Source organism: Pipra filicauda, unplaced genomic scaffold (genome assembly GCF_003945595.2).
Source record: "Pipra filicauda isolate LSUMZ 115617 unplaced genomic scaffold, ASM394559v2 scaffold577_size276649_pilon, whole genome shotgun sequence".
NCBI lineage: Eukaryota > Metazoa > Chordata > Aves > Passeriformes > Pipridae > Pipra > Pipra filicauda.
Genome location: NW_024104728.1, coordinates 203,100 through 271,248, shown reverse-complemented (window position 1 = coordinate 271,248; position 68,149 = coordinate 203,100). Strand labels below are relative to the sequence as shown.

Genomic DNA, 68,149 nt, shown 5'->3' with positions numbered 1-68,149 from the left:
TTTCCCCAACCCGCACCGTGCCGGGGCGGGGGAATTCAGCACGTTTGGGTTCCTTCCCTGCCCGTTTCGCACCGGGGCACTGGGAGCAGGGCCTGGAGAGTTAACACCAGCCACGCCAGCCCTTGGCCGCCGGCACATGCTCTGCCCGGCCCTGAACCGCCGCCAGCTCCCGCTCCGGCAACAACAGCCCCCATTGTGTGCCAGCCGCCCGCGCCAGCACCCAGCTGCCGCCCGGCCGAGGGTGCAGCGCTGGGGCCACAAGTGGACTTTGTATCCCCGCTCGGGGCTGCTGGGTGGTGCGTTGCTTTTTTTTTTTTTTTTTTTTTTAATAGGAAGCAAGGAAAACAGGGCGTTCGGCTCCCGGCGTTTCGCCCAGCCCGCTCTGCAGAGAGCCAGCAGGAAAATATTTTTTTAAAGACAATTACTTGGCTCTTTTTGCCTTTTATTTTGCTTGCCTTTTTTTTTTTTTTTGCCTTTATTTTCCCTTTTTTTTTGCCTTTTATTTTCCCTTTTTTCGCTTTTTATTTTCCTTTTTTTTCCTTTTATTTTCCTTTTTTCACCTTTTATTTTCCTTTTTTCACCTTTTATTTTCTTTTTTCACCTTTATTTTCTCTTTTTTTTTTTTTTTTTTTCCCCTTTTTTTTTGCATTCCCTTGCCCCCCCCCCAACTTTTCCGCTTTTTTTTTTTTCTTTTTTCTCCCCTTTTTTTCTTGCTTCCTGGGTCTCTCCCTACCACGGCTGTGGATTCATGGCCTCAGAGGGGCTGTGTTTACCCAAGTGGCACCGTGTTTGTCACTGGGGCTTGCTCCGGTGTCTAAATATGTGGCGGGAAGCACGTGACAGCGGGAGCAAACATCCTCTGCTGGCTGTCAGCTCCAGGGCTGTTCCTTCTCCCATAGGATTGGGGCTGAAGCCTCCCAGCTGCTGCACCCAAATGCTGCCTTGGGGCTCAGCCCAACCCTCCAGCTGTTTTGGGGTGAAGAAGGAGGTCCGTGGTCCCCACCCCAGGCTGCCCCCCGGGGCCTAAGGCAGGATCTGTCCCCGCTGGCTCATTCCCATGGAGTTGCAGGAGAATCACCACGTCCCTCCACGTTACAAGTGGGGAAACTGAGGCACAGCTCCGAGCTGGCAGGAGCAGATGAGACCCATGGGGGAGGATTTTCCTGCTGGATCCTGACTCTCTTTAAACCAACGTTTTGGTGCCTTTCAGGGTGAAGGCAGTTGCCGTGGCAGAGGTCAGGGGTCTTGCGCCCCACTCCTGGCTCCCATGGCACTTTGCCCACGGGTCAGGGAGTGCTGCACGGCTGAACCCCATTCCGGGAGCATTCCCTGGCTGAGCTCTGGGGGCACTGGGGAAAGGGCCCAGCCCAGGTGTGCAGGCAGGGATCCGGCAGCTCAGACCCGCCGGGCCCCGCAGGCACTCACCGAAATGCCCGCGCTGGCACTCCCCACCTGCCCGGGCACCCTGGCTGTGCTCCCAGAGCGGGAAGGAGGGGGAAGGCAGCGTCACAGGCTGGGAAAGCCGAGCCAAATCTCAGCCCAGTGATAATGTTGAACATTGACTCCTGTATTCCCCTTCCTCCGGCCTGGCAGGACTGTGGGGTGTGTGGAGCCAACGGCTCCCGCAGCCGGAGCCTCGGTCACGGGGCATCCTGCATCCAGGTGTCCCTGCATCTGTGTGTCCCTGCCAGCCCTGAGGCCTGGACCTGCCCAGGGGGGCTTGTAGGCAGAAAGAGCCTCCAAATAAAGGGTATTTTGGAGGAATGGAGGCACCATTCCTAAATCCAGGGTTTCTTTGGGCTTCTGGATGCTCTGCCGGGACAGCATGTGCCAAACTGTATTCCTAATCCCAACCCTGCCTGCAGACTCAGCGAGACCCCTGACACCCCCAACACCCCCAGAGCCTCCCCCACTGCACCCTGAGATGGGAGTGGGGCCATGGGGAGCACAGTGCAATCCCTGGGCCCCAAAATGTCTCAGAAATGAGGGGTTGAGGTCACATTCCCAAATCCCCAGGGAGGACCCTGCACCCCCAGCCTCCCACATGGAGCATTCCTGGCTGTGGGACTGGGTCTCTCCAGCCCAGTGCACCCCAGACCTGCCAAGGTGCTGGTGCAGGTGCCACCCTGCTCCTGCCACATCCTTCCTCTGTCCACAGAGGTGCCCTGGTGGCACTGGCACCCCCAGCAGCCCTGCAGCCCCATAAACCCAGCTCCAGCCTCAGAACTGGGAAGTCTGTCTCGAAACCAGTCCGACTAGAATAACTGGGAAGGCAACTGTGGTTTCTTTTCAGGAAAAAAAAGAGATCTCGAAAAAGAACTGAAACTGTTTTCATTTGGACAAAAATATTCCTAGACATTTTTCCACATTTTGCCAGCGAGCAAGAGCATTTGCTTTTCATTTTTCAATGGAAACCCAGAGAAAAGTAATTGAAAATGATGTTTTCCCTGAGAACGAAAAAAAAAAAAGGCAATTACTGCTAAAAATCCATTTTGGTACAAACAAAGCAACTTGGTGAAAGAAAACCCTCCCCAAACCGGGCCTGGCCTGTGCTGACACGGTTCCCCCCGAGCTCTGGTCCCGCCTGGTGCCGTGTGCTGTGGGCTGGCCAAGGGCTGCTGGTTGTCCCGGCTCCCTCGGGTCCGGAATGGCCGGGAGCTGGGAACGGCCAGGAGCTGGGGATCAGCCTGACAGTGGGAGTGGGACTCAGCAGGACACCCCCACCACGTCCCACCGCGTCCCCGGCGCGTCCCCCGCAGCCCGCCTCGCGTTTTGGAGCGGGGTGTGAAGCAAACATGAGACGACCTCAAACACTCGGTCCCATGGTGCTTTTTGGAATAGTGATAATTAAATTCAGACTTTTTTCCTTTCAAAATGCCCTGGAAAAATCCAATCACTTTGCAAATCAAAATAAGCATTTCCAATTAATCCTCTAACTTGAACCACATGGCTTTTAGGGAACGCGGTTGCACTCTGCTGAGACGCTATTTTTAAACCGGTGACGGCTCCGGCGATGTTCCGAGCGTGCTGCAGGCAGGCACGGCACGGCCCAGCCCGCCAGGACCTGCCCGAGGGAGCTCGGGGGCACCTCGTCCCCGTCCCCCAGGTGTGCAGACGCTGCCCCACGGCAGGTGACAGCTCGTGCTGAACGCCTGGTGGTTGCAGGGACGTGGGTTGAGGCTTTCTGAGTTCAGCTTTCCTTCTCTGGCAGTCGTGGCCATCATTGTGGAGGTGGTGGGCACAACTCTGCTTCCCCCAGGCAAGGGGTCCCGGCACCAGCACCCCCAGATAACTCCCCTGGGGGCTGAGGCTGCGCAAACCCATCACAGGCCAGCTGAGCACCAGGGCTGTGCCAGGGACAAGGGTGATCAGGGGGGTGTGAGGGCAATGCCCGTGTCACAGAGGAAGGATGAGGATGTTAAGGCCTCCCCAGAAATCCCCTCCCAGGTCACTGCAGAGGTCCTGCCAGCTGGGAAAGCCTCGCTTGCGAGGCTGCCGTGCCTGGCACCGCTCCCAGTTGTGCCAGTGGGAGGAACTGGTGGTACACTGGGCCACCCCTCCCCCTTGACACCTCTCTTGTCCCGGGGACAGGAACCTCCAGGTGACCCGTGGTGGGTGAGGGCACCCGGGTGAGCCGTGGGGTCAGCTCCCGTCTCCCGGTCCCTGTCCCTGCCCCCCCAGCAGTGGCATTTCCAGGGCCCCTCCGCGGCGGTGCCAAGGCGGTGCCGAGCGGTGCCAGCTGCCACCCGCTGGGCCTGGGGGGTTATTTTTAGCCCTGGCTGGGGATTTGGGTGCTAAGCAGCCGGCACCTCACAAGCTGATTTGAGCACTAAGCTGAAAAGCTGGGGACGTGGCCAAGGCAGGCGCGGATCCGGCCCTGGCCCCCACCTGCCCCCGGTGCTGGGGGAAGGGGCACCCGAGCCCTCCAGGGAGGGGGGGCTGGCGGAGCCTGGGGTGCTCTGGGGTGGCACTCCCCTTCCCTCTGCCTGTGCCCATCACCCCCCAGCGCCCAGGGGTGCAGAGGGGCAGTGCCATGGGGGAATGGGGGTGCTGGATCCCCTCCAGGCCGCAGGGGCTGGCGCTGGGAAGCGCCGCCGTGGGCAGGGCGAGGCGGGAGCCATCCCCAGCCAAAGTCAACTCAGCCATCGCCGTTCCCAGGCTCCATGTGCTGACGGGTGCCCCGGTGCCCGGGGCCTGGGCAAGTGGGGTGCTATCCACCCCTCCCCCCCAAATCCTCCTCTTCCTCACACGTGCACTCCTGCACGTGTTTTTCCCCTGGGACTGTTTTGGGAGCAGCCAGAAGCCTGCAGCACCCCCTCTCCTCAGGGGCTGAGGCTGGCTTTGGCACTGCTTTGGGTACTGAGCCAGCTCCTAGAGCTGGGGCTGTGGGGATGCCTGGGGCCCAGTTCATCCCACTGTGGGGACTGGAGCACCCACATCATCTGTGCGGGGAGAAATTCGGGCGCTGAGCAACTCTGGGAGCTGCGGCAAAGGGGGGACGGTGGAGCCAGACACTGGAGCACTGAGAGCACCCCCCTGGCCTCAGCCCAAGCTGCCCCAATATTTGTGTTGTGCCCCCCCAACCAGCTCCTCACTGCTCTCATCACCTCCTGTCCATGCCTTGTCCTCCTACCCCCTGTGCTGTCCCCACTGGGGTCCCCAGGCTGGTTGTGATGGAGCCATTCCCTTGGGGATACCCAGTACAGTGACAAGCTGGGATGGCACATCACGGCGGGTGAGTGGCAGAGGGGGTGATTTGGGCACATCCCACCATCCCCCCTCACCAGCTCCAGGGTGGTGCCCGCTGCTCACAGAGCCCACAGCCTCCCCACCATGCCAGCTGGCTGCCAGCCCTGCCTGGCACCGGCACCTGCCCGCTCCTGCCCGCACACGCCAGCGGCAGAGCCCGGCCCAGCCCCGGCGTGCTCAGCACCTGTGCCAAGGAGCACAGCCTGACCCTGCCGCGGCGGTGCCAACACCGAGTCTGGCCCCGCACGTAACACTTTGCTCTTGCACCAGTGATGGGTTTATCGCCCACGGCGCGGCCCGTGGCACCCGGCACCCTGCCGTGCCCGGGGACGGGCAGCGTGGATCCAACCAGCTCCTCTCCCACTCCCGAGGGAGCCGCCAGCATCTCCGGCTGCGCCTGGGCCGGTGGGTGTTTGGCAGACGGGTGCGGAGGCGGCGCTCGGCACTGTACCTGTGCCAAGCAGGCGGCTCTGAAAGGCTGCTGGTGCCAGCGGGGCATGGCTGGACCCCAGGAGTGCCCGGGGCTCCCAGCGGAGCTGACGGGGGGTGAGAACGGGGTACCAGCCCCAGCCCTGGGGGAGAAGGGCCCTTCCCTGGGGCTGCCAGGGGCAGGGTTGGGGCTGTTCTGCGGGAGGAAGGAGGCGGCAGCGCCCGGCCCTGCCGTGTGGGCTCCCCAAGCTGCTCGCCGTTCATTTCGGAGCTTATTAAGAGCTGGGCTTTGTCAATAAGGCACCATGTAAAGCACATTGTTGTCTCTTAGCAACCTTGACTGGTTTAAGAAGAATTTTGTTTGGTTTTTCTTTGGGAATATAGAAGAAATGCACCAGGAAGCGGCTGCGCCAGCCGGGTTCATCCGGGAGCACCCGCTCTCCCGCACGAGTCGGCGGCGCAGCACAATGGCTTGGCCCCAGCTCCAGCCCCAGCTCCCGGCGAGCCGGGCCTGCTCCCAGTTACAAAATGGGAGCGCAGGGATAACTGGGAGGCTGCCGGGGGGAGGACGCAGATATGGGGATGGCGATGCTGGTGATGGGGAGATTGCCAGGCTATGCCAGACCCCTCTGGTCAGCCTGCAGGGAGGTGGGGAGGGTGTGGAGGGATCCTGTACCTGGTGTGAGGACGGGAGGGAGCCTTGACCATGTCCCACTGCCCCCCATGTTCCCAGCCCTGTCCCTGCACAGGAGCTGTTGGGCTGTAATGGCCAAGGGCACCAGGCAGGCGGTGGCAGAATCACAGGTCCCCCAGTCCTGCCCAAGTGGGGTCAGGATGGATGGGGACAGGGCTCCCACCGCATCCCTGCCCGGGCTGTACTGGGATAACTGAGCCCCAGTTTCGCCCTCTGCGTGGTGCTGGAGCTGGTTAATGGCAAACAGCACCCGGGAGCATTAACCGAAGCGGGGGAGGGAAGGGGGGTACAAACAGGCACTGAGGGTGAATCTGCAACCGCAGGAAGTCAGTTATTAATTCGAGGGAGAAGTTTTGCCCCTTGATTTACTGTCATCGGGCCTTTATGTAACGGCGGGGAAAGGGTGGGCGATGCCGTGGGGAGGGGGCAGCCCCCCAACCCCCCCATGCCCCTTCAGCTGCTCCCTGAGCCCCCCCACGTGAAGGGAGAAGGGGGTCAGGGGGGCACCGTGTCAGCTCAGCATGCCCCCGTGTGCTGGGGGGCCGGGGGGGCCCCAAGAGCATCCTGTGCCTTCCCCGTGGGACTTGCCCCCCCTCCCCTTCCTTCCCAGTTCTCAGCCTGGGCCCCGTCAGGCTGTTGACATGACTGGGGCCTCGTGTCCTCATGTCACCTCCTGGGTCGGGGGACAGGAGCTGGCAGAGCGGCTGCTGCCTGTGTGGTGCCAGCACGCAAACCTGGGGGTGTTTGTGCACGGATGTGCTGGCACACGTGGATGGAAGTGCACGTGTGACCACGTGGGCACGTGCACATGCCTGTGCATGTGCAGCCACATGTGTGCACACACACGCACACATCAGCGTGCTTGCATGCACATTTACACACGTGTGCACACATGTTGAACACACAGAGGTGGGCACACGTGCATTGCTGTTCCCCCAGCACCCAGCACGGGCACCACCACGGGCACACTGAGGAACATGTGTGCACACGCAGCCCTGTGGCAGGGGGGCACGCAGGGTGTGGGACCCACAGCAGCCCTGTGGTAGGGGGACACACTGAGTGCCAGGGAACACGGCAACCCCGTGGCGAGGGGACAGGACCCATGGCAGCCCTGTGGCCGGTGACACGTAGGGTGCCAGCAGACATAGCATCCCTGTGACAGGGGACACTTGGTGTGCCAGGACCCACAGCAGCTCTGTGGCAGGGGACACAGGGGGTGCTGGGGGACACGGCAGCCCTCAGTGCCGGCTGGCGGGCGGCCCGGGCGGGAGAGGGCCGGGGGATGCACCACTCCCCCGCCTTCAATTGGCTGAGCGGTAAATAAATAAAAGGGAATTAAATAAATAGAGGCGAGTCGGTTTATATAATCGCTGGTACAGTTTGTCCTGAACCTCTGCACGGATTAGAGAGCTGGCACCGGCCGTGGGTCATTAGCAGCTGGGCTGAGCCCCCCCAGGGCGGCCACCCCGGCCCCCGCCAGCGGCCCCCAGCCTTGCCCCCTATTTACCTACCCGGGTACTTTTTAACGAGGAACCTTGGGAAGGGCTGTGCACGCGTGTGCACGTGTGTGTGAGCACCTGCGGGGGTGTGTGTGTGTGCGTGTGTGTGCTCTGCACACGGGCACGGGAGGGCACACAGGTGTGTGCAGGCACCTGCCTGGGCCCAGGTGTGCCAGGGTGGGTTGTTGTGTGTGTGTGTTCAAGGTGCTGTGAGCGTGTGTGTGCCTGCATGTATGTGTGTGTCTGTGTCCTTTGTGTGTGCTCGTGTGCACCGGTGTGCGTGTTTGTGTGTGTGTGTGTGCCCTTTGTGTGTGCGTGTGTGTGTGTGCACCGGTGTGCGTGTTTGTGTGTGTGTGTGTGCCCTTTGTGTGTGTGTGTGCTCGTGTGCACCGGTGTGTGTGTTTGTGTGTGTGTGTGGGGGGGGGTGGGTGTGTGTGCACCGGTGTGCGTGTTTGTGTGTGTGTGTGTGCCCTTTGTGTGTGCGTGTGTGTGTGTGTGCACCGGTGTGTGTGTTTGTGTGTGTGTGTGTGCATGTTTTCAAGATGTACAAGCCTCTGTGTGTGCACACGTGTGCTTGTGGGTGTGCACATGTGTGTGTGTGTGTGTGTGCAATGGGGTGTACACGCACAGGGGTGTGCACATGTGTCTGTACATCTCTATGTGTGTGTGCATGCGTGTTTTCAAGGTGTGCAAGCCTCCAGTGTGCACACACGTGCTTGTGGGTGTGCATGTGTGTGTATGTGTGTGCACATGGGGGTGCACACGCATGTGTGTGTATTCATCTGTGTGTGTGTGCATGTTTTCGAGGTGTATGCAAACGGGTACTCGTGGTGTGCACGTGTGTGTGTGCGTGTGTGTGTGCGTGCACAGGAGTGTGCACATGTGTGTGCATCCACATGTATTCACAAGTATTCCCATGTGTTTGGAAGCCAGCACACGTATGTGCCTCCGTGTGTGGTGTGCATGTGCACGTGTGTGTGTGTGCACAAGCATGTGTGTGTTGGGGTGGGAGGGGAGCCCCCTCACGCCGTGGCACCCAGGGGAGGAGGTGACAGCGGGCCAGGACACACTGGGTGCCAGCTGACCAGGATCCCCATGTGTCCCCGCACCCTGAACCAAACACCCCCACACCCCGGCCCCAAACCTTGACCATCCACAGCTTCTGCAAATCGCCCCGGGGGGGACACGGCGGAGCGGCCGGCGGGGCCCCCCGGTGTGCCCGGGCTCAGCCCGGGCTGTCCCCGCAGCGCCCCCGGGGTGCCCCCCGGTGTCGGGGCTCAGCGTGCCCGTGTCTGTGCCCGTGCCCCTTCCCGTGCTGCTGTCGGTGCCCGTGCCCGTGTCGGTGCCCCTTCCCCTGCCCGTGCCAGTGCCGGTACCGCTGCCCGTGTCGGTCCCGGTGCCCGCTCCCGCTCCCGTGCCCGTTCCCGTTGCCGTGCCGGTGCCGGTGCCCGAGCGCGCTCTTCTGCTGCCATCTAGTGCTCGCCCACGGGCGAGCCCCGGCCGGGCCGCAGGGCGCCCATTCCTCGTGGCCTCCGGCCCCCGCGGCCCGGGCAATGCCCCGGCTCTGGCTGCCCTGGGGAAGCCGCCTGAGACCTGCCCGGGGAACCCGGGCACCCCGGTGCTGTCTTTGGGGATGTGCTGGTGGGCTCGGACCCCCTGGCTCTGGGCCCTGAGTCGGTGGGGAGCCCTTGCCTCCGGGGAGACCCAGAGCAGCATTCCCCCGGGAAACTGGGGGGGAAACAGTCTTTTCTTGTATAGAACCTACAGAAACCACCCCAGGGAAGGGGTCAATGACACGGGATGCTGAGATGACACCTGGATATCCAGTCACCTCCTACCCCAAAGCCACCCCCATCTCACCAGGCACAGCCCATGGTGGGGGTGCAGGATCCCAGTTTTACCCACCAGTAAAACTGGTGCCCTTTGTCCCTGGAAGGGACGGTGCTGTGGAGGGGCCACAGTGCTGCCTGGGACCAGTGCCACAGGTGGCACCAACCCTGGGCAGCACCGGGCACCTCATCACCACTGCAGTGGTGAAGGGCCGACCTACAGACCCCAGCACAGCTGGCCCTGACGGAGCTGTTCCATGCAGGATGCTGGCGAGCAGCTTTCCTGCCTCCCTCCTGAGGCAGGAGATGGATGGACGGCCTCGCCCTGCGCTCGATACCTGCTGACTCAGGGCCTTGTGCGCCAGCACGGACGGATCCACCCTCTGCATCCTGCCGGGGCTCGGCAGTGAATCGGCTGTGCCGGAGCCAGCAGAGCCCACGGAACACTCCTGTGAGGATCCTGGCTCTGCCCTGCCAGGAGGGGCTGATCGATGGGGTGTCAGCAGAGATCCAGGCTCCTCGGGGCTCTGCTCGGGGACGTCTCGGCAGGAGGTGCCGCAGAGGTATTTTTAGCCACGGAATTCATAGTTACCTCCAGCCTGATTAATTTTTTTCTCCCTTGGTCAATCTATCACACCCTTCCCCGGTGGATGGGTGCTGGGGGTGCTGGGAGGGGCTGAGGCAAAGCCTGGACACCAGGTCCCTCTGCATCAGCTCCATTTGCTCCTGTTTTCCACGGGGTGACACAAAACACCTGTATGGGGGAACCCAAATGCTGAGAACCCCTCCCCAGCTCAGGTGCCCCCCAGCTGGGCAGGGTGGGTGCAGCAATGAGCTGCAACCTGTGGGGCAGAATTGGTGCTGGCAGTGTGTGCTGAACCTGGACCAGCTCCCAGGATTGTCTAACCTTTCCCAGGGTACTTTCCCAGCGATAGATCCCAAAATGGGAGCCAGTGAGAGGCTGCAGCATCCCACATCTGTCGCTCCTGGTGAAAGCATCTCCACTCAGGCCTGATTCAGCAAAACAGTGTTCTTCCAAGTGCTGCTGCTCCCAGGATGAGGACAGACAGTCCTGGGGGCTGCTGGCACCTCCCAGGGGTGTGGGCACAGAAGGTGGATTCCCAAAATGTTTTGGGGGTTGGTATTAGGCAGCTGACGTACTTCTTGCCTTGGTGGGCTGATGAAGCTCAAAGGACGGGTCTGATTTGGGATTTGGGGTCCCATTTCTGTTTGCAGCCACCCCTCTCCCCAACCCTCCTAAACTCTGCGAGCACCACGGCACCACCTGCCCCAGAGAGACTCGAGCGCCCCATGGGACATCCAGCAGTGGGACCACCCTGACACCCCCCAGAGGCCTTGGGCTCCCGCCAGTCCCTCTTCCGGCCGGCTGAGCGTCACCCACCGCCCCCATGTCCTGGCCCGACCCGGCTTCCCTGCGCCAGTGGCTGCGGGGGCTGCCTCAAAGGCCCAATTTTCTTGCTCTGAAGCCCCGGCTCTGTTTGGCGTCGGGCAGGGCACCAGGGTGCTGGGGCAGCGTGGGTGCTCCCAAGGGAAGGGGCACCGTGTTCCCGCTGGGCACAGGGGCTGTCAGTGCCCCCCAACCTCCAGCCCTTTGATTGTGGCCCAGCCTCTTGCCCTGGAAATGGCAGCTGCCCACGGCGGGGTCATGCAGGGCAGGGTCTGGTCTCCTGTCCCTGTGCTCCGTGCCCGAGCCACAGTGGAGCTGGCATGATGCCAGGCACCATCCCTGCACAGGGAGGGGGACACCTGAGTGCCCGTGGGGTTTGCCCCTCTCTGAGCTCTCTGTGCTGGTCACAGATGGTTTTTTGGGGCTCCTCCACAAGCCCGAGTCACAACAATGGCAGTGGCTTGTGCTTCCCAGTAGGAATCTGCTCAGCCTGTCTGCTTCCCAGTAATCCCAGCAATCCCAGCCTGGGAGACTTGTGGGGTGCTTTGGGAGCTTGGGGATTTGCATTCCCTGTCTCAAACTCTCGCTGTGAAGCTGTGGAGGGATTCCTCTGCTTCCCAAAACCAGCCCAGGGTTGTACCCAAACCAGTCTTTAAATCCAGTTTAAGGTGATCCTCAGCTCCAGACCTTGAGCCAGGGCAGGTGCTGAGGGACAGACAGACAGACAGACGCATTGAGGTCCCCTCGCAGGTACCATCCCAAGGACAGGGGCTGGACGGGTTGGATAGGGTTGGCAGAGGTTGGGTGGGGCTCACACCAGCAGAGACCCTCACGGCCAAGCAGGGAGATGCTGTTCCCTGCCAGCAGCAGGGTTTTCTCCAAGAACAGTCCCGGGAGCAAAGTACCCACGGTCAGCTGGGGCAAGGACATCCCAGCCTGGTGTCCCAGGGCAAGGCCAGTATCAGCAGGAAGGAACAGAAATCCAACAGAACCCCCAGAAACAGGGAAACAACCTGACCAAACACGCACGGGTGAGCAGGTTCCATCCCAACCCTCCCTTCCCCGTTCCCAGCCAGGACTGTGACACAGCCTCCCCCTCCTTGGCCCCAGGTCCCTCTTTTGCCCACAATCGACCCCCCCCCCCTTTCCAAAGTCAAGTGTCTGATACCCAGCCCTGTGCCCCCGGCCGCCCTCACTCACCATCCACCAGGTCTTGCCCCTCATGTCGTAGCACAGCTGCCACCTCACCGAGCCCCCGGCCACTGGTGCAGCCACTGTGCCTGGCACCTCCATCCCTTCCGGCTACTCCAGGAGATGGCTGGCATGGTGCCCCACTCCCGGTGCCATTGCAGACCCCTCTGCCCCCAGAAGCACCCAGAGCAGCCGCGAGCCCTGGGGAAAAGCAGCTGGATAGAGGCGAGGAATAATCCCAGTGCGGGAGTTCCTGGGCTGCCCCCGGGGAGGCGGGTCGGCCGCTCTGGGTGGGCTGGTGGGTGGTCACTGCCGGGCAGAGGCTGTGCCAGCGGCTGGGCATGGCAGAGGGACAGTGCCCACGTCAGTGGGACAGAGGGATCCCAGTGGGTGGGACAGCAAAGGGATGTGTGGGATCTCTGAGGATTTGGGAATTGCTTTGGGTTTGTCTTCCCAGGAAGGGGCTGCTGCAGGCACCACCTACAACATGCCAGGGATCCCCGAAAGCAGATACATCCCTGGGTGGGTGATGGGCTCCCGTGTGACCCCTTCCAGCACTGTCTCAGGTACTCCAACACGTGCACTCAGCTGGGGGGCCCTTCTCCCCTCTGGCTCTGTGGAAACTCAGTCATGAAGTTGGGGTGTGTAGGAATCTGATCCAAGAATATGGGGGAGCTGGGTACAGGACATCCTGCAAGGACTGATCTCTGCTCCCAGCACAGGGGCAGGATCTGGTCCCTGGGGAAAAGTGATGGGCATCCCCAGCCCTGTCACCCTGCCTTGGTCCCAGCGTGACCAGGCCCTGAGGAGGTCGGAGGCTCCTGGGAGGTGAGGGAGGTGACATCCTTCAGGCCCCACTGGTGCCGTGCATTCTCTAGGAGTCCCCAAAGGATCCCAACATATCCAGCCCCTTCCCCTCTGCTTCTCTACTCCCTGCTCCCCCCCTGGGGATGAGCTGTCCCAGATTTTGGCTCTGCCTCAGGGAATTCTGACCTCCAGCAAGCGCTTGGGGCTGTCAGTTGTCCATGTCACCGTGTCCCTCTAGCAGTCATCCTCCCAGGAACTGCCTGGAGTTTTGGGGTCTGTGGGCTGATCACCCCCATGTGTGGCTGAACTGCTGGTTCTGGCTTTGTTATCCTCAGGAACAGTTGGATGTTTCCTGGTGCTTCCCACTGGGACAAATTGGTCCCTGCTGGTGCCCTGCCTTCCCCCTGTGCCCTCTGTCTGCCCTCCTGCAGGTTTTTCAAACCCAGGGTTTTGGTGTGGGGATTGAAGAGGTTTTTGAGGAGGTTTGATGGTTTTATTTTGGCTTTCAAAGCCCAGGAGTCATGGGAGAAGCTGGTTTTATGCTGAGCTGGAGATTTGATGACATTTTGGAGATATTTAGACAAGAAGATTTTTGGGATGATGCCATCCTGCTGCCTGGGGTCTAGGGGCTTGGGCACCACGATGGACCAGTGTGGATGTGGGGATGGGTGAAACGGCTGTGTGGGAAGGAAAGCACCACAAGGGGCAGGTTGCAAGAATTCAGCTCCTGGAAATAATTAATTTCAAGGCATGGAGATTGCTTCCTGACTTCTTTTTTTTTTTAAGCTTATTTTTGATCAAAAGCCAGGCCTTTTCTTGGGAAAGAACGCTGGATCTTCTCATGAACATTTTCCCTTCCAATAAGACTATTTTTCATCCAAACAAGGGTTTGGGGCATAAAATAAACCCAAAGTTGAGCCGTGGGAGCAGCTCAGTGTGGGGTGCCAGGGTGGGAGGGGAGTTGCTTTGGGGTGTGGGCACTGGAGGTGGCATCAAGCAGCAGTGAGTGCAGGCCCCTCGGTGGGGGGGGTGTCAGACGGATTGAGCTAAATAAGGAAAATCTTCCTAACTGGAATCTTCCAGAATTGCTGTTTGGCTTGGAAAGGGTGGGTTTCAGGCAGTGTGTGATAATGTGAGTGTGTGTCTGTGTGTGCACAAACAGAAATGTGTGTGTGTGTGTGTGTCCCACATGTGTGTACATGTACATGTCCCATATGTGTGTGTGTGTCCCACGTGTGTGTACATGTACATGTCCCATATGTGTGTGTGTGTCCCACATGTGTGTGTACATGTACATATCCCATATGTGTGTGTGTGCCACATGTGTGTGTGTTTGTGTGTCCCATATGTGTGTGTGTGCGTGTCCCACATGTGTGTGTGCCTGTACATATCCCACATGTGTGTGTTTGTGTGTCCCACATGTGTGTGTGTGTCCCACATGTGTGTGTACATGTACATGTCCCATATGTGTGTGTGTGCCACATGTGTGTGTGTTTGTGTGTCCCACATGTGTGTGTGTGCGTGTCCCACATGTGTGTGTGCCTGTACATATCCCACATGTGTGTGTATGTGTGTCCTGCATGTGTGTGTGTGTATGTGTCCCGTGTGTATGTGTGTCCCACGTGTGTGTGTGCATGTATGCGGCCCATGTGTGTGTATGTGTGTCCCACATGTGTGTGTTTGTGTCCCACGTGTGTATGTGCATGTCCCACATGTGTGTTTGTGCGTTTGTGTCCCACATGTGTGTGTCCCATATGTGTGTGTGTGTGCCTGTACATGTCCCACATGTGTGTTTGTTTGTCCCACCTGTGTGTGTCCCCCGTGTGTGTGTGCCTGTACATGTCCCATGTGTGTGTATGTGTGTCCTGCATGTGTGTGTGCATGTATGTGTCCTGTGTGTGTATGTGCATCCCACGTGTGTGTGTGTATGTGTGTCCCACATGTGTGTGTGCATGTGCATGGCCCATGTGTGTGCGTCCCACGTGTGTGTGTGTGTGTGTCCCACATGTGTATGTGTGCGTGTACGTGTCCCACACGTGTGTCAGCACATGCAGGCGATGTGCTGACAGTGAGCAGAGGAGGCACATCCTGCTCGAAGCAGGGCTGTGCTGCCCTGGGGCTGCGGCGCTGGCAGGAGGAGATGCCACGAGACAGCAATCAAAAACACATCGAGAGGCCTTGGAGGGGTTGGGAAGGGCCTGGCACGTCCCTGGCTGCAAGGAGGGACTCCTTGGGGATCTGGGGGGACCCTGAAACTCTTGCAGCCCTGCCAGGATGGTGTTTGTGAGGGTGGGTGCTGTGGGAAGTGGCATGTGGCAGGGGTGGGGGTGCCACGCAGTCCTGATCCATTGCCATGGGCATTGCTCTGACTCTGTGGGAGTCTGGAAGTGCTTTTACATGCAGTGGGAGGCAGAATGGGAGTGAGAGCCTCACAAAGTGGCAAGGGGAGGGAAGGTGGCCCTAGTGCTGGTTGCCATGCCCGGTGTTGGCACCCGCCCTGGCATGGGCCTGCTCTGCCATCCCTGGGGCAGGGCTGCTGGGAAGTAGAGAGTCAGGAAGCAGACAGCCAAGGGAATGGATGTGGTAGGGAAGGGGCTGGGGCTGAGCCAGCTGCTCCACCACAGGGGTCTGGAGGATCCTGCCTTGGCCTTTCTGCATTGCCCAGGATGATCCCATCTCCTCTGGCTCATCATTCATCCCTTGTTGCAATGCCCAGCATTCTGTGCCTCAGTTTCCCTGGTGGGCAGGGCTCTGCTCACCACACCAACTCCTGGGGTGTCCCCGCAGTGTCCCCCCAGGGCCTCATCCCTGCAGGAGGGAGGGAGCTGGAAGTGATGCTGCTCCCAGCCTGGCTCCATGAGCCTCCCTGCTGGGTCACCCTGGCTGGGCTGTCACCTCAGGGGGGTCTGTGTGTGTGGGGACAGGGTGGGCGTGCACAGCCTTGTGCTGCTGTGCTGGGTGTGCACAGATGGGTGTGCACAGGGGGGCTGAGAACACACCAAGTGTGCACACCTGGGTCTGTGCACACACCCCCCCCACACACACACACCCCGAGGCAAGAAGGGAGGCAGATGGGGACAGGAGGAAACCCTAACTGAGTTCACGTCCCCAGTGATGGAGTTGGGGGTCTCTGCTTTAACCCCCACCGGGGACCCCTCCCATGAGGGTCAGTATGTGGAGCTGGGGTGCTGATCCCTGCCTGGGACTGTGGAGGCTTCTCCTGCCCCCGAGCTGGGATCTGCCCGGATTTGAGCATCTCTTCTGGATGTGTCATTTGGAGGCCAAGATGAGAGAGGGAACTGGCTTGAGGAGTGACAACGACAACGACCTGCTCAGACCCATCTCTGAACAGACACAGCCCCCTGGGGGCTGCAAACCCCCCATGCCTGGTGGGGGAATGAGCTAAATGATACACCCCGAAATGACCCCCCTTTTTAGGGCTGTGCAGGCAGGACAGAGATCCCCAAGGCTGCACAAGCCAGATGATACCCCCTCTCAAGGGCAAGGCAGGACAGCTCCCCAAGGCTGTACAAGTCAGACAGCCCCCGGTGCAGGGTGGGCAGCACAGATCCCACCGAAGCTGTACGAGCCAGATAACATTCCCCTCTCAGGATCCCCTCTCTCCCAGGAGAGCACATAAGACCTCCAAGGCTGTACAAGCCACACACTCTCCTGTGCACGGTCGGCAGGACAGATCTCACTCCCCAGACAGACTCCCCGCTCCTCCCCATTGCACGGCAGCCCCCCAAGGCCGTACAAGCCAGATGACATCCTCCTCCCAGGGGCAAGGAAGGCACGACAGCCCCCAAGGCTGTACAAGCCAGATGACCCCCCCCGTCAGGGGCAAAGAGAGCACGAAAGACCCCCTGAGGCTATACAAGCCTCCGGTGCAGGTTGAGCAGGACAGCTCCCATCTCCCGGATAGACAACCCCCCCATTACACGACAGCCCCCCGAGGCTGCACAAGCCAGACATCCCCAGGTGCAGGGTGGGCAGCACAGATCCCATCGACCTCCGAGGCTGTACAAGCCAGACAGCCCCCGGTGCAGGGTGGGCAGCACAGATCCCCCTCCCCGGCCAGACATCCCCCCCCCCCGATTTGTGCGGGATCGCCTCCCTGCCCTTCCGCAGGGGCTGTGACAGCCCATCGGTTCTCCCCGCGCTCCGTGCCCGGCACAGCCCGAGACCCCCCGGGATCCGCTGGGACCCCCCGGGACCCCCCTCCCCTTCCTCCCCTCCCCTCCCCTCCCCGCCCCGCCCGGCGGGGGTCCCGGCGGGGGGCGTGGCCGCGGGCGGGGGCGGCGGTGACGTCAGGCGCTGTCCGCGGTGCTGAGGGAGGGAAGATGGCGGCGCGCTAGAGCCGGGCGGCGGCCGCGCCCCCCGCGCCCCCCGCGCCCCCCGCCGCCACCGCCAACATGTCGCTGCTCTGCGTCGGAGGTACCGGGAGGACACGGCGGGCGGCGCGGGGGGGACGGGGCGCGGGGATGGCGGGCGGAGGGGCGCGCCCCGCTGCCCCTCTCTGCGCGGGGGGGGGGCTGGAGTGTCTGGAGGGGTGTGAGGGGGGGAGGCGGCGGGGAGGTTGTGGGGGGGGTCGCGGGAACGGCTCCGTTCACGAGGAACCGGCGCGTGGTGGATTTTATGAATGAACCGGCGGGGGCGCGCGCGGCGCGGCAGCCCCGGAGCGGGGGGTGTGGGCGCGCCCTGCCCCGCACGGGGCTCCCCCCGGACCCGCCCCCGGCTTCCTCCCCGCCGGGGAGACCACCGGGGAGACCACCGGGGACGAGGCTCCCCCGCAACCTCCCCTGGCTCCCCTCCCGCCTCCTGATCCGCCGTGGGGAGGGGTCTCCCCTCTTAACCCCCCCCCACCCCGAGCTCCTCCCGGGACCTCCCCCCCGCCGGGGAGACCGCCGGGGAGGGGGCTGCTCCTGTAATCCCCCCCGACTGCCCTCCCGCCTCCTAAAACGCTATGGGGAGGGGGCTCCCCCCGGGACGCCCTCCGGGCTCACCCCGGAACCACCCCCGCCGGGGAGACCACTGGGGTCGGGGCTGCTCCCGTAATTCCCCCCCCGGGTCCCCTCCCGCCTCCCAACTCGCCGTGGGGAGGGGGCTCCACCCATAACTCCCCCAAGGGCTCCCTCCGTAACCCTCCCCCACCGGGGAGGGGGCTCCCCCCACGCCTCCCACCTCAGCCTCTCCCTTCTACCCCTCTCCTCCTTCCCGCCCCCACGGAGCCCCTTTCTTCCCTCTCCAGCCCCCTACCCCGCGTTCTTCTCACCCCTCCTCAAACGGAGACCCCCACGTGCCCACTGCCCAAACACCCCCACTCAGCCAGCCTCACTCTCCTCCCTCTCCCCAAATACCCCCTTACCCAGCCCCCCCAGATCCTCACCCCTCAGGCCTGTCTCCAGACACCCCCACCCTGCAGACACAGCTCCCTGCATTCCCAAACACCCCCTCACCCGAAACACACCCCATGTGAGCCCCCCAAACACCCCACATCACTCTCCAACCCTCCTGATTTCCAGTCCGCAACCCAAACCCTCCCCAATCCCAAACATCATCTATCCTCAAGCATCCCTACATTCCCACTCCCTCAAAGAGACCCCATACACCCCGAATCCCCCAGTCTGTGAACCCCTAAATATCCCCCTCAAATTACACCCCAAGCCCCAGCCCCCCATGGGCATGGTGATGCTGGGGGGGGTCAGGGCAGGAGCCTGGGGGTCTCGTGCTGCTGTGGGGCCAGTTAGGGGTGCTGGTCACCCCATACTGGGAGGAACTGGGGGGAGCACACAGGTAGGGGAACCCCACACCCAGTGCACTGAGACCTGCCCAACTCGGTCCATAGATGAGTCCTGCAGGCCTGGCCTTGGTCTCGCTGGTGTTTACCCTGGAATGAGTGCTCAGTCTGGCTGGGGGGGCAAAAGTCAGAGGGGTCCCTTTACGCCCTCCCCAAACCCTGTGACACCCTGATGGGGAAGGGGTGGCACTCGTGAGTGTTGGGGTCATGGGATGGAGGTGGCAGAGTGGCAGCTGGGGACAAGGTGGGGCACAGGCTGGCTGGGATTCCCTCACTTCAGGTGAAATCCAGAGGAAAATGGGGGCTCCCTCAGTGCTGCCTGAGCTCAGTGGGATGAGGGGCTGTGCCCCCTCCCACCCCCCTGACGTGTCCTTGTCTTTTAGGTGCTGTCACAGCCCCCTCTCCTGTGGCAGTGCCACAGCAGCACGCAGGGAGCTGCCAGAGCCAGGGTGCCCCTGCGTGCCCCCCAGCCAGCCCCACATTTGGGGGCTTCTCCTCTGGCAGGAGCAGGGCACCTCTTTGCTCTCATTTAGACGTCACATGTGGTGACACCCTTGGTGATGCTGTGGGTGGCTGGTGACAATCAGCTCCCAGTGGGTTTGGGCTTCCCCCACTGCCCTGTCACCACTCTCTGGCGGCAGCTGGTTTTGTCACCCACCCTATTTTTGGGGTTCTGGGGGTGGAGGTGCCACCTCAGATCCTCCCCCAGCCTCTCCCTGCCCCTCCCTGGGGGCTGGGGCCACGTGCAGCCCCTGGGGCTTCGTGCCAGGGGGTGTCCCTGGGTGACAGGGAGTGACCTGGGAGAGGTGGGGTGAGCGGGGACAGGAGGGGGTGTCTGGAGTGGTGTGAGGCAGACGGACAGATGGACAGAGGGCGGACGGGCATCCGGAGAGACAGATGGAGAGACGGAGGGACAGATGGATGGAGGGGACGGGAGACGTGAGCACGGAGACAGAGGGGTGGGTGGGTGGATGGACAGAGGGGTGGAGGGATGGAGGGAGAGGGTGAACGGAGGGATGGATGAAGGACGGACAGAGGGATGGGTGAGTGGAGAGACAGATAAATGGACAGAGAGATGGACAGAGGGGTGGGTGGATGGACAGAGGAGTGGACACACAGGGAATGGACAGACAGGTGAATGGATGGAGGGACAGAAGGATGGGTGAGTGGACAGACAGATAAATGGACAGAGAGATGGACAGAGGGGTGGGTGGATGGGCAGAAGGATGGACAGAGGGATGGATGGACGGATAGAGAGATGTGTGTATGGCAGAGGGGTGGACAGACAGACAGGCCTGTTGTGGGATGCCCAGCCCAGCCTGGTTTTCACACCACTGCCATTCTGATCCCTGCCAGCTGCCTCCTGCCTCAGTTTCCACAACTGGCCAAGATCGCCCTGAGAGGAGCCTGATCACCCCAGCCTGGGAAGCACCTTGGCTCTTCCAGCTTGTTGGGGGTTACCCAGCTCACACGGGTGTCCTGCTGTCCCCAGCTCCCTGCCTGGGGTTTAATTTAGCCCCAGGGTGTCACCCCAGGACTCACCACCCCTGAGTCAGCTTTGGGCACCCTTTGATGTGCGGGAGGGCAGCACAGCCTGCAGATGGTGGCAGCAGGACTTCTCCCTGGCAGGAGATGACAGCCAGGAAAGCCACGTGTTCCCTGGATAATTGTTTGTTCCTGTCAGCTCGGGTATTTTTGGAGCTTTTCCTTCCTCTGCTCTCTCATTCCGTTTCGGAGGCAGCAGCTGGCGGAGAGCAGTGGGTGCCCCTGGGTCCAGGACAAGGGGGAGCCCCCATGTCAGGGATCCCTGTCAGCCACAGGCAGGTCCTGGTACCAAATACTGTATTAGAATAGAATAATATATATATTATATATAAATACATTATATATATAACATGTATAATTATTACACACAGTGATGGCAGCCATCCCCAGTCAGCCCCCAGGCTCCCAACACGATGACACTCGGGGATCTTTGGGACCCTGGAGCCTGGTGCCTCCCCTGAGCGTGAACCCCCCCATCCCTGAGCGAAGCTGCAGCTCCCTGTGATTCCCTGGGAACATGGCTGCCAGTGACGCGGCCGGTGACCTTCCTGCGGGCAAAGAGCCACCCAGCGTGTCACCCTCTCGGTGGCACAGGGCAGGCGGCCGAGCCACAGGGTCCCCAGTTATTTTCCGAGGCGGTTATTCCCCCCTGCCTCAGTTTTCCCGAGGCTGCTGATGCCACGTGGGCTCCTCCCAGCCCTGCCAGGCACGTGTCGCCGGCGGCAGCCCCGCGTCCCCTCCGGCGCTGGTGGCGGGTGATAAAGCGGCTGGCGAGTGGCACGTCTCCGAAATCAAATTACCTTTGATGTCGCCAGGGCTATTTTCATCCCTGCTCGGTCACGTTGGTCCTGCACCCGCTGGCACCCGCGTCATTAAACCGTTCTCCGGGTGCTGTGTCATTCCCCCCCCCCCCGCCTGGTCCCCTCCCGGGAGCCCCGAGGACACCCCTCGCCCCCGCCGCGCCCCCGGCGTTGGCAGCGTTGGTACCTGGCTGTGCCCAGCTCTGTTTGCCTCCCCATTGCAGCCAAAACGTGGGGACTGACCCCCGCCCCGCACTGGGTAAAGCCGGGGGAGGGATCAGCCAGAATCGGGGGTGTTTTTCCCATGGTGCCGAGCAGGATCTGAGCCCCCCCATGCACACACACTCCCCGATGGGCAGGATGGGAACCAGCCCCTCAGTCCCCTCTGGAACAGGGCTGGGGTGCAGTGGGGTTGTTTCGGGGCTGTATGGGAATTGGAGGGGTATCTCCACTGTCCCTGGTGCTCTTTTGGGGTGGGGAGGGTTACAGCCTGTTACTGTTCCACTCTTAAGGGGAGGAAAGTCCCCCCCCGGGTTTCCCCGTGGGAAATCTGGGTCGGTGGTTTGGGAGACACTTAACCCTGGTGCTGCTGGGCTAGTGCCCTGTGACAGGGACTAGAGAGGGGGGCAGGGCCCCCCAGAACCCGCCTTTTCCCTCGGGATATGGATGGTGAGTGACATCATCTGTTTCCCCAAATAGATCCCAATTCAGAAGTGAGGGGGATCGGGAAAGTAACACCCCCTCAACAGATGAAGGCAGGTCATTTGGGGTTGCAAGCTGTCCCAGAGTGGCAGGTTTTTTGGGTGGGCCGTTGCTCCCCTCTGGTGCCCATCTCCAGCTCATGTCTGATGTCCCACCCTCACCTGGCATCATGTATCCCAGCACTTTCCCCACCTGGCAGCTGAAGGGGAGAGTGGGGGGGCAGTCAGGGCTGGGGTCCTCCCACCCCCTTGACACCCTGGTGGGGGGTCTCCAGCCCCCCATCGAGGCTCTCAGCCTGATTCTTTTCCCTCCCTCTGTCCCCACAGTTAAAAAGGCCAAGTATGACGGGCCCCAAGGTAAGTGACCCCCCACCTGCCTGCCCACCTGAGGGGGGACGGGGGGGCTCTTGGGCTGGCTGGATGTGGCAGGGTCAGAGGAAGGGCTGGGGGGAGAGGGGAGCCCAGGCTCATCCTCAGCTCTGGAGATATCATTCGGCAAGTTTGGGGTGGGGGAGGAGCACACACTGAGATGGGGGTGCCCTGAACAGGGGCGGGGGGACTCACATTCATCACCCCAGCAGAGGTGGGATCCATTGCGGGGCTGGCGTGCCAAGTGTGGGGGTCCCCACGGGAGGGTGGCAGTGGGTGGTGTCAGAGGGCGGGGGCACACTGGGGGTCACTTCACCCTCTTCTTGCTCCCACAGAGAAGTTTAACACCTACGTGACCCTGAAGGTGCAAAATGTCAAGAGCACGACCATTGCGGTGCGGGGCAACCTGCCCTCCTGGGAGCAGGACTTCATGTTGTGAGTGTCCAGGGGTTCCCTGGGATCCCCCGTCACTGCTACCCCTGCAGACAGGGGGAGGTCCCCTGCTGCCAGCTCCCCCTGACCCCAGCCCTGGGGGCTCCCCTGAGTCCTGGGGCTGAGGGGGCAGGTCAAGGCTGGGGTGGTCCCAGGGGCCTGCTGAGGGGGGGTGTAACCTGATACCTTTCCTGTCCCCAGTGAGATCAACAGGCTTGATCTGGGCCTGACAGTGGAGGTGTGGAACAAGGGGCTCATCTGGGACACCATGGTGGGGACGGTGTGGATCCCCCTGCGGACCATCCGGCAGTCCAACGAGGTAGGGAGCCAGGCATGTCCACCCCACGTGGACCCCAAGGGACATGACCCAGCCTCAGCTGTCCTTCGGGGCAGGGAGTGCCTTCCCCATCCTGCTTGGGGCCAGACCCCATGTGCTGGTTGTGGGGCCAGGAAAGGCCCGTGGGAGCTCTCCTCACCCCATTTCCACCCCGCAGGAGGGCCCTGGGGAATGGCTCACACTCGACTCCCAGGTCATCATGACCGACAACGAGATTTCGGGCACCAAGGACCCGACTTTCCACCGCATCCTCCTTGACACCCGCTTCGAGCTGCCGCTGGGTGGGTACCATCCCCGGCCCCCCTGGACTGGGGTGCATCCTTCCTGGTCCCCAGCCCCAGGCATGCTCAGGAGCCTTGGAGTTGGGGCTGAGGCTCTGACCCTGTGGCCTCGAAAGCTTGAGGGCTGTTTTGGGAGGGGGGTTCTGTGCACCAAGTTGGGTCTTTGCCCTTGCAGATATCCCCGAGGAGGAGGCCAGGTACTGGGCCAAGAAGCTGGAGCAGCTCAATGCAATGCGGGACCAGGATGATGTAGGTGCAGCCAGACCCGGGGTGAGGGGGGTGGGGGCAGCAGTGCTGCCAGCAGGAGCCCTCACCAGCCCCTCTCTTCCCAGTATGCCTTCCAGGAGGAGCAGGAAAAGCCTCTGCCCGTGCATGGCTCCCAGTGCTGTAAGTGCTGCCTTGTTCCTGCCCTGCTGTGGGACCCCCACGCCCCCTCTTCCTCCCCACTCCCCACACTGGGGATTCTCAGGGGTGGGCTCTGTTTGTGCTTTGGAGCATTGGACCCCATCCAAGTGGAGCTCAGCTTTACCCCACACCCTGTCCCCATTCCCGTCCTCCCTCCCGTGTTTGCTGGTGTTTCTTTGCCGTCCCCCTGCTCCACAGTGGGTGAGCCTTCCTGTGGTCTGAGGGGAGCAGGGTGTGAGGGGCAATGGGACTGGTAAAGACAGTCCCCTGGGGAGCCTGGGCAAAGGGCAACAAGGCTGGTGAGGGAGCTGCTGGGTGGGGGCCCCAGCAGAGGGGTCTGGGGGATTCGGGGTGGCAGCTCAGTTTGTCCCTGTGCCTGTTTGTCCTTCTGTAACCACCCCAAGTCCAGGTCAGTGTGTCTGTGCCCAGCCCAGGACCTGTCCCCTTTCAGTGCCACCATGCCTGTCCACAGCACTGTCCCCAGCCTGGGCCAGTGTCACCGTGCCCAGCCCCATGTGCTGTCCCCAGCTCAGCTTGGTGTCACCACGGCTCAGGCCCAGGCACTGTCCCCAGTGCACTTAGTGCCACTGGGCTCATCATCCCTAGACCCCTTCCCTGTCCCATCACGGTGCTGCATTGCACAGTCCCTGTCCCCAGCATGGCTCAGTGCCAATGTGCCCCATCCTGGATGTGCCCCATCCTGGATGTCCCCCATCTCAGGGCGCTGTCCCCCACCCAGCCCAGTGCCACTGTGCCATCTGGGAGATGCTGGTTCCTCCCAACCAGCTGCCTCTGTCCTTATTGTCTCTGCCCCTTTCTTTGTAGGCAACTGGAATTATTTTGGCTGGGGAGAACAGCAGAGTAAGTATCCTGCCCCCTCCTCTCCTCTCAGCCTGGGGGTCCGCAGCATGTCCCCCTTTGCCTGGCCCAGGGCTCAGGGGACCTGGGGCTTGGGTTCAACCTGTGGCCTCATGCCATGACTCTGCTGGGTGAGGACGGTGTCACCAAGTGCCCTGTCCTGGGCAGGGCTGTCCCCATGGGCTGGTGGGGACACAGCCCTGGGTGGCTCTGTGCCCTCAGGGTGCCCTGGTGACCATGAGCAGCCCAGGCTTTGCCTCTGTGGTGGGACATCAGTGGGGCAGAGGGAGGCTCTGTCCTGTCCTCTTTCTCCTTTCTGTATGTCCCAAATTCCCCCTCTGCCTCCCCCTCCCCCTCAAACCCTTCCTGCACTGAGAACACGGTGCAGCCCCCTCTCACCCTGCCCGGGGTCCATCTCCCCAGCACGGGCCCACAGCGGTGGGGACACAGTGGGGGCACTGACGGGTCTGTGCAGGGCGTGGGGCAGATTTGGGCCATCCCCTGTCCCACTCACTGTGTCCTCTGGCAGATGATGACCCTGACAGCACCGTGGATGACCGGGACAGCGATTACCGCAGCGAGACCAGCAACAGCATCCCCCCTCCTTACTACACCACGTCCCAGCCCAACGCCTCCGTGCACCAGTACCCCATGAGGCACCAGCAGCAGAGCTCCCGCGACTCCTACACCGACTCCATGCAGAGCTACGAGATGGACTACTCGGACCAGGCTCCCATCAGGTAGTGTGGGGTGCAGCCCCCCCCGGGAGTCCCTCTCTCAACCTCCCCCCCAGGTGACAGAGGCCAGCAGGTCCCTGAGGTGACGCCAGGGATGGTGCTCCCAGGGAGGTGGGTGACAGAGGGAAGGAGGCTGAGGTGAGGAAAAGGTGGATGGTGCTGGCCCCATCCAAGCCTTTCCTTCTCCCTGGGAAGTTTTCAAGCCCTTTTGGGTCATCGCCCTCCTCTGTTCTCGCTGGGTTTGGGGACCCCCACGCCATGCTGGGAGCTGGGCAGTGGGGTGTGGGCTGGCTGGGGACGCAGACGTGGCAGAGACACCTGCCCAGCGCTTCCTCCCTGCGGCCGCAGCACAGCCCAGCCCAAGGTGCCAGCCCCCTCCAGGTGGGCAGAGCCTCCCTGCCGGTGTCCCCCGGCGGCAGGGGATGCCGGGACGTGGCGGGTGGCGGTGGTGTGGCACTGGGGCCTCGCTGACCATGTTCCTCTCCTCCCCGGCAGACGCTATGGTAGCGTAGACTCTGCCGCAAATGGACGCAGCGACGCTGAGTCCGGTTCTGAGTCGAGCAGGCGGACCAGCCGCCAGCCTTCCCTTGAGAGCAGGCGGTCCCTAGACCTATCGGATAGGTGGGTCTCTGCCTGTGCCGTGTGCCGTGTGCCGTCGCAGAGTGCTGTGGTCGGTCCTTGAAGCCATGGTGAGGCCAACACCAGTCCTGGCAAGGGCGGCCTCGTGCCACCGCAGGGTCCCCGCTCCCCGTCCCGGATCGGCCTCGCAGGGGGGCTGCGTTGGGGTGCTCCAGGTGTTCCCTCCGATGTCCCTTCTTGCTGCTGCACCCCAGTTCACGGGGTGATGTCCCAGCATCCTGGTACCACTCGTTGGCACTGCGACCATCTGCAACCTGTTCCTCCTTGAGCCAGCGGGTGTGGGAGTGGGGCCTCAGGGACTCAAATGCCACCCCATGTTCCTGGTCACCTCCTAGGGAGTGCCTGGCTGGGCCAAAGCCTCATGCAGTGATTTGGGATCCTTGTGATGTGCCAAGGGCCCCTCTCCCAGCTCTGGCCAGGGTCAGGATGGGGAGGTGGGGGGTTTCCACGCGTGAGCCATGTCTCCTGCACCCCTGTGCCCCAAGTGCCCCTTCCCAAGGTACCTGGATGATGCCAGTACCCCTCCCAGCTGGGACCAGCCTGGGCATCCCCCAGCACCCTCTTCCTTGCAGTGTCCCCTGGCTTCCCATTGCCTGGCTCAGCCACTCCGGGCTCTGCCCATCCCATCCCCTCATCCCCATCCCCCTTGCCCACCCCACTCGCCCTGGCTGGAGACGTGGTGTCGGCCTCTTCCTTGGCATGTCCCTGTCCTGTCTGCATGTCTGCTTCTGTCAGCCTGTCCCCACGGAGCCCCGGGGCACAGGGGCACAGGGACCCCTGCAGCCCCCCCAGTGCAGGCAACTGTGAGAGGAGGGGGCTGGAAGGGCCCGGGGGAGGGACAGATGGGGCGGGGGGAAGGGATCTGGCTGGGCAGGAGGAGTGGAGAGGGGACCCCCGGGTAGGGATGATGTTGAGGGGAGTGAGGGGGCTCAGGGGGTGCCCTGGGGTGAGGGTGCTTGGGAGGGCTATGAGGAGTGCTGGGTGTCAGAGTTGGGTGACAGCTCTGTGGGGCAGGGGCAGGACAAGGGTTTCTGGCAGTAGCAGGAGGCAGCACCTGGCTGGAGGTGCTGTGCTCTGCCCCCACCCCTGGCTGGGGTGAGCTGAAGGGACAGACACTGTCCCCCCATCCCCACGCTCAGCCCTGGCACGGTCAGGAAGGTCAGACCCCGAGAGTGCCCCAGCCTGGGGGCTGGTCCCAGCCCATGGAGTCTCCTGGGTCTGTGCCTCCGACTCCCAGGTTGAGGAGCCCAGTGCTCCCGGTGGGAGCTGCACATCCTCCCGCCCCTGGGACGGGCACCCCGGGGCTCTGTCTGGGGTGACACAGACCCACAGGAGCCCTGTCCTTGTGTCCCCTCGCCCCTCAGCCCCACAGGGAGCAGTCGCTACGCCTCGTCGGCCGAGCTGAGCCAGGGCAGCTCCCAGCTGAGTGAGGACTTCGAGAACGAGAGTCTGCGGGACTCGGAGCTGGACGAGAGGGACGGCGACTCCTACCACTCCTGCCACAGCTCCGTCAGCTACCACAAGGACTCACCGCGCTGGGAGGAGGAGGACGATGATGATCTCTACCTGGAGGAGGAGGAGGAAGAGTTCATTGAGGACTACAGTGAGACTGAGGAAGGCTATGCGAAGGAGGAGGAGCTGGAGGAGGAGGAGGAGCTGCGGGAGGAGGACACTTATGAACCCCCCGAGGACGAAACGTACCCCCCACCACAGAAACCCCCTGCACAGCAGCAGCAGCAACAGGTCCCCCAGCAGCAGCAACAGCAGCAGCAGCAGCAACAGCAGCAACCTCAGCTGGTCCCACAGCTGAAGCCACAGCAGCAAGAGAGAAAGGAGGAGAGGAAGGAGGAGAGGAAAGAGGAGAGGAAAGAGGAGAAGGACACCTCTGCCTCCCAGGAACCCCCTGAGGCCCTCGAGGCCCAGAGGGGAGCGGAGGAAGCTCCCGTGCAAGAGGCAGCCCCAGAGTCTGAGCCCCCAAAACCGGCTGAGAGGTAGGAGGGGGGACTGATCTGCCCTGGGATGGCACCGTACCTGGTGGCACTGAGGATGCTCTGGAGGTGGCTCAAGGCTGGGGCTGGTGCCAGGGGGCAGGACGAGACACCTTGTGTGGTCTCTGGAGCTTTTCCAGGTGCCTGAGGCATTGAGATGAGGGAAACCCACCTTGTGCCCCTCAGGCAAGGGCCAGCCCCCTCGGGCACACTGCCCTGGCCCAGCCACCCCCATGCTGAGCAGGGCCCAAGGTATTTAAGAAGCTGCCAGGGCTATGGGTCTGCAGGTTTATAACCTGGGACAAACCTGGGGCTGGGGAAAGTGGAGGCTTGAGGCTGCAATTCCTCTCCTCTGGCTCAAGTTTTTGGCTCCCTGGATGGAGGGGGTACCCTGGAGCTCGGTCAGATGAGGAAATTTCCATCCACAGGAGCCAATCCTCTCCCTAGGCCACTCCATGGCCTTCTGTGCTGTGAATTAGTTGGTGGCCAGGTTCCTGGTTCAGCGTGTGAATAATTCATATCTCGGGGACAGATTATTCAAATGTCATTATTGACCATTTCCATTTTCAGTGACTGTCACCCCTCCCTGTAGAGGGGAACTGTGATGGGCTTTTTCAGTCTTTTATTTAGTTTAAATTATAGACCCGAGATGGGGAATCTCTAATTTAAAAGAATGTGCAGAGAGCTGTTTTTTTTTAAAAATACATATTTGGGCCCAAGGGCTGGTGGGAACCTGGGCACAGGTGGCCTCAGGTCATGGTGCCCACTGGGCAGGGGGCTCGGGGGGTCCCATGTTGGGAATTGGGGACCATGGATTAGTGCTGGGGACACCAGTTTAGCACTGGGGACCATGGACTGTTCTGGGACCCCATATTAGTGCTGAGGACTCCAAGTTGACATTGATGACCCCAGATTATCACTGAGGACATCAGATTAGCTCTGGGAGCCATTGGTTAGTGCTGGGGACCACAAATTAATGCTGACAACCCCAGATTAGCACTGGGGACCCCAGATTAGCATAGGCAGAGACCCCAGGGCTGGTTTGGGCAGGTTCATCTCCTGAGCTCCCCACGGCTTTGTCCCAGGATAGTTTTGGGTCTCTCTCTCCAGTGTCATGTCACAGCAGGGTCTCAAGGAGTCTGGTGTGTTTGGAGAATTTCTTTTCTTTTCCTCTATGTCTTCATTTTGCAGGAGAGGAGAAAAAAACCACAACACCCAGCATGTCCAGGTGGACAGTTTTCCCTGGGCTTGGAGCCATGGGGGTGTTGAGGGTTCTTCACCCCGGGCTGTTGTGGTGGGAAGAGGCCAGAGAACATCCTGATGGATGTGAGGGGCAAAGGATGTTTAATTCACGTACTTGTGTCACCGACTGTCCCCACATGTCACTTGGGTGCCCAGGTCAGGGTCTCCTGAGGGAGGGGTAGCTCCTGGCTTGTCCCCAGTGCTCTGCCCTGACAGTGTTGCCCTTTGCAGCAGGACCTGCTGCATTTTCAGGTCCTTCCTGGTAGCAAAAGGGGGTTTTGCCATGGCCACGCTGGCTCTGGGCCCATCAGGATGCCCAGATCGCAGCCTCAGTCCTGCCCAGGGTGTGGGGGCTGATTCCCCCTCCCCGGTGCTGTGCTGGGAGGTGACAAGGTGTGTGTGTGTCCTTGCAGGGAGCAGGCAGAAGAGGAGGTGCAGGACCCCAAAGCACGAGCCAAAGCCAACTGGCTGAGAGCCTTCAACAAGGTCTGCATGCAGCTGCAGGAGGTGAGGACCCCCCTGGCCACTGCCCTGGGCTGAGGGCACGGCCCCTTCCCACACCCTGGCAGCTTCCAGGGACATCCACTCCCCAGGGACCCATCCTGACCTGGGGGCCCCCAGCAGTGGTGGCCCCACAACCCCATTCCTGCCAAGTGGGACCCCCAGAGGGGCCTGGAGTGCTGAGGACCCCCCCGTGTGTGCTGCATGCGTGTGCTGGTGCGAGCCCCCCACCCTGTCCCCTCTGTTGAGTTGACAATATTTTGTTTTGTTTTTAGACTCCATCCTCCATCTTTTCTTTTTGTTTTGGCTCTGGATTCGCTCCCCGGGGTCTCGATCCCCCTCCCCACCGCTTCTCTTTTCAGTTGTCCACCACCATGGCCCTTGCACCCGCGTCTCCCCTCCCTGCAGGGAAGGGGTGTAGCCTGCCTGCAGGTAAGCATGTCCCCCTGGAACCTCAAGCAACCTGTGTGCCTTCCCTGTGTGTGTGTGTGTGTCTGTGTGTGCAGGGATTGCCCCACAAGGGCAATGGTCTCTCTGCTCCCCCGAAAGAATCCCCTCCTGGAAGGGGAGGTGTCACTGCTGGGCTATCCCTGCACACACCCCCACTTCCATGTGCTCTGGCTTTTCCCTGCTCTTCTCTCCAACTGCTGTGGGTCCCTGAGGACCAACTGAGCCCTTATGATGCTTCTCCACTGCCCCAACCCCCAAATTTTAGCACGGTGTAGCTGCCCACCCTGCTTTGCCAGCTGAAGCCCCTCTGCTGAAGCCCACCCACCGCTCACCCAGCTCAGCCTCCTCAAGATATTTATTCCCAGTGCCAGCTCTTTGCTGGGAAGAGCCCTGTTGGTTTTGGAACACTTTGCTCTGCCCACCCTGCCCATCCTCCCGTGCTTCCCCAGTGCTGGGAGCACAGTGGGGTGCTCACTGCCCTGGGGGGGCTGCCCCCCACGCTGGTGGATCCCACTGTGCCCCTGACACTGTCCTGTGTTTTCCAGGCCCGCGGGGAAGGTGATGGAGAATCCAAATCCCTGTGGTTCAAAGGCGGGTGAGTACAAGGGGAAGCTGGAACGTTCTGCCCCCCGGGATCTCAGCCCCCTTCTCATTAGGATGTGATTAACAAGCTCAGCAGTGGGCCTGTGTGGGGAAGGGTTGCTGAGCTGTGGGCGTGCAGGGGGCCGGATTTTGGGGCTGAATGCTGGTCGATGTCTGGTGCTTCTGGAGGAGCAGCAGAGATGACATTGCTCTGTGTCCCCAAGAGCTGCTGCTGAGGGGGAGAGCGGGAGGTGAGTTGGGATGGGACCGAGTTGGGGTGGCAGCTCCTGTTTCCCTCATGGAGTGATGCCATGGGGAATCCTGAGCCTCTCACCTCGATGGGCTGGGGGTCTCAGTCCTGGTTTGCCCTCGCAGACGGCTCTGCCATGACCCCAGGCAGAATGTGGCAGTTTTCCATGAGGATTCCCAGATCACACCAGGGATTTCTCACAGACAGGGCTGCAAAGCTGAGTTCCTGCCTCAGTTTCTCTTGCAGCAGAACTCAAGGCTCACGTGCTCAGTGCTCCCCTCTGGGGTCCCAGAGTGAACCTCTAGCTCTCCAGCCCCACGCTGCAAAGCCAGAGCTGACTAAGCCAAATGGGCTGCTTTTCTCCTGAGTTTCACTGCTGCACTTCACATGGGGAAAATCACAGTTTCCTGCCCAAATCCCCTTCCCCCTCAGCTTTTAGTCCGGTGATCCCTGTCCCAGTCAGGGTGGTGGTGAGGTTGGGGGCCCCATAGACGGGTCCCAGCCACAAAGGGATTGCTTTGCAGTTCTATCTGCCAAATCCTAGATAGTAGGAAGAAATTCTTCTCTGAGAGGGTGGGGAGGCCCTGGCACAGTTTACCAGTGCAGCTGTGCCTGCCCCATCCGTGGAAGAGTTCAAGGCCATGTTGGATGGGGCTTGGAGCAACCTGGGCTAGTGGAAGGTGTCCCTGCCTGTGGCAGGGAGTTGGAATGAGGTCAGACCCAAACCAGGCTGTGACTCTACGAAATCCCAAGTGACCATGGGGCAATAATGCCTCAGTTTCCCCTTCCCCTCTGACTCTCCTCTCTCTTGCAGGCCTGGTGGTGGGCTGATCATTATAGACAGCATGCCGGACATTCGCAAGCGAAAACCCATCCCCCTAGTTAGCGATTTGGTGAGGCTCCTCCTAAGGCACCACCCCCACAGCTGCCGGCTTCGCTCCCGCTGCGCCCCACCGGACTGCCCCGCTCCCCAGCTGCCTCTAACATGGCTTGTGTTCTCTTGTTTTCTTTCCTGTGGCCTGGCTGGGCTTCCCCCGCGGCAGGGGGGCGGCTGTAAGGTTTCTGCGCTGCATTAACAGCATGCCCGACATTAAGCCTGGACGCAAATCTCTCCCTCTAGTCAGCGATCTGGTGAGCGCGGTCCGAGGGGTTAAAGAGAGAGCGCCCTTGGGTGCTGCCGGCCAGCCCTCAGCTCCCCCAGCCCTGCCAAAGGGGGGCGGGGGTGTCCCAGGCTGGTTTGGGGGGCTCCTGGCCCTCCTTGCAGTGGGGGGAGCTGTGAGGATGGCACAGCTGGGCTCTCCCTACCCGAGGGTGCTTCTCTTTAACGGAGCCCCAGTCCCTACACCAAGCATCAGCCCGAGGCTTCCCGGGGCTGCTTCTGGTTTCTCATTTTTTTGCTGGTGCTGTGTCCCTGGTCCTTCCCTGTCCCACCTGCTGTAGGTCCCTGCAGCTTGGACCATGCTGGTGCTGGACAGATGGACCTCTGTATGAGGGGAGGGATGGTAGTGGCTTTTCCAAGCTGCCCAGACCCTCTGGTCCCATCTCCACTGCCCTGCTGTGCTTTCAGAGCCCAGTGTATGGGGCTGGGGACCCCCCATGTATGGACCCCCCATGCTGGGGTCCCTTCCAGCCTCTGGGCTCTAATGCACAGGATCATTCTGCTGTCCTCTCCCTGGTGACAAGAGACAGCAATTTTGGAAACCAGACACCCCTTACCCCCAGAATTAGATGCCCTTCCCCTCCTTCTCCCTTTCTTTACACCTTGCCAGCTCCACTGTGTGCTCTCCCCAGGGTACCACCCTCCTGTCCCCAACCTGTCTCTCCCCTCATCCCCCTGCCCCCCCTTGCTGCCCCCCACCCAGTACCCCCCACCCCCAGCCCACTTGGGCAGCCGCTGATGCTTCTGCACTGTGCTGTGTTGGTGTCTGGGGGGTTGGGGGGTGGGCAGTGTGCAGGGTTTGAGGGGGTTGCTTCCTTTCCCTGCTGGATTTGCAGGCTGCAGCCAGTGCTGGGCTTGAGGACACAGTCCCTCCCACCCAGTGCTGGGTGAAGGGGGGGCGTTGCCCCCATCCCAACTGGTTCTGTTGAGGAAGGGGCTCTCCTGGGAAGTGTTTGCACTAATGGCCTTTTTATTCCCCCCTTGCTGGCCCTGGCTGCCCACAGGCCATGGTAAGTGCCCCCCACCCCATCTCCCCAGGGGTTTCAGACACATGTTGAGAGGCTCTGCCCTGCTGGGGCTGAACTGGGAATGCCACAGGCTGCTGAACTGGTTCCAGTCCCACTGCACAGCAATGCTGGCATCACTGGGAGCTGGGCTGTCCCCTCTGCCCCCAAATGCAGCCAGGAGCCCTCCCTGTCTGGGGTTGGGGTCTGTCCTGGGTGTTCTACAGCCACTGGGACCTCAAAGGAGTGCAGGAGGGTCCCTCCATGCTCTGCTGGATTTGGGAACTCTGTTTCTTTCCCACAGTCCCTGGTCCAGTCCAGGAAAGCGGGAATCACATCTGCACTGGCCTCGAGCACCTTGAACAATGAGGAGCTGGTAGGTGCTGGGGTGGGCTGGGGTGGAGGTGGTCATGGTGGGGGCTGAGCCTCGGGGGCTGGGCCAGCAGTGAAAGTGCAGGGTGTGTGCCACACCAGCGTCCTCTGGCAACGCCAGAGCAGCTGGGTATAGAATCATGGCATTACTGAGGTTGGAAAAGACCTCTAAGATCACCAAGTGCAACCATTTCAACCCACCACCGCTAACCCGTGTCCTCAAGTGCCACCCTCTGCCCTGCCTGAGCCTTTCTCCCCCCTCCTCTCTCCTGTCCCTGCACAGAAAAACCATGTTTACAAGAAGACCCTGCAAGCCTTAGTGTACCCCATCTCCTGCACGACGCCCCACAACTTCGAGGTGTGGACGGCCACCACCCCCACCTACTGCTACGAGTGCGAGGGGCTCCTGTGGGGCATCGCCCGGCAGGGCATGCGCTGCGCCGAGTGCGGCGTCAAGTGCCACGAGAAGTGCCAGGACCTGCTCAACGCCGACTGCCTGCAGAGTAAGGACACAAACCTTGTCCCTTCTGCCCTTGGAGAGGGAGGATGGAGCAGCCCGGGAGAGCTGGGCTCCTGCCTTGAGCGTGGGAGAAGTGGTGGGCAGGGCAGATCTGTGCTGGGAAGGGGGTAGAGCCCTCCAGGTTTGAATTAATTAATGTATAGAATCGCAGAATGGTGGAATTGTCAAGGTTGGAAAAGACCTTTAGTACCAACAAGTCCAACCATCAATCCATCACCATTGTGGTCACCACTGAACTATGTCCTTAAGAGCCACATTCACACGTTTTTTGTATACTTCCAGGGATGGTGACTCCACCACTGCCCTGGGCAGCCTGTGCCAATGCTTGACAACCCTTTCTATGAAGAAATTTTTTCCTGATATCCAACCTAAACCTCCCCTGGTGCAACTTGAGGCCGTTTCCTCCTGTCCCCAAGCCCATCATGCCCACTTGAGAGAGCTCTGTGGTCTCTCCCAGATACCACCTGCATCCCCACCCCATCTCACCCATGGCTGTCCTCTCCCAGGAGCAGCAGAGAAGAGCTCCAAGCACGGAGCAGAGGACCGGACCCAGAACATCATCATGGTGCTCAAGGACCGCATGAAGATCCGGGAGCGCAACAAGCCGGAGATATTTGAGCTGATCCAGGAGGTGTTTGGGGTCAACAAGACCACACACACACAGCAGATGAAGGCAGTGAAGCAGAGTGTCCTGGACGGCACCTCCAAATGGTCGGCCAAGATCAGCATCACAGGTAGGCAGCTGCCCTCTTTGGACATGGGGACAAGGCTGTTCCCAGCACAAGGATGCTGCATGGCCCAACCCCTCATCCTGCCGAGCAGCTTCAGCCCCTGGGGCTCTGTGGGGGCACAGGTGCCTGTTTTGGGGGTCTTGGTGTGGCTGTGGCACTGATTTCTCTCTCTGTCTGTTCTCTCTGCCATGCGTGCCGTGCCTGTGCCGTGTGTGGATGGGTGTGCATCCCGTGCCGTGCTGTGCTGCAGTGGTTTGTGCCCAGGGCCTGCAAGCAAAGGATAAGACAGGTTCCAGTGACCCCTATGTCACTGTCCAGGTTGGAAAGACAAAAAAAAGGACTAAAACTATCTACGGCAATCTCAACCCAGTCTGGGAGGAGAATTTCCATTTGTAAGTTCACCCCCAGTCCCCTCATCTGCCTGCATTGCTGTGCTGGGCTGTGCTGGCTGTCAGCATGTCCCTTTGGAGTGGGGGAGCCAGCTGGGCCTCGTCCTGCCCCCACTCAGGGTGGAGGGGAGTGCTGGGGTCCCTTGGGGTGCTGTTTTTGTGCCATGGAGGGTTGGGCTCCAGAGGCTGATCCCGGCTGTGCTGGGACTGCGCTGAGCCAACTGGGGAGGGTTGGTGCCCCCAGGTCTGCTCTCTTCCCTAGTTCCTGCCCTGTGTGGGGGTGGTCCCTCTTGTTTAGGGAAACAGAGGATGGGGAAAAGCTGGAAAGGTTTCCCTGCTCATCCCAGGGCTTGCTCCTTCTCGCCTCCCCAGTGAGTGCCATAACTCCTCTGACCGCATCAAGGTCCGTGTGTGGGACGAAGACGACGACATCAAATCCCGCGTCAAGCAGCGCTTCAAGAGGGAATCCGACGACTTCCTGGGCCAGACCATCATCGAGGTCCGGACCCTGAGCGGGGAGATGGACGTCTGGTACAACCTCGGTAAACATCTCCCTGACACAGCCTGAGACCCCTGCCCTGTGCCCTGGGGGGGTGACACAGCCTGGCCAGGCTGGGACCCCAGCCCTGGGCTCCAGAGGGACGTGCTACAAGCCCTGGCCTGAAGGGCTATAGCAGCAGCAATATAAATGTAACTATAAAAAAAATATTATATAATAAATATATACAATAAGTATACAAATATAAATATCTATTTCAACATAAAAATGTATATAAATATATACAAGTATATTTATATAAATTTATATAAATATAATCACAGCAGTTGTGGATCAAGGGGTGAACTTGATGATCTCAGAGGTCCCTTCCAACCCAGCTGATTCTATGATTTTATATATAAATATAATATTATAAATAATTTTTAAATATATATAAAAACCTTTCCTATCAGAAGCCATTGGGATCAAGTGTTTTCCCAGGGTCATTTGCAGAACCTTTAGCCCAGGAGGGCTGGAGTATCAGCCCTCTGCAGAGGGGAAACTGAGGCACAGAGAGGCCACGTCTCTAGTGTCTGGAGATGTGGCCAAATCCCTCTCTTCAGTACCTCGGTGGCAATGTGCCCTGGCCTGTCTGCACATGGTACTGGGTGTCCACCCAGCTCTGGCCCTCAGAACCCCTCTGTCCTGGAGCATTCTGCCCCTCCTTGGGGCCAGGAGTGAGCAGGGTTGCTCTGGGGAAGCCTCACACCTCGTCCCCCTCCCTGTGCCCCGCAGACAAGCGGACAGATAAGTCGGCGGTGTCGGGGGCCATCCGGCTGCACATCAGCGTGGAGATCAAAGGCGAGGAGAAGGTGGCTCCCTACCACGTCCAGTACACCTGCCTGCACGAGGTGAGCGGCCCAGGCAGGCATGGGGGGGCACGGCCCCTACCCCAGCGATGCCACCCTGCCACCACCGGCCCTGGGGACCTGACGGGACTCATTTGTACCCCCAGAACCTGTTCCACTTTGTGACGGATTTGCAAAACAACGGAGTGGTGAAGATCCCCGACGCCAAGGGGGACGATGCCTGGAAGGTGTACTTTGATGAGACGGCACAGGAGATCGTGGACGAGTTTGCCATGCGCTACGGGGTGGAGTCCATCTACCAGGCCATGACGTGAGTCACCTGCCCTCCACCTGGCTCAGGGGGGGCTGTGCCAGCCTTGAGAGGGGATCACTGTCCCCATCATCCTCCTCTACTGCCATTGGCACCCACCTCCCTGCCACGGGTCAGACTTGCCCCAAACCTGTGCCCATCCCTCCCCTTCTCAATGCACTGTGGCACAGACTCACCTCAAGTCCTGAGGGCACCATGTCAGATCTAAAGCTGTTGGAGGGTGTCCAAAGGAGGGACACAGAGCTGGAGATGGATCTGGAGGGGAAGGGTCTGAGGAGCAGCTGAGGGCACTCGGCTGGTTCAGCTGGAGCAGAGGAGACTGAGGGGAGACTCCTCGGGGGCTGCAGCTCCTGCCGAGGGGAGGCGGAGGGGCAGGGACTGAGCTCTGCTCTGGGACCAGGGACAGGACCCAGGGAAGGGCTGGAGCTGTGCCAGGGGGCTTGGGATGGATCTCAGGGAAAGGTTCTTCCCCCACAGGGTGCTGGGGCACTGCCCAGGCTCCCCAGGGCAGTGGGCACGGCCCCAAGGCTGCCAGAGCTCCAGGAGCATTTGGACAACGCTGTGAGGGACAGGGTGGGATTGTTGGGGTGTCTGTGCAGGGCCAGGGGTTGGACTGGATGATCCTTGTGGGTCCCTTCCTGCTCAGGATATTTTAGGATTCTGTGATTCTTGAACCCCAAACCCTGCATCCCCTCCCATGGCCCTGTGCCCTCACCTTCCCCCTCTCTCCACAGCCATTTTGCCTGCCTCTCCTCCAAGTACATGTGCCCGGGGGTGCCAGCAGTGATGAGCACCCTGCTCGCCAACATCAACGCCTACTATGCCCACACCACGGCCTCCACCAACGTCAACGCCTCCGACCGCTTTGCCGCCTCCAATTTCGGGGTAAGTCCGATGGTGCGTAAACACTCTTTCCTTCTTCTCTCTTTTCTTTGGGAGGGGGTGGGGGGCTCGGGGAGCAAAACGAGCCATGCAAAACACCCCGCTCCAAACTGCAGCCAGGCAGCAGCGGGCGGGGGGGTCATCCCCTGCTTGCCCCAAAAATCATCCCGCTCCCGCTTTTCAGGAAGGAAAAGAGCCACCGCCTTCCTGGGAGAAGGGCTAAATTTGCTCCCTGAATTATTATGGGAGCCTGAGCGGACCGGGATATTGGGTGGCAGCGTGGCAGGAGGGGGACGCCTTGGTGGTAAAATCAGAAGCAGGTGGCCAGGAGCCACCGCTGCAGCTCACGGGGAGTTTTGCACGGCCTCGTGCACTTCGGGTGACCCCGGGCCTGCCACAAACACATCCAGCTGTGCCAGCACCCACTGGGTGCCTTTGAGGGCGAGTTTGTGGCAGGGCCGGGTGCCCCTCGGGGATACGGGTGAAGAGGGGCTGAGCTCTCGCCTCGGCTCCCCCCGTGCCATCCCAGAGGCAGGAGCTGGTTGTTCTGGGTGCACACGGGTCGAGCCGGGGTCAGTGCCCAGCCCGGGGTGTAGCAAGGAGCTGGGTAGCCAGGGACACAGCCAGGGCCGAGCACAGCTCCGGGCAGCTTTGGCTCGCCTCCCCGCTCCATTGCAGGGGGTAGCTAGAGCCGAGCGAGCTGTGCCTCCGGATCGCACAGGAGGAGGAAACCGTACCAAAAGAACCGCCTTTTCTCTGACGTGGAGGGTTTTAAAAACTTGTCTCTTTCTCTTTTTTTAGAGAGCCTAAGGTTGGGTCCTAAAGTGCCCGGCCGTGTCGCTTTAACCCTGAGTACCCGTCGTGTCCAGTGTTAGTGCTGCAGCCGTTCCTCGGGTGTCGGGGACGCACGGTCCGGCCCCGGGCCTGGCTGGGCCGTCCCGGCGGGCGAGTGCCGAAGGTTTGCGGTGGCCAGCGCAGGCTGCGGGCACGGCCGAGCCGCAGCTGGGCGGGCGCGGGACTCGCTGCCCCGCCCCGTCCCCGGGTCCTGTCCCCCAGGACTCGCTGCTCTGGGCTCTCCGGAGCCCCGCGGGTCAGCCCTGACCCGGTACAGCCGGTGCTGGGGGGAACCCAGGGCTCTCGTGGGAGGCCCACGGGGTTGTGCAAAGCCTCTCCCCAGCAGGATGCAAAGGGAAATGACCCCTGACGGCGATTTGGGGCAGTTATTGGGAAGAAATTCTTCCCTGTCAGGGTGGTGAGGAACTGGCACAGGTTGCCCAGAGAGGTGGTGATTTCCAGGGTTTCATCTCTGGAAGTTCCAGGACAGGTTGGACAGGGCCCTGAGCAACCTGATCTAGTGGAAGGTGTCCTGCCCATGGCAGGGGTGGAATGAGATGGCCTTTAAGGTCCCTCCCAACCCAAACCAGTCTGTGACTCTGATTGGTTGCTTTGCCCTCAGCTCTGACCCCCAGTCCGATCTGCAGCCCAAGGTGGGATTTGTGTCCCCCTGCCCTGTACTCCCTGGGTGGAAGCTGGGCTGAGCTGAACTAAAGCCCCTCAGCCCCAAAGGAGACCACCCACCTGGGGTGTTCCCTGCCCACATTCCTCAATGCAGCCCAGTGGGGAGAGCCAGGAGCCCATGGAGGTGTCCAGCTTCTGAAGATGGGCAACCACTGCAAGCCCTTTCCCTGTCCTTTTTCCTGAGCTCTTGGAAAGCCTCAATCCAGGGGCTACAGATCCTGCACCCACTCTCCCAGCTCTTGCCCTGAGGTGGTCCAGTGGTCAGGGCAGACAGAACAGCCTGTCACCCCCCAGCAGTGACTGCCAGCACAGGGGACACACGTGGTGTCACCTCTCTGTCCTACACCACACCCGGCGTGACCACACCCCGGGAGCCGCCGAGGGCTTCGAGCGAGCCCCGGCCAGCAGCGAGGACCGGCTCTGCTCTGCCGGCACACCCTGCCCTGCAGGGCTTGGATTCAGGCAGGAGGGAAGGAAGGGCAGCAGGACAGCAGGAAGGAGAGAGATGAGCCGGGAGCAGCGGGGGCTGGGCTGGGAGCAGAGAGAGCCAGGGGCGGGGGGAGGGGGTCGGGCTCTGCCGCCTTTCCTCCGTTTACCTGCCCTGGGGCGTTTCTCCGCAGAAAGACCGATTCGTCAAACTCCTGGACCAGCTGCACAACTCCCTGCGCATCGACCTCTCCATGTACCGGGTAAGGTGCCTGCCCTGCCTCGGTTCCCCCACCTGGCTGATAAAGTCTGAAACAACAGCGGGCTTGTTTCCTCCCCCTCACTCTCCCCTGTGAGAGTTTTGTGGGCAACGCCCCCTCTTTTTTTCCCAGAACAACTTCCCTGCCAGCAGCCCCGAGCGGCTGCAGGATCTCAAGTCCACGGTTGATTTGCTGACCAGCATCACCTTCTTTCGGATGAAGGTACTGCTGGGGCCCCACCTGCCCCGTTTTTGGGGGGGATCTGACTCTCACTGGCCCTGGTTCTTTGGGGGTTGAGGTCACTCTGGCCCGTGGTGCCCCTGCGTGGGTTGCTGGGGGTGTGGGTCTGCCCCCAACGCCACTCCCTCCCTGCATTCCAGGTCCAGGAGCTGCAGAGCCCCCCACGAGCCAGCCAGGTGGTGAAGGACTGTGTGAAGGCCTGTCTCAACTCCACCTACGAGTACATCTTCAACAACTGCCACGAGCTCTACAGCCGCGAGTACCAGACGGACCCAGTGCGTGGGGCAGGGGGGGTGCTGGGCAAGGACCTTCCCCATCCCCTGCCCTTCTCCTTTTCCCAGTGCTCCTGCTCCCTCTCCAGAGCACTCAGCCCGGTGCAGAATGAGTCCCTAATCTTGGGCAGGGCTTAAAACTCCAAAGCTGCAGGGTTGAGACCACAAGAGACAAGATGGGGTTGTGTGTGGGCCTCCAGGGTGTTCCCTCCTGTCTCATTGTTAGCTCTGACACAAATCTGAGCCCCGCAGGTGGGGTGACTGAGTCTCCCCTGTGTCCTCATCCCTCCAGACTAAGAAAGGCGAGGTGCCCCCTGAGGAGCAGGGCCCCAGCATCAAAAACCTGGATTTCTGGTCCAAGCTCATCACCCTGATCGTCTCCATTATTGAGGAGGACAAGAACTCCTACACACCCTGCCTGAACCAGTGAGTAGGTGCTGGGGAAGGGGATCCTGCTGCACCCAGAGGGGATGCCCCCATGGAGGCAGTGGGAACCTGAGGCCTTTGGAAGTGGGTGTATAACACCCATTCTACAGATGGGAAAGCTGAGGCAGGTGGGAAGTGTGTGGGGGATGTCTCTCCATGTGGAAGGCTGGTCCAGCTTGTGTTCATAGCCTCAAGCTCTGCCAGGGGAGGTTCAGGTTGAACATCAGGAAGAATTCATGGAAAAGGGTTGTTAAGCATTGGAAGGGGCTGCCCAGGGTAGAGTCACCATCCCTGGAAGTGTTCAAGGAACATGTATGTGGCACTTAGTGCCATGGTCTAGTTGACAAGGTGGTAATCAGGCAAAGATTGGACTCAGTGGTCTTGAAGGTCTTCTCCAACCTAAATGATTTTGTGATCCACATTCTCTCCTCGCCCCAGATTCCCCCAGGAACTGAACGTGGGGAAGATCAGTGCCGAGGTGATGTGGAACCTCTTTGCTCAGGACATGAAGTATGCGATGGAGGGTGAGTCGCCCCCCACCCCGAGCCAGCAGGGGAACCAGACAGGAGCCACTCTCTGCTCCCACCTCACCTGTTCCCTGGGCAAACCCATTTCACCTCCTCATCAACACCATGCCCAGCTCAAATCCCACCCAGGAAGCACTTCCACCTTCCCCCTGTTAACCCGGCATCCCTGGAGCTGCCCCTGGGGAGCTTCCCCCCCAGGCTTGGGGCTCAGAGTGACCCCCACACCCTTCCCTGTGCAGAGCACGAGAAGCACCGGCTGTGCAAGAGTGCAGACTACATGAACCTGCACTTCAAGGTGAAGTGGCTGTACAACGAGTACGTCACCGAGCTGCCCTCCTTCAAGACCCGCGTGCCCGAGTACCCCGCGTGAGTGCAGCCCTGGGGCAAGGGGGGGGCTGGCACCCCGGGGGCTGGAGGCCTCACCACGGGTGGGTTTCCCTTCCAGCTGGTTCGAGCCCTTCGTTATCCAGTGGCTGGATGAGAACGAAGAGGTGTCTCGGGATTTCCTGCACGGAGCGCTGGAGCGGGACAAGAAGGACGGGGTAGGAATGGCTGGAGCTGCAGTCGGGGGCCAGGGGGCTCGTTCTTTGATGCCAAACATGTTTTCATGGGGCCAAAATCTCATCCCTGCCTCCTGCTGACGCCGCCTCTCGCTCCCACAGTTCCAGCAGACGTCAGAGCACGCCCTCTTCTCCTGCTCCGTGGTGGATGTCTTCTCCCAGCTCAACCAGAGTTTCGAGATCATCAAGAAGCTGGAGTGCCCCGACCCTCAGATTGTTGGGCACTACATGCGGAGGTTTGCCAAGGTGGGTGGCTTGGTGGGGGTCATCAGCACCTCTGGGACCCCAGTCCCAGCCCTGCCCAGGCCTCCCGGGCTCTCTGTGCCACCTCCATCCAGCTTTGGCAGGGGCACAGGGCACAGAATGTGCTCCCTCTGACAGCCAATGTGCCACCAACATGCCCTGGAACACTCTCAGCTTTTCCAGCACAGAAGATTAATTAATGAATAGCTAATTAATGAGTTATTTGGTTAATTAATATAGATTAATTAAAACTGGCTTGCTGCAATGTACGAGGGAGTTACATGCAGGCTTGATGTGCTGGTGATGGAGCTGCCCATGGAGACCAGATGTGCTGGATCTGGCTTCCAGTGGCTGTGTCCATGTGGCTCCTGGCACATGAACATGAGCCAGGTGTGCCCATGTGGCCAAGAAGGCCAAGGGCACCTGGCTTGTACCAACCACAGTGTGTCCAGCAGGGCCAGGGCAGTGACTGTCCCCATGTGCTGGCACTGCTGAGGCACCACCTCAAATCCTGGGGTCAGTTTTGGACCCCTCAGGACAAGAAGGACATTGAGGGGCTGGAGAGTGTCCAGGGAAGGGAACAGAGCTGGGAAAGGGGCTGGAGCAGCAGGAGCAGCTGGGGGGGCTCAGCCTGGAGAAAAGGAGGCTCAAGGGGGACCTTCTTGCTCTCTATAACTCCCTGACAGGAAGGTGGAGCCGGGGTGGGGGTCAGTCTGGTCCTTTCTCTTCTCCCAGGTAACAAGTGATAGGGCAAGGGAAGATGGCCTCAAGTTGCACCAGAGGAGGTTCAGGTTGGATATTGGGAAAATTTCTTCACTGAAAGGGTTGTAAAGCACTGGCACAGGCTGCCCAGGGCAGTGGTGGAGTCACCATCCCTAGGAGTGTTCAAAACTGTGGATGTGGTGCTTGAGGATGTGGTTTAGTGGTGAACATGGCGGTGATGCTGGATTGATGGTTGGACTTGATGACTTTGAAGGGCTTTTCCAGCCTTAACAATTCTGTAATTCTATGACCCATGGGGCCAGAGGGTGGGGGGATCCCAGGGTTTTATCCAGACCTGGAGTTGTTTCACTGCTGTGGGACTGATGGTTTCCTTCTCTCCCTCCTTCCCCATCCCTGCTGCTGTCTGGGTGCCTTGGCTGCTGCCCTGTTTGGCTGCAGACCATCAGCAATGTGCTGCTCCAGTATGCCGAGATCATCTCCAAGGATTTTGCCTCGTACTGCTCCAAGGAGAAGGAGAAAGTGGTGACGTATCTCCCCTCTGCTTGTCAGCTGCCTGGTGCTGCTGGGCAGGACTGTACCCACACAGTGACCCCAGCTGTCCCCTCAGCCCCAGAGTGCGTCCCCCTGACGTGGTCCTGCCCTTGGTCCCTTCCTGGCAGTCCCTGGCATGCTACCAGGGTGTGCCATCACTCTGTGCCATCACTGTCCTTGTATCCCCCAGTGCAAGGTGGGAGGGTCCTGGGGCCATGGGCAGCTGTCCCAGCCATGTTTGTTGGTGCTGATTCTCCTCTCCATCCCACCCCTCCAGCCCTGCATTCTGATGAACAACATTCAGCAGCTCCGTGTCCAGCTGGAGAAAATGTTTGAAGCCATGGGTGGAAAGGAGGTGCGTACTGGGGGGCTCCAGGAGAGACCCCTGTGGAGGGGCAGGATGATATCCTTCCCCCAGAGGCAGCCCCTTCCCTGGTTCCCCAGTGCTGGGAGCAGACCCCAGTTCCTCACTCCTGAGTGGGATCACTCTGTGCCACCCCATGGCACCCAGCTCTGCCACCATGCTGGACTGGGATGGGCTTCACTCTGCCCAGGGGCACATGTGGGGTGCAGAGACCCCCACTAAGGCTGGCCCGGGGTTCCTGTCAACTTCTCCAACCTGTCCCTCCTCCAGCTGGACACAGAAGCCAGTGATATCCTCAAGGAACTGCAGGTGAAGCTCAACAACGTCCTGGATGATCTGAGCCGAGTCTTTGCCACCAGGTACCCCTGGGGGGAGAGAGCACGGGTGGGGGGCCATGGGGAGGTGTGGGGGTCCAGGAGCTGTGGCCGGGGGCTCTGTGGGGGTTGTTGAGCCTGTGTGTTGTGGCCCCCAGTTTCCAGCCACACATCGAGGAGTGTGTGAAGCAGATGGGGGACATCCTGGGCCAGGTGAAGGGCACCGGCAACGTCCCCGCCAGCACCTGCAGCAGCGTCGCGCAGGACGCCGACAACGTCCTGCAGCCCATCATGGACCTCCTGGACAGCAAGTGAGTGTGGGGGGCTACAGGGACCCCCACCCTCCCCAGCGCCCCTCCTGACCTGCTCCAGGAGTGTGGGGAACATGCAGGGTCGAGGTGACCGGGAAGAGTTGATGTGGAGCACTGTGGGGTCCTCCAGCCCTGTCTCCTCTCCACAGCCTGACGCTCTTCGCCAAGATCTGCGAGAAGACGGTGCTGAAGCGGGTGCTGAAGGAGCTCTGGAAGCTGGTGATGAACACCATGGAGAAGACCATCGTCCTGCCCCCGCTCACGGACCAGACGGTGAGTGATGGGGACGGGGAGCAGGGACCCTGAGACACTGGTGACTCACTGGGGCCAGTGTGGGACATTGCTGGCCAGGGAGCCCTCACTGGCTGCTGAGGGCACTTTGTGGGCCTCCTCAGACTTGTACCCAGCTCCTGGCCAGGGAAGGGATGGAAGAGAGTAAGGTGCCCCAGGTGCCAGTGCAGCCCAGCAACCTCTTGGCTGGCTTTGCCAAAGAACCTTCCTGCCACCTCCATTGTGGTACCAAGAGGGAACACTGGCCCTTTCCTCTCCATCCTTTCCTCAGAGCTGGGGCAGTGTCCCATCAGCACTGGCTGTGGGCATGGTCTCTGCCAGGAGGTGAATCCAGAGGCTCCTGGAGTGTGAGGAGCCACTACCTGTCAGCCTTGCTGTGGGGCTGGGGGGTTTCACAGAGCTGGGGATGCTGTGGGGATAGGGGTCATGTCCCCCAGCAGAGCTGGACTCTTCCTTGCCCCTGGGGGCTCCAAGGGAGCAAAGCAAACCCAGGGAATGGTGCCTCCTGAGAGGGAGGTTCCTACAGGCTCTGAGGCTCCGTGTCACATTGCTGTTTGTGTGCCCCAGACTGCATCTTGAGGCTTCCTGGGGTGGTTCTCTCAAGGTCAGGCAGGGAAGGGTGACACCAAGGGCTCTGACCCAGCCACACACCTGTCCCTGTCACTCTTTGGTGGCTTTTTTCACTGTTGCAAAGCTGGGCTCAGGCTCTTCCTTGGAGTTTCTGGAGCCACCAGCCTTTCTGTCGGCTCTCTGGGGCTGTGGGACTGCTGTGCTGTGTCTGGGAGGGAGGGTGCAGTGGTGACCTGTCAGCCCTCAGTGGTGCCACCTCACTGGCACCTTGTCACAGCCCAGAACCTGGCTCGGGTCAGCCCCATATCACTCCTGGCTGGGCCAACACATCCTTGGCCAAATGGTGTCACTGCCCTCATCCCAGTCCCCATCCCAGTCCCTTCCCAGCTGTGTTCTGGAGGCCATGGGCCCTGTGCTGAGAGCAGAGAAGGGGGCATGGACACGTGGCTCTGTTGGGTGATTCTCCTGAGAGATGTCAGGAAACCTTGGAGGAAACCATGCTGGGGCTGGTCCCTAGGGCAGGGGACAGCCTGCCCAAGTGGCCCTGGGGGTACCTGGTGGCTTGGGGGTACCTGTCAGGGCTGAGTGTCGAGTGGGGGTACCTGGAGCGGAGCCCCCCTGGGGCAAAGCCCCCTCCCCACATTCAGGAGGGCCTGGAGAGATGGGGATGGGGCCCCTGTGGGGGCTGTGGAGATGTGATGTGGTGGCAGGGCAGCGACACTCAGTGCTGTTGCACCTCAGATGGGGGACACCCCTGGCTCTGGCAGGGGTGGGGGGCACCCAGGGCTTGCTGTGGGGCAGCAGGGACTGGGGAGGATGGAGGAGGAGGGGGCCGACACTCACATCACGGTTGTTCTCTCCAATTGCTCCTCTCGCCTCTCAATGGCAGATGATTGTAAGTACGGCAGCTCCCTGTCTGTCTGTCTGTCTGTCCGCTCTGTGTCGGTCCTGGCCTCGCCGGTTTTTGTCTTGTGTGGCTGCCCTTGCCCTGCCCACAACCCTCCTTCGGCTCCTGACCTGGTCCAGCTCCGTGGTCCCCATCCCTGTGCTGCCCACCTGGCACTGGCTCCTGGCCGGCACTTGCCAGTGGGTGGGAAGGTCTTGGACAGACTCGCAGAGCCGGGGTGTGGGGGGGCACAGGGGCAGTGGTGGGGTGGGAGGGGATGGTGATGGGCAGTGCCACGGAACCAGGGACAGCCGAGCCCGGGCTGATCCCGTCTTGCTCTGTGCTCGGGGCAGAAAGGCCGCTGGAGGCACGAGCAGGGAGTGGTGTGTGCCGGGAGTCAGGGCTGCTCTTCCTTCCCCTCGTGCCTCAGTTTCCCCTCGAGGCCCTGGCTGGGGTCTGGCTGTGGTGGGGTGAGGGCAGAGGAGGATCTTGGTGGTCCCTGCCCAGGTGCTCGGTGGTGGGTCAGGCTGTGGCACGAGTTGTGGGGCTCCTTCCCTGCCCAGGATATGACCCTGGGAGCCTGGACTCCCAGTTCCCTCCTCGGCATCGCTGCTGGGTCCTTGCATGGCTTTGACTGAGCAGTTTCCTTCTGTCCTCTTCTGACCAGTCTGTGGCCATGGGCAAGGGAAAGGCAATTCCATCCCCAGTCCTGCCCCCAGCCCTGCTGTGAGTCAGGCACCTGTACAGGAAGAGCAGTGGGGTTGGGAGCCAGTGGTTGGGTGCTGGTGCCAATTCCTGAGGGGGCAGATACTCCCTTGCTGTCCCCCAACACCTTTTGTGTCCAACAGCAGCATTTGGAGAGGCCCTGGGGGCAGCCTGGGGCTGAGCCTGCCCTCAGACCTCGTGGGGACCCAATGTCCCAGCCTTGCTGAGGCTGTGGGGGATGGGATAGGGTCAGCTCTGTGTACCAGCTCCTCTTGTTCACCCGTGACCCTGTGCCAGGGCCAGAGCCCCTTCTGGCAGCCCTGCTTGGCCCTACCTCTGCTGCTTGTGCCTCTTGAGGCTTCCCAGCCAGCTGACTCCCTGCTCCCACCTCCTGATTCTGACGTGCCCCAGCCCACCCTGAGACCCCCCCATGGCACTGCTGCCTCATCTCACACCAGGTTTCTCTTGCCTGGGCCAGTGTGGGGTTGTCAGTGGGCCCAGCCCTGCACAGACCAGTGCTCTGTGTGCCAAACCCAAACCCAGCTCCCCCTCCCTGCTCCCTTCCCAGTGCTGGGAGCACCTGCCAGAGCTGGAGCAGGATGTGGGGGCACCAGAGCCTGCCCACACACAGCTGGCCCCTGCCTCCCTGTATCCCACTGAGGACCATCCCTCGGGGGCTCAGCATCTCTGTATCCCAGCAGGGACCAGCTCCACAGTGTGGGGACCAGTTCTCCAGCAGTGCAACATCCTGTATTCCAGTGGGGACCAGTTGGTCCAGCATCCTGATGACACCAGTCGCTCACTGATTCTCCCAGTGGGGACCAGTGCCCCATATCCCAGTATCCCAGTGGGTCCCACCAGGGCCCAATCCCCCCACTGGCTGTGTTTTAGGAGCTCGGGATGTCTCTGCCACCAGCTTGTGGCCACGCCCTGTGCCCAGCCTTGCCCTGTCCCCCCCTGTGTCCTGTGCCACGCTGTCCCCCCACCCCACACTCAACCTCTGACGTTGCTTCTACAGGGCACGCTCTTGAGAAAACATGGCAAGGGGACAGAGAAGGTAAATAGCTGTGGGCTCCGTGTGTGTCACCGCCCCGGGGCCACACCCGTGGCCTCACAGCCGCCTGCTGTGGAGGTCCAGGCTTGTCTGTGCTTCCTCTGTCGTGCTGTCTGGATGTGGTGTCGTGGTGGGGTGTGCTGTGTTGTGTGCAGGTGGGGGACAGTCACCCGTTCTGTGTCACCCAGGGTAGGGAACGGGTGCTGTGTGGTGTTTGCCCCCATGGGGGGGACATGGGGTGTCACCCATCCCTGTGATGGGGATGTGGGGTGTCACCCATCCCCACAGGGGACGTGTGGGGTGTCACCCATCCCCACAGGGGACGTGTGGGGTGTCACCCATCCCCACAGGGGACGTGTGGGGTGTCACCCATCCCCCTGGGGGACACTGCCCCGCAGTCCTCAGCACCCTCCAGCTGCCTGGCTGGGATAGTGAGGGGATGGGGTCCTCAGCATGGGGGGCTCAGGAAGAGGGGACCCCCAATACTGGGCTGTGCTGGGCTCACTGGGGGCCCTGGGGCTGCTGAGATCCCCTGGATCTCTGAGCTTGCTCCCCCCTCCTGCTCAGGGGGACCCATCAGGGCTTGCTGAGCCCCCAGCCTTGCCCCAAGGGCTTTCTCCAGGACGTGGCCTCTTGCCCTATCTGGGGGCTCCTCACCACAGGGTGGGGGCCCAGCACTACCCCCCCAGACTGCCTGCTTCCCAAATCCTGGGTCTTGGGAAGAGCTATGCCAGCATCTGTCTGGGCAGTGCCTGCAGCTCCCCCTCCTCTCCTGGGGACACTGGCTCCTGCCCAGTGTGCTGAGTGTGCTGGGAGAGCTGATTCCCTCTGGTTTCTCAGCCCCAGGCAATGTGGGGAGCAAACCTGCCAGGAGAAACCTGGCACACTCATCACCAGCCCGGGGCTGAGCCTTTGCAGGAGTGAACTGGTGCCAAAGCAGTGGCACCAGCGGAGAGCTGGGCACAGCCAGAGGAGAGCACAGGGCCAGAGCCCAGGGCCGGGGGATGTGGGGGGCCTGGAGCTGCGGCTCAGAGCTGCTGGGGCCACCAGTAACTGTCCCTTGCTGTTCTCTTCCAGAGCAGGGTGAAGCTGCCCAGTCACACTGAAGTAAGGACATGGCTCTTCTGCTCCCCACTTGGCACTGCTCCCTCCTCTCGCCTCCTCCCTGTCCCTTGTCCCCTGTGCTCTGGCTTGGGGGGGGCCCAGCTCAGAACAGTGTCCTGTTGTGCTGTGTTTGGGGGACACCAGTGTCCCCAGCTCCCAGCCCGTCTGCCAGCTGGGGGAGATGGGGACATCGAGGGTGGGATTAATGGGACAGAACTGGGCGGGCAGGGGAGTGGGCACAAAGGGTTCATGGGAAGGGGTGAAAAATGAGGGCACAGAGGGGGCTGACCCCTGCAGGTGGTACTGGATAGTGAGAGAGATGGTGGGATTACTTTGTTGAGAAGGACTGGAGCTACTGGTGCCGGGAGAGGGAAGGTGGTGGGAATCACTAGGCTCCGGTTTAACCAGTTGCATTTGCACACTGGAGGAGTTGAGAAGGGGAGCTTGTGCTCAGCCTGGTCAGGGGTGCCAGCTCAGGGAGGTGAGCGGGATCTGCCCGTGCCACGGGGCTGCCACAGCAGTGGGTCCCATGGGATGACTTCCTGGCCCCTGCCACGGTGGGGGCACAGGGCAGGCGAAGGCAGCCTGGTTCCCTGGGTTCCCTGGGGTGCCCAGGGGCTGGGAGCCTCTCTGGGACTGGGCATGGGTCCGGGTGTCAGGGGGGTGTGTGCTGGCTGCCAGCACTGCAGGGTACAGGCTGTGTCCTCCCCGTGCCCGCTGTCCCCTGCACTCGCTCTCTGCTCCCGCCATGTCCGGTGTCCGTGCGGTCGGTGCCGTGCCCTGCCAGGCTCTGCTGGCTGCAGAAGCAGGTGCTTGGAGCACAGGGAGCAGGATGGAACCCTTGGGCCAAGCTTCTTGTGCTGAGCAGAGCATGAGGACCCTGATACCAGCGTGATGTCCTGCCCTGTGGTCCCCAGGCCCCCAGTCTGTGCTGAGAACTCGGGCTGAGACGGGGCTGCCAGTCCTGTGTCACCTTTCTGGCCTGAGTGGTGGCACCTGAGGCTCTCCAAGGAGCACTGGCCGGTCCCCTGGAGCCTGGGGGAGCCCCTGGAGCTGCAAGAAACTTCTGGCACGATGTGCCCAGCCTGGCCATGGCACCCCCAGCCCGGCTGCTCACGGGAGCCGTCCCTGTCTCTTTGCTCTCTGCAGGGCACCCAGATGATTTTCAACGCAGCCAAGGAGCTGGGGCAGCTCTCCAAGCTGAAGGTGAGGGTTGGGGGGCTGGGCTGGGGGTCTCCAAGCTGAAGGTGAGGGCTGGGCTGGGGGAGCTGGGTTCCTCTCTGTGCTGGGTGGCACTGTGCAGGCTGGCAGTGCCACTGCTGCAAGGGCCCCTCCAGTGCCCTCTTGCTGATATGTCTGGCGTGGGGGGAGCGGGGTCCTGGTGCTGTGCTGAGAGCAGGATTCATGCCCCCCAGGACCACATGGTGCGGGAGGAAGCCAAGAGCCTGACCCCGAAGCAGTGTGCCGTGGTGGAGCTGGCACTGGACACCATCAAGGTGAGGACACTGGGGGGCTCAGGGTACCCCCAGGGCTCTGACCCTGAGGCACAGCAGAAGCACTGAGCATCCTGAGCCATCTCCCCCTCCAGCAATACTTCCACGCCGGCGGGGTGGGGCTGAAGAAGACGTTCCTGGAGAAGAGCCCGGACCTGCAGTCTCTGCGCTATGCCCTGTCCCTCTACACCCAGGCCACGGACCTGCTCATCAAAACCTTCGTGCAGACCCAGTCCTCGCAGGGTAGGACACACTGCCCTGCCCCACATGGGCCCACAGCCCCCCCCACGGGCTCAGCTGCCCCAAGGCCCGGGCCCTGCCTTGCCTCTGTCCCAGCGGGGTCCCAGCCAGGCCCACAGCAGGGGCAGGGATGGGTGGGAAGGGAAGGGCTTTTCCTCCCATGGTTTGCAGGTGAACTGGGGCCATGGGTGCCCTGTGGCAGCCTGGTACTCCCCAGTCTCCACCAGCAAAAGGAGTGTGTCCTCAGTGCCAGGGCGTGGCTGGGCTGGCACAGAAATGGGGCCTGTGGGTGGGGGGAAGGTCACCCTCTGGCCAGGTGTCACGGTGTTTGTCCCCTCTGGACGGCCCCTGTCACCCAGCACAGACCAATCACAGGGTCCACTGGATCCAGGTGCTGTGCCAGGGCCTGTCCTGGGCACTCTGGGTACCCACCCCCCCCCGATTTGGCATCTGGGGTGCCAGGTGTATCTCCCCGTCCCTGTCCTGCGTGGTGCAGGGTGCTGGGCACTCTCCAGGGCAGAATCACCCCTCAGCTCTAAACACTGCCCTTTATTTTGTCCCTTGGCTGCTTGAGGAGGGGCCTGAGATGCTCGGTGGTGGTCAGAGGCCACCGCAGAGTGCCCCAGCCAGGCTTGTCTGCGTCCTCGGGGAGTGGGACGTGCGTTTGCTGTCCGTGAGTCTCCTGCAAAGGACGTCTGTCCTGTCTGTGCCTCCTGTACCAGCCATGTTGGGGGCGTGGGGTTGGGTCTGGTGGGTGCCAGCACCCCTGGGTGTAACCTGGCCCCAGGAGCCCCGGGCTCGGAGCTGGGGGGTGCCTGGCACTCCTGTGTCGCTGCAGTGTTGTCCGGGTGCTTGGCCGTCCGTCTGTCTGCGAGATCTGATCTCTCTTTCTCTCTCTTTGTTTTCTCCCCCCTCCCTCACTGTTCCTGTTCCCCATGCACATCATCTCCTCCCTCCTCCCTTCTTCATCTCCTCCCTCCTCTCTTCTTCTTCATCTCCTCCCTCCTCTCTTCTTCTTCATCTCCTCCCTCCTCCTTTCTTCTTCATCTCCTCCCTCCTCTCTTCTTCTTCATCTCCTCCCTCCTCTCTTCTTCTTCATCTCCTCCCTCCTCTCTTGGTTTTCATCTCCTTCCTCCTCTCTTTGTGGACTCCGTGCTGTGTCTCTGTCTCTTTCTCTCTCCTTCCCACTAGTTCATGGTGGGAAAGGGATTAGGTTTACCCTTAGTGAAGAGATTTATCCTGAGAAGGGTACGTGTGCTACTCGCCCGCCCCTGCCCCTGCCTGCTGCCGGCCTGGGCTAGTAACAGTCCCCAGCCCAGCATCCCTGGCCTTGGGGACCCCCAATGCGGGCAGAGCCGGAGCCCACCACCCCCAGACTCCCGCTCCCAGGGCCGCTTTGGGGTGAATTTGGAGGAAACTGTGCTCAGCCACATTGGCCACCCCCAGAGCGGATTGGGGGCTGTCCCCATGGCAATGGGGGTGTCTGTCTGCACACTCTGGGCTCCCCACATTGTCCCCAGTGCTGCCACCTGGGGGGGGGTGGGCACCCACCATGACCTCCCCTGGGGACATGGTGGCCCGAGGGGGGGCCATGCCACGTCCCTGTCCCCCTCCTGCCCACCCTGCTGCCAGAAGGACCATTACTAGCCTTGCTCCGTGTGCGGAATCAGCCCGACCCCACGGGCCCCGCTTGGCCTCCATCACACCCCGCCAGGGGGGCCGGGACTGCACCCCCTGCTTGGCCTCCCATGCCCAGACACCCCCTGCCCGCCCTCCATCACCTCCATTCCGGCTCAGCATGTGGCTCCGGGTGCCAGGGGGGATGGACAGGAACGTGCCATCACCAGCCTCCACCCCGACCTGGCACCCTCAGTAACACGTGGGGACGTGTCCTCCTTCCACTGGTATTCCCGCCCTGGGAGCTTTCTGCTGAGCCCTGTTTGATCTCCATTGGCCCCGTGGGACCCACAGAGCCTGTCCCTCTGCCTTGCCCCCCTCCTTCACCCGTGGGTGCATGCACAGCTCTCGGGGGGGATGGGGTGGGCTGAGCTGTTGGTCGCAGGTCACCCCACTTCCCCAGGCTCGGGGACCCCAGGGCTTGACGTGGTCTCTGGCATGGAGGGGCATGGGGGGCAGGGCAGCCTTGAGACCCTGTAGGGCCATGGATGCCCTGATGGGGTCCCTCCTGCCTGGTGCTGTGCCCAGGGCACTGTCCTCCCTCTGTGCCCAGAGCAGGGGGAGCTGGACCACTGTCCTCTGCCCCATGCCAGCCAGGCCCCTCAGCCCTGCCTGGGCAAGGGGGGTTCGGTGGACCCTGTGGACTTGGCAGAGTCAGCCTGGTGCCAGGGATGTCCTGCCATGTCCATGCATCCACACTGCTGTGCCCACAACCAGTGGCAGAGGCCACTTTGGGACAAACCCCACTGCCCACCCCTTCCCGCCCCGTGGTGGGTGACCTGCCTCCTCCAGTGGGGTTGGTGGTGGGCAGGGGACGTCAGGGACACCTTGAAGCCGGGCACTCACATCTCCCTGTGTCACGCAGGCTCTGGTGTGGAGGACCCCGTTGGGGAGGTGTCGATCCATGTGGAGCTCATCACCCACCCTGGCACTGGCGAGCACAAAGTCACCGTCAAAGGTGGGTTCTGCTGGCCAGGGGGCTGGCAGGTGACAGTGCCCCCTGAGCCTCACCTGTCCCCTCCCCGCAGTGGTGGCTGCAAATGACCTCAAGTGGCAGACGTCGGGCATCTTCCGGCCCTTCATCGAGGTCAACATCATCGGGCCCCACCTCAGCGACAAGAAGAGGAAATTCGCCACCAAATCCAAGAACAACAGCTGGGCCCCCAAGTACAACGAGAGCTTCCAGTTGTGAGTGGCACCGCGGGCTGGGGGTGTGGGGACAGGCTGGGGGATGTGTCTCCAGCATGTGAGGACCTCCTGGGGTTGGTTTGCCAGTGAGTTTGCTCATCCCTCCCCCCCCAGGATGTTTTAGGTGTTTCCTCATTGGTAGAAGCGTTGCCCAAAATTGGAGAAATAATTCTCTGAACCATTTTGAGTATAGAAAGGTAGAAAGCACTTCTTTAATTGTGGTGCCTTTGGTGCACAGAATACGTTGCACACCCACAGTATAGAGTGTGCAATGGACTACCATCTAATTATAGTATTTGGACGTTTCCTCATTGGTTACACTCAGCCCCAAAACTGCCTATCCCATTGCCCCACCCTCACCACACCTCCTGAATTTGAGTTGGCGGTCCCAAAACGACCACCCTTTTCCCCCAATCCTTGTCATCTCTGTCCCTCTTGGAACAGCACTTGAAGCAGGGAGTGGGGGAAAGGAAAAGAGGAAGAGGCTTCTTTTGGGCAGTGGGGAGGCAGCGGAGCCGGGGAAGGATGGAAGTGTGACCTCCCCCCCGTGCCAACCCTGCCCATCCCTTGCCCTCCCCAGCACGCTGGGCACGGAGACGGGCCCGGAGTGCTACGAGCTGCAGGTGTGTGTGAAGGATTACTGCTTCGCCCGCGAGGACCGCACCGTGGGCATCGCCGTGCTGCAGCTGCGGGACATCCTGCAGCGCCCCGGCTGTGCCTGCTGGCTGCCCCTGGGCCGCCGCATCCACATGGACGACACCGGGCTCACCGTGCTCCGCATCCTGTCCCAGCGCAACAACGACGACGTGGCCAAGGAGTTCGTCAAGCTCAAGTCGGACACGCGCTCGGCTGAGGAGGGCAGCAGTTAAACTCCTCTTGCCCCCCTGCCCGGCCCTCGTCCCCCCCCTCCGCTCCTGGCCCCCTCAGAGCCCCCTCCAGCCGTGTATAAGCCATAAGAGTGGCCACAGAGGAGTCGCCGTGCTGGCCCTGGGGAGGGGGTGATGTGGCTGCAGTGACAGACCCTCCCCTCCCTCCCTGGCCACGCTGGCTGGGTGACAGCGGTGCCGGGCACAGCCAGGCCCCCATCCCACCCTGCAGGAAGGTGCTGGGGCTGGGGGGGCTGCAGGGAAGGGCTGGACCCCAACCTGGGTGATGGGACCAATCTGCCCTTCCCCAGCCTGTCTGAGGTGGAGGAACCCCACTGGCCCATTCCTGAACCTGCACTGTCACATCCAGCCCCAAACCTCACTGAGTGACACAAGGAAAGGGTTGGGGGATGTGTGTGGGGGGTGTGAGGGGCTCTGTGTGTGTGTGTGTGTGTCTCATCCCACCCGGGGGTGTTGCTGAGTGGCTGGCAGAGCGTGACAGCCCCTTGTCCCCATCCCTGAGCATTGTGATGTGCCCTGAGGGGCAGGGCAGCTCCCACCCCGAGCACCTGTACATATGTAAATACCTGTACATACAGGGCAGCCGGCCAGGCTGTGTCCTGCACCCGGAAGGGCTATTGGGGCTGTTGGGTTGGCAGGTGCAGCCCCCACGTGCCCTGCACAGGGTGCCCTCCCTGGCTGGCAGCGGCATCACCGGGGCCGGGAGCAGCAGGGAGCAGCCCCCGGCCCATATCCTGTCTTCCCTGCCTTGCTGCCACCAGGGGCTGCCCCACTGCCTCCCACAAGGTGCCAGGGCTTGGGGGGGCAAGGGCTGGGGGCACCAGAGCAGAGGGACCTATCCCCCTTTGCTCTGGCCAGTGGGGACCAGCGTCCCTGTGCAGGGCAGCCCACGGGACCTCCTTGGCGCAAGCAAGACCCTTCCCACCCCACCCCAGAGGACTCCTCCCTCCAGTTCCCCATTAAGCACCAGTTCTGTCCCACCCCAGTTCCCCAGTAAGCACCATTTCTGTGTGGTAAGTGGTGTGTGCATGTCTCGTGCGAGTGCCTGGGAGGTCAGGGTGTGTGGTGGTGGGGTGGCTACCCCAGCTGGCCAGTTTGCCCCGAGTACTGGGGCAGACAGAGGCCTGACGACCCCACAAGTCAATACAGCTCTCTCAGCCCCCTCCCACCCCAAAACAGGGTACCCCAACTGGCCCCCACGCTCCTTTTTCTAGAGGGTTTGCCTGGGACCAAAGGGTTTCGCTTTCCTCTCTCGTTTCTGTTCAATGTTTACACCCTTTTTCTACAGCTGCTCCTGCACAGCCAGGCTGGGGCTCAGCCCTGCACCCCTGGCCCTGTGCCCCCCTCCCCAAACTGTCCTGTTGGCATGTGATTGAACTGACCAATTCTGCTCCTGTAGCACAGTGTCACCGATGCCTGTGTGTCTGTCCCGCCGGCGGCGGCGGCTGCCATGGATGCATGACAGTGAGATGTTTTGCACTATTTTGAATTTTTTGGGCTCTGTAAAAATATTTTATTATAACTGACATTAAAAAGCACACCCTTCACTGTGGCTCCTGTTGAGATGTGGAGAGGGGGCAGGCACCTGGGGGCTTTCCAGACCCTCTCCCAGGAATATCCAACCCCAAGGATTGCCAGCTCTAAGGATCAGTAGCAGCATCCCTGAGACCTCTCAGCTTCCCTGAGGGTCTCTGCAGTGCACCCACCCTTTGCAAAGCCAAGACCATCAGGAAAGGGGTTAAATGGAATCACAGATCATAGAATCCCAAAATATCCTTAACTGGAATGGATCCCCTAGGAGTCCAACCTCTGACCCTGCACAGACACCCCAGCAATCCCACCCTGTCCCTCAGAGCGTTGTCCAAACCCTCCTGGAGCTCTGGCAGCCTTGGGGCTGTGCCCACTGCCCTGGGGAGCCTGGGCAGTGCCCCAGCACCCTGTGGGGGAAGAACCTTTCCCTGAGATCCATCCCAACCCCCTGGCACAGCTCCAGCTGGTTCCCTCTGGTCCCAGAGAGAAGAGCTCCGTGCCTGCCCCTCCAGGGCCTGAAAAGTCGTCCTGGTTTGCTGATTCTGCAGATTCAGGGAACTTGGCTGCAGCAAACGTTTCCAGGTCTGCAGCGTGCAAAGCACATGTGCTAATGCATCACTAGAGTCAGTCAAGCAAGCATTGAACGGGCTGCAGGGGGAGAAGGAAGGGCTTAACTTTGGGTTTGCATCTAAGGAACTCTCACAGAATCCCAGAATGGTTTGGGCTGGAAGGGACCTTAAAGCTCATGTTGTTCCACCCCCTGCCATGGGCAGGGACACCTTCCACTGGCCCAGGTTGCTCCAAGCCCCGTCCAACCTGGCCTTGGACACTTCCAGGGATGGGATATAGGGATCTCAGTCACTCCATGACAATGGATGGTGCAGAAATTCCAGCACCCTCCACAGGCTGTACATTCAGAGAGGAAAGGGCCGTGTTTCAAGGCTGCCCTGTGGCTGTGGGGACCAATTTTGATACCCAGAAGCACAAGGGAGAAGCCAGAGCCATCCTTCTGCCTGCTCACAGCAGAAGTGTCCTTATTGGGTTGAGCTGGGCTGACTCAGAGGATGAAGGCCGGGATCCAGGGCTGAGAGCAGCCCGGTGAGTCTGGCAAGCTGCAGGACAGGCAGTGCCCCAGGGGTACCAAACCCTTTTCTCACCTGCGACAAACACCCTGCAAGGTGCTGCACTGGCCAGGCCACAGGGCCCTGGGGGTCAGGGAGCCCTCTGAGCAGCCTCACCAGGGTGCAGCACCCACACCAGCACCCACACGAGGTGGGGAGCCCACGGCTGGACCCACCACCGGGCACACGCACCCCATGAGATGCCACCGACCCAGGTCCCAGCACACTGGTGACCCAGGGGACACCCAAGCCACAGCACCTACAGCTTCCCAGGGTGCTGAGCCCCCGGACCCGCGGGCAGAGGTGAAGCCCCCCAGCAGCACCTCGGGCAGGACCCCAGGACCCCTCGCCTGCACGTAGGGGTCCCCAACAGCCACAGAGCCCCCCGAGGCCACGGCACAGACCCTCCTCTGCTGCCAACTCCCTCCCTCCCCCACCTGCACCCATCGATCGCCGTTAATTGCCGCTAATTGGAGCGGGGTGTGTTCCGCTCCCCGCCCCTCTCCGCCCCCCGTTCCGCCCCCCAGCCCCTCCCCTGGCAGCTCCTGGGGGTGCTGGGGCTGGTTTATCCCCCCGCTGGGGCACCCCCAGAGCCCCCCGTGCAGGGCACCTCGAGACCCCCCTTTGGAACACGCCAAGAGTGCCCATAAGGGGCACCCCAAGACCCCATGAGGGAAATGCTGAAAAGCTTTATCAGGGACGCACCACCACCACCCAGGACACCCCAAACTCCTCTCCTGTGGAAAAATGTCCTCACTCGGCACCGTTTGCGGCGAATGAATTCAAGCGGGAGGGACCTTAAAGCCCATCCAGTTCCACCCCCTGCCATGGGGAGGGACACCTCCCACTAGCCCAGGTGGCTCCAAGCCCCCTCCAACCTGGCCTTGGACACTCCCAGGGATGGGGCAGCCACAGCTGCTCTGGGAAACCTGTGCCAGGGCCTCCCCACCCTCACAGCCAACAATTCCTATCCCAATATCCCATCTCACCCTGCCCTCTGGCACTGGGAAGCCATTCCCCTTGTCCTGTCCCTCCATCCCTTGTCCCCAGTCCCTCTCCAGCTCTCCTGGAGCCCCTTTAGGCCCTGCAAGGGGCTCTCAGCTCTCCCTGGAGCCTTCTCTCCTCCAGGGGAACCCCCCCAGCTCTCCCAGCCTGGCTCCAGAGCAGAGGGGCTCCAGCCCTTGGAGCATCTCTGGGGCCTCCTCTGGACTTGATCCAGCAGCTCCATGACCTTCTTACACTTGGGCACTTTCCCAATGTGGCCTGGGAGAGATAATGCAGTGGGATGTGCAGCACCCCAGCACAGCCCCCAAACCCAGAGCAGGGGGGCTGTCCCGAGATGCTGAACGGGTGCCAAGAGGCTTCAGAGACAGGGAGACACTGGGGTAGCACAAGAGTTCATATATAGTAAAAAGTCTTTATTAAGAAGGCTTTGAAGTCAAAAAATAAAACTCTTGATACAATTTTCATAACCGTCAAGTCAGCTCAGCAAATATATAATCAGTACTTTAGCCATGTAAGGTTAAAGGTCCGTTATTTTCTTTTTAAAATAAAATATATTTTAGTTTTTAAAATTTATTCAATAAAGTACATATTTTCCTATAAATTCCCTACATATACATAAAGAGGTAAAAAATAAAAAAATAAAACTAAAAAAAAAACAACAAGCTGACAAACAAAAACAAAACAAAACAAAAAAACCAACCCCCAACCAAACCACAAAATTAAATGGAGATAGAAATCTGTCTGGTTTTTGTGACAGGGTGTGTTAACTGTGCCCCCTCCATCCCACGACCTCCCAACCCCTCACATCACACATTTTTGGGCAGTTTTCACATTGGCAACTTACCAGATAGACCTGCATTACAAAAAAAAAATATATAGATTTATATATATAGAACCATTGCGACTCATCCACAAAAATCACTACATACCAACAGAACCACAAAAAAAAAACATATTATAATAATAATAGAATGATATTTAAAAAATAAAAGACAACCCTTGCGTGTCCTAACATAAAAAGTGCAACCGGACCTTTTCTTTCTGGTTATTTCAGTTTGCAAACGGAATACTGGTATATTTGGGAAGGACTGCTGGAGAACAGCCGGGCTCCCTCCCCAGCCCCCCAGCCAGGTGAAGAGTTAAAGCTATTCTGTAAACATCGGAGTTTCCTCCTCGCGGAATTCACGCCACCTCTTCCTCCTCCTCGTCGTCATCTTCGGCCCCTTCGCCTCCACCCTCCCAACCCCTCGGATTTGGCCACCCCCCGCCCCGACGTGCCCTCTCCTTGCCCTCCTCGCCTCTCCAGCTCACAGCAGCCTCTCCCCCCTCACGCCCCGTGCGCCCATCGGATCCGTTATTAAATAAAAAGCTCGCTTTAACCCGTTTACAGTCCTTAAAACGCAGTGTCGGGGTGGAGGGGGGGGGGATGCACGGCCAGCCCCCCGGGCTAGGAGAAGATGTGGATGGATTGTGTGGCGGGCGCGTGGCACGCGGGGCACTGCGGCTGTGCACGGCCGCAGATGAGCAGGGCACACTCCATACAGAAGAGGTTGTGGCCGCAGGGCACCCGGGCGGCCATCACCTCGCTCTCCAGGCCCACCATGCACTCCCGTGAGCTCTTGCGGTGCCCGTCGGAGCTGCTGGAGGCGGTTGGCGAGCCCGAGGCGGCCGAGATGCTGCCGGGCAGCGAGGACGAGGGGGAGTAGCCGTGGCTGTTGGAGAAGGAGGAGAGCGAGCCCTGGGCGGGCAGCCAGGCCCGGGCGCCGGCGGGGTCGCGGGGGATGCGGCGGGCACAGGGGTGCTCCAGCCCCGCGCCGCCCTCGGGCAGGGTGGGCGAGTGGCGCGGCGTGGCCGGGCCGCTGTTGCGTCTCTGCGAGCTGTTGATGGAGGAGCAGCTGCTGAAGGCCTGCAGGGGGTTGCCCGAGCGCTCGAAGGGCGACCAGATGGTGGTGGTGGGCGTGGTGAGGTCGAGGGCCAAGAAGTCAAAGCCGAAGTCGCACTCCTCGGAGCCCAGCGGGGCCGGGGGCTCGCTGAAGGTGCTGTAGGGGCTGGTGGGGCTGGCGGCCGCCACCCGCCCGCTGTAGTAGGACTCGGTGGAGGCGCTGCCCAGGGAGCTGAGGCTGTCGTTGCGCAGGGCGGCCGAGGAGCGGTGGGCGGGGTGGGGGGCCTTGGCCCACGGGCTGCCCGCGCTGCCCTGCAGGTCGAGGCAGACGTCGGTGCCGTTGGAGTGGAAGTCGTTGTCGGCGTTGACGTCGATGAAGGAGCCTGTCCTCATGGTGATGTGCGCCTCGATCTCCTCCCGCGCGCGGTCCACGTTCTCGGGCATGCCCGTCACCTCGAACACGGGCTCCTTGTCCCGGCTGGGCGTCACGATGTAGGTGTGCGTCTGCTGCTGGATCCGCTTGATGGTGGCCCCCTTGGGCCCCACCACCAGCCCCACCACGCGGTACGGGACCCTCACCTGGATGGTGGTCTGGCCCGGCAGGTTGGGGGGTCCCTGCATGGCCCCCGTCAGCCCGTTCACTTTGTTGCGCGTGGCCCGGATCATGGAGAAGTGCTCGGCGGCCGAGAGGATCTCCCGCTTCGCCATCTCCACGTCCTCCTTCCTCCCGGTGACGATGAACACGGGCTCCTCGCCCCTCACCGGCGTCTTGATGTACGTGTTGGTCTTGGCACGCAGGGCTTTGATTTTGCAGCCTGCAGGGCAAGGAGGAGGGGGAGAGATGACACATCAGCACTGGTTCCACAGGGAACCTCTGCTCACCCGGGGTGGGGACATGCAGGACCGCCAGGAACCAGCAGGTCCCTTTGGTTCTGCGCCTGCAGCACAGACACCCTTGGGCAGAGGGGTCTCTCCTGCCTCCGAGGCAGATGAGGGCTCACAGTTCAGTGCTGGGGGGCTGCACTGCTCTCTCCAGGACATGCCAGACTCCTGGCACCGGCCTGACCCTCTGGGATTGAGGAGCAGCAGGACGCAGCCAGCAGCCCCGCTCCCAAGGGCTGGAACACGTGGGCTGAGGGGGGCCAGGGCAGGCAGCCATGGGGGCAGGGTCGGGGTCGCTGAAAGGGGGGGACGCTGGATTCACTCAGAGGGTGTTTAAGGAGGTACAAGGCAAAACAAGACACCAGGGTGGAAGGGAAAAAAACCGCTTGTCTGGATCCTGCAGGTCCTTTGACACCTCCCAGCCAGCAGCTGAACCTGAGGAACAGCCCTGGCTGCACTCCAGAGACAGCCCCAGAGGGCCGGGGGAGCTGGGGCTCCCCATGGTGGGGGGCACAGGCACCCCTTCCCCTCCCTGCCCCCAGGGAGGCATCCCCAGCACCGAGGCCGAGGTGCTCCCAGGGCACCCGCTCTCCCTGTTCTGGAAGGACCTGCTTCCTCCCCACGGGACGTGATTCAGCAGAGCCCGGCTGGGACGTGGAGCCCGGGACTGTGCTGCCAACTCTGCCAACTCTGCCTCGCACAGCCCCGGGCACGGCCCTGCCCCTTCCCCCCGCGGGCAAGCTGGGCTCTGGCTGCAGGTCCTGGCTGAATCCATCCAGCCAAAGGCTCCTGGGACCGGGACTACAAAAGGCTCCAACTCTCCTCTAGGACCACTTTTCACTGCCCCACTGAGGAGCCACCTGCAGCCGCCAGCACAGCCCCGCTCCCTGCACCCCCTGCCCTGATTGCATCCACTCTTAATTAAATGCCCCTGAGCCTGGCACAGCACACCCAGAGCTCAGCTCAGCCTGCCACTGGCACACAGGGGTGAGTGACCCCCTGCCTCCCACCTCCCTGAGCTCCGTGGGGCACCCAATGCAAAGCTGGAAGCCCACAGGGGTGGCAGGTGCCCGAGCAGAGCCCTGACATTGTCCCTGTGCATCACAAACGCTGCTGCAGGATCCACAGGGATAAACAGCTCGGCTCCTCCAGGCACAGCCGAGTGCCCAACTGGCTCCTCTGCTCCTCTGCAAACAGCTCGCTCGGGGCTCCCCTCCTCCTCCTCCTCCTCCTCCTCCTCCTCCTCCTCTTCCTAGATGCTCCCCGAGGAAGGGCAGGGCTGCTCTTCCAGCTGCAAGGCTGGAGAAGGGAGAGCCCTGGGAGGCTGAAGGGTCTCAGCACAAGAAGAATGCTGACCTGTTGGAGAGAGTCCAGAGGAGGCCACAGGGATGCTCCAAGGGCTGGAGCCCCTCTGCTCTGGAGCCAGGCTGGGAGAGCTGGGGGGGTTCACCTGGAGGAGAGAAGGCTCCAGGGAGAGCTGAGAGCCCCTTGCAGGGCCTAAAGGGGCTCCAGGAGAGCTGGAGAGGGACTGGGGACAAGGGATGGAGGGACAGAACAAGGGGAATGGCTTCCCAGTGCCAGAGGGCAGGGTGAGATGGGAGACTGGGAAGGAATTCTTCACTCTGTGGAAGTGGTGAGTGTATTGGGTTTGCATGGCCAGCTTCTGTCAGCAGCTGCCAGAAGCTTCTCCCCTGCCTGGCAGAGCCAATTCCAGCTGCTCCAGGATGGACCTGCTGCTGGCCAAGGCCCAGCCCAGCAGAGATGGTGGGAACACCCCTGGGATAATGTATTTAAGATGGGAAAAATGTTATTGAGCAGATGGAATTGGGTGCAGAGAGCAGAGTGAGAACATGGGAGAGGAACAGCCCTGCAGGGCCCCAGGGCAGGGCAGGAGGAGGGGCAGGAGGGGCTCCAGGCACTGGAGCTGAGGTTCCCCTGGGGCAGCCCATGGGGAGGGAGTTGTGCCCCTGCAGCACGTGGGGGGCCATGGGGTGCAGAGACCCCCCTGCAGCACGTGGAGGAGCCCATTCCAGAGCAGGGGATGCCCAAAGGAGGAGGTGACCCCCTGGGAAGCCCCTGCTGGAGCAGAGTCCTGGCACGGAGCTGCAGCCCCACGGAGAGAGGAGCCCAGGCTGGAGCAGCCTGTTCCTGAAGGACTGAGCCCATGGAAAGGGCCCCATGTTGAAGTTCATGGGGAACTGTCTCCCGTGGGAGGAATCCCAGGCTGGAGCAGGGGAAGGACTCCAACTCCTCTCCCTGAGCAGCAGCAGAAACAATCTGTGATAAACTGACCAGGACCCCCATTCCCATCTCTCTGCACCACTGGGAGGAGGAGGGAGAGTCCAGGAGAGGGAGGAGTGGGAAAAGGTGTATTTAAGATTTATTTGCCTTTTCACTGTCCTGCTCTGATTTTGTTAGTAATATATTCAATTAATATCCCCAGGTTGAGTCTGTTTTGCCCATGTTGGTGATCAGTGAGGGTTCTCTCCTTGTCCCTGTCTCAAGTCAGGAACCTTTGTTAGATTTTCTCTCCCCTGTCCACTTGTGGAGGGCAGTGATGGAGTGGCTTTGGTGGGCACCTGGAATCCAGGCAGGGTCAACCCACCACAGTGAGGCCCTGGCACAGGTTGCCCAGGGAAGCTGTGGCTGCCCCATCCCTGGGAGTGTCCAAGGCCAGGTTGGACGGGGCTTGGAGCACCCTGGGCTGGTGGGAGGTGTCCCTGCCCATGGCAGGGGGTGGGACTGGGTGGGCTTTAATGTCCCCTCAACCCAAACCATTCTGGGATTCTGTGACTCAGCCATGGCTGAGATGGCACAAGACCTTCAGTCAGGCCTGTCCCAGCCAGGTAAAGGTAAATCAATCCAGGCTCCCCAGCAGCCAGAGGGCAAACAGGAGCTGTGCTATTCCTGCTGCATTTCCCAGGGTATTAAACATCACGGATGACAAGAAGTAAAAAACTGTCACAGTAAGTGAGCAGCAGCAGCTGCCCTGGGTGTCCCAGCCCAGTTCTTTGGCAGCACTAACCCCTGGTGGGTTTATGGCTGGGGCACATGGCAGGGAAAGCAACAGCCCAGGGACTGGGGCAGGGCAGAACCATCAGAAGTGACATTTTTGGAAGCATGTGCCAGCCCCCATCAGGCTGCCCAGGGAGAGGTGCCTGCAACTCCCACGTTCCTCTCCCAGATTTACCCTGGTACCTGCTATAAGCTCTTCCCCTGCTCCAGTGCTTGGCAAACCAGGACAAGCCCAGGGCAGTGGGAAGGGGCCCTGCTGGTGCCTCCCAAGGTCCCAAATTCGCCCTTTGCAGCATCACAGAAACTTTCAATGTCCTGAGTTGAAAGAGACCCACAAGGATCATCAAGTCCAACCCCTGGCCCTGCACAGACACCCCAGCAATCCCACCCTGTCCCTCAGAGCGTTGTCCAAACCCTCCTGGAGCTCTGGCAGCCTTGGGGCCGTGCCCACTGCCCTGGGGAGCCTGGGCAGTGCCCCAGCACCCTGTGGGGGAAGAACCTTTCCCTGAGATCCAACCTAAATCTTCCCCTCTCTCTCCTGAAATGGCAATTTCATGATCCAAAGGCATCAGCAGCTCCAGGAGCTGCACAGGAGCCACGTCCCACAGGGGACACAGCACAGGGAGGTTCTTCCTCACTCCACTCCCTTGTGCCGGTGGCACCAGCGGGACCCAACTGATGCCATGGCAGCACAAGAGAGAGGAAGAGTTTATCCAGCTGCTCCTGTGAGCCCTTCCCAGGGACAAAGCCTGGGACAAAAATGAAAGGGGTGCCTGGTTTGACCCTCCTCAAACAAGTAGGGCAGGAAAAATGCTCCCAGCCTGCAGCTGCTGGACACTGCCAGGGCACCAATGGCACCAAATGCAGCCAGGGGGTGGGAGCTGATTCTCCCAGTTGACTGTAAATGGGGATGGCAACAGGAAACACTGTGGGAAAGGAGGCATTAGGCAGGGAAGGCACTGCCTGAGGCTGTGGGCTGGCACCAGCACCAGGAACTTGTGCCCGAGAGGAGCCTGGACGCACCAGGGAGCGCTGCTGGAAACTGGGAGGGAGCAGGGCCAGGACAGCACCACGGCCACACCCAGGGACCAACCTGTCCTGCCCTGTCCCCAGTCCCAAACTCTACCTGGGACACCCCTTGGCCACAGGGACTCCCCATGGTTGAGCCCCCCAGAGCCCCCTGAGAGCCAGAGGGACTCAAAGCACAAACTGGTGGTTTGACCTGCAACTGCAACTGGGGGAATCATGGAATGGTTTGGGTTGGAAGGACCTTAAAGTTCATCTTGTCCCTGCCATGGGCAATCTCCACTAGCCCAGGTTGCTCCAAGCCCCGTCCAACCTGGCCTTAGACACTTCCAGGGATGGGGCAGCCACAGCTGCTCTGGGAAACCTGGGACAGCCCCTCCCCACCCTCACAGCCAACAATTCCTTCCCAATATCCCATATCACCCTGCCCTCTGGCACTGGGAAGCCATTCCCCTTGTCCTGTCCCTCCATCCCTTGTCCCCAGTCCCTCTCCAGCTCTCCTGGAGCCCCTTTAGGCCCTGCAAGGGGCTCTCAGGTCTCCCTGGATCCTTCTCTCCTCCAGGTGAACCCCCCCAGCTCTCCCAGCCTGGCTCCAGAGCAGAGGGGCTCCAGCCCTTGGAGCATCTCTGCGGCCTCCTCTGGACTTGTTCCTGCAGTTCCACGTCTTTCTTGTGCTTAGAATGATCCAGACCAGTATGAGATGTCTCAGATGAGCCCCTGCAAGTCCCACCCCAGCCCACTGTGATACCATCCTGGATGGCTGCATCCTCTGGAGCTGCTGCAGGAACAGGGCCATGGTGAAGGGGGCCATGGAAAGACCTGGGGCTGCCCAGCAGTGCCAGTGACCCCCTCACAGGCAGTGCCAGACCTCAGCCCAGCAGCAGCAGCAGCAGCTGGCATCCCCACATTCCCCTTGCCAAGGGCCAGAGCTGCATCAGTGGCGACAGGGCAGGAGAACAAGGTGCCAGACTCTGCTACAAGTCTCCAGCCAAAGTGGCTTTAAAGGCACTTTTCAGATCCAAATGAAAACACCTCAAAACCAGGGGTGGGATGAGAGGACAGACCCAGGGATGCCTTAGCTCCAACAGCTCCTTCTCAACACCAGAGCCTGGGTCTCACCAGAGCCCGAGGGTGACTCAGTTGTAGAGTCCCTGTGGGCACAAACTCATCTTGACATCCCGTGGCCATTCTCAGCTGCCAGCAAACACCCACATTCCAGAGATGTCCAGCCCAAGGAGTCACAGCCCCCTGTGCCACCACACCCAGCTCTGCCACATGGAGGGTACCTATGGAAGGAGGGAGTTGGACTCTCCTCCCAACCCTCCCCCCCAGCCCTCTCCCTCCCCCTCAGGCTCCAGACTCCATATCCTTCTCTTCCACCCTCTACTCATCCTATATAGCTCCTGCCACACTCCACTCCACACAAGTGCCCTGGCTGGGCCTGTCCCACCTGCCCTCAGGCTGGGAAATCACTACTTTCTGGCAAGAAACAGAATCCCAAGGGATTCTCCCCAGCACGATGCACCCCAGGAACAGCAGCTGCTCTCCCTGAACGTCCTTTCTGAGCATCACCAAAGAGAACTTGGCCCCCTGCAAGGAGCCCCAGTCTGATCAGGGCTGCAAGAGCCCAGGAGAACCAGCACAACACTGGGGCAGTGGGTGGGAAGGGCCTCTCCATCCTCACACCCACGCCGGAGATGAGGGAGCCCACAGCTCATCCACGTGCTGACCCCCAGCACGGCCCAGGCAGCACCTGCACCAACATCAGGTGCCTCCTGCACACCAGGAGGGCAGAGCCAGCCCACTGCCCTGCCCAGACCACGGCTCCACTTGCCCAAGGAGGTCTGTGCTGGCCATGCCCAGCTCTGAGGTGGGAAAACCCAAGAAAGGTGTGACAGAGCTTTTCTGGAAGAGCCTCTGATGGCATCACCCTGGAGGATGGGGTCTGTCACAGCCTCTGGAGCCCTCTCACACCTTGTGCCTGGCCCTCTGGAGTGTGTCACCCGCTCTCTTCCTCTTCCCCAGCTCTGCAGCATCTCTTGGCCTCTGATCCAGAGTTCCAGAGCTCCCAGTTCCCTTTGTAACTGGTGAATGGCACAGGATGGGCCAGGAGTGGGGCCAGGCATGGAGGAGAACAGGCTGCACCTCCATTGCAGCTCATCCCCTTCTTCCCAAGCACTTCTTCCCACCTCTGCACACAGTAATGAATTCATCCTGCAGCCCTGCTGCGGGAGGCAAGCACATCACACCTTGGCTTCTTCTCCAGGCACCTGGGAGAGCGAGGCAGGCAGGCTGGGCTCCTCCCCTGGGGACACAGGGTGCAGCCAGAGCCAGAGCAGAGCACAGGCAGATCCTTCAGCGACCAGATCCATACGTGTGACCACCCTCAGGAGTTCCCAGCTCTGCTATGACCAAAGGAGGTGGGAGGAGGCAGCCAGGAGGACGTGCCAGGTGCCTCAAGGGATGTGACACCACAGGCAGGAGACAGCAGAGAGCCCAGGGCTCCAAAAGGGAGGATTCATCCCACCCCTGTGATCCACTGCAAGGTTACAGGTGCTTGGGCTGGCCCAGGGGGGGCCCGTGGTCTCCCTGTGCATCCTCCAAGCACCAGAACGCTGCCTGCACTGTTCCATCCTTCCCTGGATCTCCCCTTTGAGCAACCCAGCGTCTTCTATAAATGGCAACTTTCCTTTTGCAGAGCTGTGACAGCCCCTGCGTGTCACAGATGGGGAGAGGAGCCGTGGCTCCATCCCACGGGAGGCACATGGCACGGGAGGGGCGAGCAGAGCCCGGGGCCCTCGGCTGCACCCCCTCGGCCTCGCTGGGGCAGGAGCTGCTGACAATGCCCCTCGAAAGCCAGGGCAGCAGGAAACCACCCCAGCACAGTCCTGGCAGCTCCAACACCTGCCCCACGCTCCCCAGTGGTCCCCACCATAATCGATCACAGCTCTCTGCTGGGTGGCCAGAGGAGCCCACGCCGCTGCCTTCAGTGCCCACAGCACTTTTTGGAGATGGTCCCTCCCACGGCAGGAGTCATGAACGGGCTTGCACGGCCAGGGAATCCCGCCTGGCCACGCTGCCTGTGGGCAGCTGTGTGGGCAGGGGGAGGCTGCAGATCCCAGCTGGCAGACTGTGCCATCGCCGATGCCAATCTGGACACGGGGCCATGGCAATTGCTCCTCCAGCTCAGGCAAGGAAACACTGATTTGCTTTAGAGAACAAAGGTTTACCTGCTGGGCCGCTGCTGCTCCTTGGGGAAAGGTTTAAATTAGGGGATCTGGAGAAGAGAAATTGAAGAAAAAGGAGAAGTAGGAGAAATCGTGTCCCATTGGCTCTGTCCCAGCTCAGACTGCACAGACACCCACGTGCTGGTCCCGGCTGCCAGGGCCTCCCTGGTCCCCACTCACCAGGGCAGCGAGGGGCTGCTGGGTCTGGGGACAGCAGGACAGGTCTCAAAGTTCCCCAAGAGCTGCTCCTCAGCACAGGGTGTGCGGGGAGAGAACCTGAGCTCTGCCCCAACTCCAGTCCCTTCCAGGGCACCAATATCCACATCTTCATCCCCTCCTGTGTTCTGAGCACGGTGGCACCACAAGTGTCTGTCCCTGTGTCATGGCCAGGCTGGGCAGTGCAGGGAAGACAAG

General features: G+C 61.1%; 2 protein-coding genes across 17 annotated transcripts in view; one reads left to right on the top strand and one right to left on the bottom strand.

Annotated features, from left to right (window-relative positions):
* The first annotated feature begins 16,938 nt into the window (after positions 1-16,938).
* Positions 16,939-55,594, top strand: UNC13A (unc-13 homolog A). Of its 16 annotated transcripts, none has more exons than XM_039387552.1 (46): positions 16,939-17,043; positions 21,780-21,809; positions 22,157-22,256; positions 22,455-22,572; positions 22,748-22,871; positions 23,047-23,120; positions 23,204-23,258; positions 24,102-24,137; positions 24,664-24,874; positions 25,367-25,492; positions 26,875-27,501; positions 29,154-29,247; positions 30,237-30,286; positions 31,567-31,654; positions 32,687-32,692; positions 32,991-33,062; positions 33,342-33,561; positions 34,085-34,312; positions 34,560-34,701; positions 35,071-35,240; positions 35,972-36,087; positions 36,192-36,355; positions 37,090-37,240; positions 39,376-39,444; positions 39,574-39,663; positions 39,822-39,956; positions 40,246-40,379; positions 40,818-40,903; positions 41,146-41,272; positions 41,352-41,448; positions 41,569-41,712; positions 42,871-42,954; positions 43,241-43,318; positions 43,598-43,686; positions 43,800-43,952; positions 44,102-44,225; positions 45,703-45,708; positions 47,423-47,461; positions 48,536-48,565; positions 49,712-49,768; positions 49,978-50,058; positions 50,151-50,298; positions 51,487-51,543; positions 52,838-52,930; positions 53,001-53,160; positions 53,741-55,594. In XM_039387552.1, the coding sequence occupies exons 1-46, from the start codon at positions 17,022-17,024 to the stop codon at positions 54,027-54,029; spliced, it is 5,394 nt and encodes a 1,797-aa protein (XP_039243486.1). In that variant the 5' UTR covers positions 16,939-17,021; the 3' UTR covers positions 54,030-55,594. The 16 variants fall into 16 exon arrangements, with proteins under 16 accessions (XP_039243486.1, XP_039243487.1, XP_039243485.1 ...); XM_039387553.1 differs by lacking the exon at positions 31,567-31,654 and adding an exon at positions 31,338-31,416; XM_039387551.1 differs by lacking the exon at positions 31,567-31,654 and adding an exon at positions 31,338-31,416 and having other exon boundaries at positions 37,090-37,252.
* Positions 55,595-58,983: 3,389 nt separating this feature from the next.
* Positions 58,984-68,149, bottom strand: part of MEX3D (mex-3 RNA binding family member D) — an 11,647-nt gene continuing 2,481 nt past the window's right edge. Inside the window, exon 2 of the mRNA XM_027746910.2 lies at positions 58,984-60,400. Within this exon, the coding sequence (XP_027602711.2) occupies positions 59,151-60,400 (1,250 nt within the window). The 3' untranslated portion in view covers positions 58,984-59,150. The remainder of the gene's footprint in view (positions 60,401-68,149) is intronic.

Excerpts from the sequence above, each read along its gene's own strand:
- UNC13A (XM_039387550.1), top strand. The coding sequence starts at position 17,022 with ATGTCGCTGCTCTGCGTCGGAG. Across the intron at positions 23,121-23,203 it reads CAATGCGGGACCAGGATGAT|TATGCCTTCCAGGAGGAGCA; the intron begins GTAGGTGCAGCC and ends CTCTCTTCCCAG. Across the intron at positions 39,957-40,245 it reads GCGAGTACCAGACGGACCCA|ACTAAGAAAGGCGAGGTGCC; the intron begins GTGCGTGGGGCA and ends TCATCCCTCCAG.